Consider the following 72,089-nt stretch of genomic DNA (forward strand, 5'->3'; position numbering starts at 1 on the left):
AGGAAGGGGTAATACTTCCTTCCACTCCTCCGGTAGCTGTTCTGTTTCCCAGATTGTGCCTATCAGCCAGTGCAGACAAATAGCCAGCCTCTCCAGGCCTATCTTTATGAGTTCAGCTCCGATACCATCCTTACCAGCAGCTTTATTGTTCTTGAGCTGGTGAATGGCATCCTTAATCTCCCTCAAAGTGGGGGCTGGTTGGTTTCCATCTTCCGCAGTACCGACGAAGGCATTTTCTCCGTTGTCCCGTCCTTCATTGCCTGTGCTTTCAGCGCCATTCAGGTGCTCGTCGAAGTGCTGCTTCCACCTTTCGATCACCTCACGCTCGTCCGTCGAAATGCTCCCATCCCTGCACATCTCGCCTCGCGACACGAAGCCATTGCGGGAAGCGTTTAGAACTTATGTGTTCCGGTGACTCCGTCCCACGTACCCGACGTTGCTCTTAGCTGCATTGTTGATGGCTGCCTTCACTGTTCTCCAGCAGTCCTCAAGAAGGGGCTTCATCCAGCTAACCCTCTTCCGATAATGCAGCCTCGAGGTGCTGCGCTTATGCAGCTGCGACATCCGATTGCTTAAGCCGCTCTAGGTCATACCGGGGCGGCCGTCGGTACCATACGTGGTTAAGGGCGGAGAGCTTTGGGTGCAGTTGAACCACAGACAAACAGACGTCACTCTCTAACCGATGTCCTTTTTAACCTTTTTAACAGCCGAGAAGTAAGTAGAAAGAGGGAGTGATATGGGGAAGTAATGAAGGAAATTTACTAAAAAAAACTCAACTTTTTATAGTTGAAAAATAGGTAACCGTAAGAGGGCCCAAAAATGACCAATCATATAAAAATTGTGATGTAGGAGGAAAGTGATGGGGGTATGAAATATCCAAACATTGCGTGGCGTAATTTATGTGCATTTCCATTTGCTTTGAAACTGAATTGGAAGCTCAAAATGAGGTTTGACTTTAAGCTCAGGGCTCTATTTTATAAGTCGAGTCGATCAAAATTACTGGAATGAAGGTTACTTTCGACCGAAAAAATATACTCGACACGGCTCTGTTACTCGAGTTTTTCGAAAGTTGTCACTCTATGTGGCAGGTTTACTATGGGAGTCGACTGGTGACTGCTGAAATATATAGGCTTACTTTGATCAGCGGAAACTGCAGACGAATCACTTGAATCTGCTCATTTTATAAAATAGACCACTCAATGTAATGTTCAATGTTGATGCATGCAGGTACATCAAAACTCAATTTTAGGCTTTGGTAACTCAAATAATCAAAGTTCAGCTTCAAGAATGGAAAGCTTATTTTATAGCACAGTTTGTAATGTAATTGGAGCTCAATATTCAATTCAGCTGATAGCTGATATTCAGCATCTGGGATTGAATTCTGAGAAAATTGAGAGTATCTCTCACTCATCGTTCTCTGTAACAATCATGATCAGCAAGAAATCATGAGAGCTTGTTAGGCTTGTTCTGCTACAGCTCTGATTAAATGGGGGGGGGTATATAATAGTGCAAAACAAGCTCCAAACCTGGGAGACAGTACTTATTGCTATCAGATGTTCGAGCATTGTTTATCATGTTAGAAAAATGAAACGTCAACAATGAAACGTGGACAATAAGCGAGAGATAAGGGTTTTTTTCCATTTGATAGGGGGTTCTCTTTCGCTGCCGCTGTTTATCAAGCTTATTATTGCTGTGTGCGTTTGAAACGCAAATATCATATGCGGGAACACCAAACGCGATAAGATTTTTCACAAGGAATGCGAAGTCAAGGTTTGATTTTCTTTCCTAGGTTGGCGTTGATTTGGATAATGATTGCTAAGTATCTTTGATTGCTATGTTTTACCACATTTCAAGCCCAGTTAGCCTAGGTTTGCACGTCAAACGCAAACAGCAATACATTGCCAATCATGGACCTATACAGATGTAATGCTTTTCTTCGCTTACTTTGATCGTGATTCAAAATCAATTGAGAGCGATTTCTGCAATGCCTGTTCAGGATTGATTGGAACCTAAATGCGAAGCAAAACACCGACGCTTAGAAGAACTAGGAACATAATGGACACATTAAGCAAATCTTTATTTAATATTTACTTAAGGCAATACTTTTAAGTTACCCTCGGCAACTAACTTCAGGTTTTATATTATGATGATAAAAATCATATTATATGTCAGATCAGAAAAACGAACCAGAAAATTGGGTCAAAAACTAGACTGTCGGGGCAAATTTAACACTAGTGTAGGTGTACCAATTATGGATGCAATAGGTCAACAGTATGGATAAAAGTCAGATTTTAACCGCGTTTCTAGAACGTAAGCATGACTTGTTGATGTTAATTACTAGTTTGAAGCCTTGCGAAACAGTTGAATTGAACAGTTTTAGTACTAAATTGTAATGAAGTGATTGCTCATGATATTTTCCAGTAATTTAGTGTTATATAGACATTAAATCAATTTATCGCAATGGGTTCATGAGAACAAATAAATTTTCTGAAAGCAGTCGAAATGTAGTGAAAATGCAAAACATGATACAAAACAGCATTAATGAACGCACATTACCTTTCCAGTGCCTTATTTTGGGGTAAAAAAAGCGAAAATTCAAAAATCTAGTATCGCTGAAACAACCCTCACTATCGTGAAATTAGCAGCTGCCGCTTCCAAACGTTTTTGAACATATGATAGAAAAATCCTAGTAATTGAACACAAAACTTGAAGACAATGCCTTATCGAACCGTCCCGTCGTGGAAGTCACCCGTAAAACCGCTTAACTTCTTTTATTTCACTAATCAACAAAATGTAAACAAACCGCCTCCAGAGTATTGCCACAATTGGGCTCTCATACACTCTTTGTACCAGTTATCGCCATAGTGGAAGTAACACGATTTCAGACTTAAAACGGTAAACTTCATTGCTCACCAGCTAAATTTGTTTATTTGTTCTTACTAGAGAACATACATTTATCAGTTGAAGCAGTTTTACTAGATGAGAACATAAATTTCGTAACCGATGTCCCTTAGCAAACTGCTAAGAAAGTGACACACGTGTGAGGCAAAATTTTAAAATGTTCATTTTTCGAAACTTATTGCACGAATGTTCTTATCAAGGTTCAGTTACCGTAGAAAACAAGTAGGGGGCGGTCCATTAATTACGTAAGGGATTATGGGGGGAGGGGGGGTTTGAGATTTCTTACGCGCCATACAAATTATTTGTAATTTTCATACAAAAAATCTTACCATGGGGGGAGGGGGGGTCGAAAAACCGCCAAAATTGTCTTACGTAATTAATGGACCGCCCCTAGGTTTATAATTCCTGTAAATATTAGCCGTTACATTCTAGTGAAACAATAAGAAATTCTCTTTTTGCTCCCACTATTGCTATAATTGGTACTATAGCCATAATTGGTACTTCTACCCTATCGTGCAATTTAGTGAATACAGCATTATCAATGAGTGTCAATCGTTCTGGTGCGTAAAAAAAGGCTCCTCCTCAATCACACTTACAATAAAAAACTTTACTGGGATTGTTACTTTGCTCAACAATTATATCCTTTCACCGCCTTGGTTATATATCAATTGCAAGCTGAGAAAAACATGAAGTTGAATTTCAAACGACAATTGAAGCGTCAAAAAATCATTTTTTATGAAATATGGATAATTCTCAAAGGATGTCCATTTCGATCCGTGTGTTCATTGTGCCTTTTATCCCCCTAACTGGAAACTTGAAAGATCAACTCGATAAGGTTCAAATGTTATCGTTCTGGAGATTATCATCGAATTTGAAAAAAAAAATGAAAGGCTTTTGAAAAAAATGAAAGGCCATATGCACCAAAAGAAAATAATTCACAAAGCGGTATCTTAGGAAGGGTCTTCAGAGATTTCTTTCAAAAGTATCTCGGATATGATTACGGATTTTCCGCTTTTCAGTCAGGGAAAAAGCATTGGTTCTTCTAGATCATTGCCAACGTTTCGATCCAATTGTTGGGAATCGACAATTGGATCGAAACGTAGGCAATAATCTGAAAGAATCCATGCTTTTTCCATGACTGAAAGTCGAAAAGTGCTTAATCTTCATCTTCATCAAATACCAGTCGAATCCTCTATAAAGTGTCCCGGAGAGTTGTTGTTTGAGAATGTCTCGCAGAGTCAACTGAGGAAAGTCTCGAAAGTACTTTTGAGATATAGGGTAGATGTACCAATATTGGAGGTACTAAGCACGATTGAACTTCATTTTACCGCCTAAACTCAAGAAGCGCAATTAATGTACATGTTAATGTTGTAACGGGAAGTAACGACCATTGACTTAATGAGAAAAATGATTTAATCGCAGCCATCCACGGCATGTCAGTGAAAAATAATACCTCCACTATTGGTACACTGTTCCTTTAGTTGCGGTATATTTTCAATTTGTGTTCCTATAGCTGCGGTATCCGTGGTTTTCTTATGGGATCCTTCACTATAGGAACACATTACCGCAACTATTGGTACAAGTAAGAAAATTTTTAGCAACAATTTGAACGCTCTTTTCAACTATTCCGTGTATCAATAAGCCAATACTTTGATTGGCATTGTCGGTTCTGTGGCTAGTGTAACTATAAGAACACCCACAACTAAGGGAACACTTACCCTACAGTTCCCCAGATAAAAAAGAATCGACAAATGTCATGGAAATCAAATTGAATTTCTCGATCTTCTTTATAAAAACCCCTGACAACATCCACTGTTTCGAGTACTTGCATACCACATTGCAAGATGGTTATACCACTTTTCCAATAGTTTTACCGACCGTTGTAGAGTACAGCCCTACTACCGCAGATGCAGTTCTTAAAACAATGGCATGTAAGTTTCCTCTACAAAGCCTACTCGTGATAGGCAATGTTATAACCATCTCGATCGTTGGTAGCCCCCATCAGTTCCCAGAGCCAACCCTTCGCTCATTCCATTGTGCGATCACACCCAATTCGATTCGGTATCGATTGTTGCGCTCCGCGTCGTCCCGGTCATTGTTTTACCGTTTGTGAACCCATTAGTCGTTAAGTGTTATTTTGCATGAATTCCACCACATTTATGGATTAACTTGATTACCTTTAACCTTTTTTGGAAGCGAGTTGCATTTGTATCAAGACCAACACGATCGCAAAGCGATCAAAGGTTGGCTAAAACCTTATTTTTTTCGTATTTTTTCTATTGTGCAACGCCGCGCGAGTGTTGAAGTAAAAGCATGTTTTGTGAACTGTGTGACCTTGACTTGTAACGGTAAATTTGTGTTTTATTCGTTTGATAACTAAGCAAGCTTAGTTTAGAAGAACATCATACTAGCTTAAGGGTAAGTGCCTGTCGGCCACGTGAACGAACGACGCCTACTATGTTGACATGCCGAACAAGCGCCAAAACCTAACCTCACCCGCTTGCTTTGTAGGGCATTTCTTTTTTTGATGGGCGCGATCATGCTACGATCGAGTGCGATCGTATTGCTGCTGATCGCTTTTGGCGTCATTATCAACATCTTCGGAAGCGTGGACGCCGCTCGCAAGTCACCCAGCAGTCGAATTGCGAAGGCGCCGGCCTGTGCCGAGAATGAGTATCGCTGCGATAACGGGGCATGCATCCCCGATGTGAACCACTGCAACGGCGCCAAGGATTGTACCGACGGAAGCGACGAGGTTGGGTGTGGTGAGTACAAAAATAGTCTTACTACATATTTGGATAGCCATGAAAAATCAATACCTGGAATCGATAAGCCATGGAGAGCAGCTCTCATGAGTTCAACACTTATTTGCCATAGTACCAGTATTGGGGTGGATCAAAAATAATTTTTGCTCTACACCGCTCACTCGAGTTTCGATCAAATTCTGGGTGTTCTCCTAAAAATTGAACACATTCGGATCAAGACTGAGACTGCACAAGCCCTTTAATGGAAACAATTCATTCGACCGGTTAAAGTGTTTGCGAACAGTATGGCCCATAAAAAAATGCAAAAATTGTTTGATCGTGAATTTAACATCCACAAGTATATTCTGACATAACTTCGCTATCTAGGACATTTTTTGTAATATTTTATTACTTTCCCAAATAATGTAATAAAGCAAATAAATATGAAGGTTTTGTCCGCTCAAAGTAAGAAACAGCGTCTGATTTTCGTATAGTCTGGTGATAAACTTTCCATCTTCTAAAATCACACTTTATTGTTAGACATATTAGTTTGTTTGGTATCATTGGATGCAAGAGTTCTTAGGGACCATCCATAAATGTCGTTGCATTTTAGGAGGAAGTCTGAGATTTTGTGACGAGCCTATTAGGTATAGGAAAATAGGCTACGATGGGGGAGGGGGGGTGTCAAAAATTGGCCAAAAATTGCTACGTCATTTGTGGACGCTGTCTTAGAGTACGTGTTTTTCATAGTCACAATAAAATATTTTGCTGGGGTCATAGTTTTGAGGGTATTTGCGTCTTACGGGTTTTATATGCCTTTATTTTTGTTTTAAAGTTTAATGACATGTAAATACAGAGGTCTCTAACAGTTTTTTTTTTTTCAGGAAGAAATTTGTTCCTTCGGTTAGAGACAACTTATATTAATACTAGCTTAAGGTTTTGAGCAAAACAGAATCGCTTATCTCACTTATATGAAGGTTCAACCACGGCTCTCCAAAATGAGCCGTTATTTCGAAAATATGTTTAAATCTCCTATGTTTAAATCATTCGATATGGGCGAATGCTGGAGCCAAAGCCGGTGAAGAATTTTACCCTATCGTTGATGTTTTAGAAGCTTTCATCACAAAGATATTGAATTCGATGACTGCATGATAAAATTTGAAGGTATGCTTCCAATTTACCTCTCATCAGGTGAATGTCCATGTCATGTCCAAAGCACGAGTTGATAGTCTCCTCAAATATCAACTCATCGACTTGTACTGTACAACTTTACTGAAGACCGTTATCAAATCGGACATCTCAATAAGTAGTTATTGATTTTTATATGAGTTGTAAATCTTTGGCTATAGCAATTGAGCTGCTCTGCAGACATCACCGGACTTCTGTTATTATTATCAAGTCGGAATACTTTCAGGGACTCTTCGAGAAATTTTTCATCAGAATTTCTGAGGAATTTCCAGTGGATATTGTTAGGAAAATTCCTATTTTACTTCAAGCAATTCCTGATACTTGAAATAATTCTTGGAAAAATGTTTTGATGATATTGTATTGGAAACGCTAAACGAACTGTGCAAATTCCCAAAGAAATTGCTGTTGAAATTTTAGAGAAGTTTCAATCAGAATCATTTGAGAAAGAGTTCTGGCTTCATGGGAGATTAATATCTGTATGTAGTAATTTTGGCATCCTTAGTGGTTTCTTTAGAGTAATTGCTGTATGAGATGTGAAAGAATTCTTGTTTTTATTGTGAATTGTAGTAAAAACCCTTCGATTGATTCCTCAATGAATTCATACAAAACAAAAGAATATCTTGAAGTAATTGCTTGAGAAGTCCAAGAAAAATACTTATTTTTTTTTTTTTCAGCAGAGAGGGCAGGTGTACCAGTAAGTATTGGCCAAACTAAGGAAAAATACTGTTAATAAATAAATCAAAAGACCTTTGATTACTGTCAATACGTTAAACAGAAGCTTACAATCCATGTTCATCAGGAAAAATATGAAAACTGTCCAGAAACTAAGTTTTTGTATTGGATATTGAGGGGGCGAATACTGGACCACTTGCACCATATCTTATGAAGGGAAACACCATGACGAAAAATAGGTGCAAAGGAGCAAACATTTTAGGGAAAATGATTTTTTTCTATTATTTTCTGAGCAAATTTTGAGGTTTCTTAGAATGCTTCCGTATCGTTTTAAAGCAATTCAATGAATACTTTACGATTGGGAGCCATATATGTTGTAAAACGGTATATAATGCGGGGTGGCTAATACTGGTATACCTTCCCGATTAAAAAACTTGAAAAATCACCAAAACTCTTTGAGATAAGAATCCTTGTAGTTTACCTTTGAGTCTCTAATACCCACAGTTTTACAATCGGTCAAAGATCCGCTTTGGGCAATGTTTTTGTTTGTATTTTTATTATTTTCGTTTTCCTTCCTATTTTACTTTTATAGAGATTCTTCAACTTTTTAGTCACTGGCTTTTGATAATAATGATAAATTCAATAGGTACCGTAAATTCGGGTGAAATTAATCAGTAGGGTGAAATTGATCACTGTGTCACTCGATTTTATTTCTTCCTAATGGAGCACAAATATCAATGTAACCTGCAGTGAATGAACGATGTTTGTCGTAAGTATGTCCAAATTGTGTGTTCTGAAGTTTTTTGCGTTCAAAAATGTTCATTTCTATTAAAATAATGTAAAATTTCAAAATCTTGTACGGTGCAGTGTTGACAAACATCAATAAACTTCTAGTTCTAGACAAGGATTTGGACATTGTATAATCCTGAAAGTTTGTGAGGATACTTAAGATATATCCCCAAACTAGATTTCATAATCAAAACTCGTACCAATTCGTTGATTTGATTGAAATATTTGAATTTCTGGTATATTGCAATTTTAGGGAAAGCTTTCCGTTTTACGGTGCAACGAAAAGCTACCGCAACTGTTACATCACTGATTTGCACTGGTGAATCATCAGTAGGCTGCAATGATACCTTGGATACCGTCTTGATGATCGTTGTTTGTTGCTATTCTTCATAGCGTTTTCTCTTTCAAGCATACTATGATTGAATTGTCACGCTCCAATTGTTTGCTTCAATGATGGAATGATTTCGAAGCCTGCGGTAGAACTTTGACAGCTGCGGTAGAACTCTGCGGCTACCGCAAACCGGAAAATTTTCTTAACAACCGTATTATATTAGGAAATTCCTTAGGAAATTGCATACATTTAGGCGTTTTCTGCGTTAAGCAAAGTATGCACTTCGACAGAAAAGTAATCGCCTATCTCGATGCGTGGAAAATTTCTTGCAAGAAATGCTCAAGAAAAGCATTTTTCTTTGATCGCAGTACGCAGTTGAAAAGAAATGTCAATTCAAATGGAGCTCACTGCAGAAAATTTCTTGACCATTTCTTCAGCAGAAATTTTTACTTTTCTTGAGCTGAACAGCATACTTAGCTTTATTCTTGAAATTTAAACATTCATTATTTCTATAAATATTGTATTGTTAAGAATTTGGCAAGCATATTCGGATTCAGAGAGCTCAAATTTATTATGCAAAGTTGTTTTGAAAACTAACAATAGTGGCATTGAAAAGTGATCAATTTCGCCCCGAAATGAGACCTCCCATTTTTTTATTTTAGACATATTTTCTAGCACTAAAATTACATTTGTTAGAAAATTTCAATACTTGAGTCAATAAGGCTCACTTTCAAACTTGTTTTCCTGCATTCAGTTGTTTGGCATTGTCAACATTATAGAAATCAAACAAGATAAACCGTGAAAAGTGATCAATTTCACCCGAAATTACGGTACCTATTTTGAAACATGAAAATGTTCTTTCGAAACATTTTTCATTTCCCAGTGATTAACGGTTAAACGGTAACAGTTTTGAAGTAAACTAATACCACCAGGCTCTTCTTCTATGATAGGTTCATTGTGAAAAAATACAAAATATGTCAGTTTTATTGCAAGTTATAAAATAATTCGATCTTTCAAAAGCATTTACATTCCTTCCTGATTTGCCTGTTATGGTCCTACCGATACGCAAGCATTAAATACATTACATTATGTAATTCGGTATTTAAGGAACCATCGATTTAGGGAGGTATCGAGTTACAGAACACAAAACCAGTGCGACTACAATCCAAGGAACCATCTAGTATCTAGTGAAAACCAACTTTTACTATAGCTCTTTAATTTGATATCAATGTACGAAATATCGTGTAAGGAAGATTTAACTGTTTTATTATTTTCGAGCTATGAATAAAATCAGAATATTTATATTCAAGCATCTCTTGAAGTTTCCATACCAGTACTCCTCCAGAATCCCAGAATTCAGAAGAAATCATTAACATACAACATACATACAATACTGAACAGAATAAAGCACGCATAGGCCGTTTATCTATACAAAATAGTCAGGGCATACAAGTTTAAATTTTATGCATAGTAAAATTCATGCATTTTCTGAGCTACGGTGAAAATTTCAGCTCAATCGGAGTACTAAAAGCCGAGATACTTAATATTTTTGTGTGGAAAACGTCCGATGCACATTGTACAATGGACCAAATCGACAATTTAGCCGGAAAAAGTGTTTTCTCTATTCTCGTCGATTTATTCTCTGAAGACATCGAACGTCTAAAATCGACGAGAACAGAGAAAACACTTTTTTCCGGCTAAATTGTCGATTCGGTCCATTGTGCATTGGTCCCAAAACCATATCTGGGAAGACAAACATGTTTGCACCTTAAGCCTCAGTTTTAGATATATGGTGTCTTCGGGAAAGTTTCTCCATATTTCCCCAGACATTTTTTTTTTTCAGTGATGTGAAATTAGGGTGACCCACATGGTTTAGGAGATCAGACTGTAAGCTTTTTTGCTGATGCATTCAGACCAATACAATGTTCTACAACAATGTTTTAGAACATACGATTTGGAGCAATTTTTCCAAAGAACCCAAATTTTTATCACTTAGGGTTCATTCACAAATTTCATAATGCTGGAGGGGGTGGTTGGTTGTCCTCGTCATGTTACAGTTCTCACATTTTTTTTCTGGTCATTCATATAACAAGAGTTACGAGGGGGTGGGTGGGTGTCAAAAATGGTAATTTTTAGCGTTATGAAATTTATGAACAAACCCTTAGGGCAAATATATTAAATTAATATAATATATTTGCTTAGGGTCAGGGTGGCCCTCAAAATCAGTTTTTTTCTTTTAAAACTTTTCATACGATAATTTCTCTCAAAAACTTTGCTCCGAGCACTTTTGTAACATCTGATTTTGCAACTTTTGCCGAAAAAACTACTCTTCTATCTCTTATCGTTTCAAATGATAGATCTTTTTTCAGATGATATTGAGAAAACTGTGAAACTCTGAGGACGTTTTTTGTTTGAAAAAAAATGATACAAATTCGAAAGTAATATGTTTTTGACCGAAAAACGTCCATATCTGGACAATTGAGAGTTTTAAAAGTGTCTAATACAAAGTAGTCATAAAAATCAACACTTCAGGATATATACAGTAGGGTGCCAATGAAAATCGATTTTTCGAATTTCAAAAAAAGGTAGTGCTCAAAAGTTTTATCTCCTCGAAAAAAGTCCCCATGCAAAATTTGAGCTCAATCGGACTTCATTAAGTGGACCCCCAAAGCGGTCAAAGTTTGGCTTTTTTGACCCATGAAAAATCTCCCAAGGGGGGGTACATGAAATTTCCGAAATCGAAAATTTTTTTTTGATGCCAGATGTCTTAGAAATGCATGAAACGTCGAGATCTGGTGTTATCTGGAAAAATTTTGTTTTTGAAAATATCGAACTTTTGGGACTTAGAAAATTTTTGAGTTGGGGGAGTGAATTGAATTTGAAATGAACGATTTGAATTCAATTGCTGAGAAATTCAAGGCAATAGTACTGAAACGTATCCTATATCATTGTTGGCCACTGAAAGCATATTATATGTGATATTTCATTAGGGTGGTTCATTTACTTTCCATTAGGGTGGTCCTTTTTGTTGAAAAATTAAAAAAAATGAATTTTAATTGAATATTGAAGACAATAGTATTGGAACATCTCTCACATTATCGTAAGCCATTTTCTACATTAAATATGTGGTATTTTATTAGGGTGGTTCACTTATTTTCCATTAGGGTGGGCCTTTCTGACGAAAAATCATAATTTGAATGGGATATTAAAAACAATAGTATTTTATCACCTCTTTCATCATCGTAGGCCATTTCCTTCATTAGATTCGTGATATTTCATTAGGATGGCTCACTTATTTTCCATTGGTGTTTGCCGAAAATTAAAAAAAAAATCAAGAAATTTTGAATTTGATCCTTTTTTTGGCACAATAGTATTTTAACACCTCTTTTATAATCTTAGGCCATTGTCTTCACTTTTGTTTTGAGAGGCTTTAAATTCCTCTGAATTCATGCGCCTTTGATATGGGATATGATATGGGACATCATCGTAGGACACTGTTAACATATTTCATTATGGAGTTTCTCTCATTTTCCATTAGGGTGCGTCATTTTTCGTATAGTTTGAAACCATGATTTCTCGCAAAAGTCTCGTCCACTTTCCTTAATTATGGTGTAAAAATTTCAACCTTAATATCTACAGACCGAAAGATTATGGTGTGGACTACTACATAATATTTGCGTAATGTTCGACGAAAAATGTAAAGGTAACTTAGTTAACAACAAAAGAGTTTTCTAGAAAGCCTCTCATTGTTAGAAAGGTCCTTCTGAAAAGTTTTGCGTGATTTTCATTCGGAATGCAACACTTCACTAAGCTGAACTAGTTCGGAGTCCTCGTCTCATACAAAATCCGCTTGCTACTTCGTGATTTCAGATGCACTCATCTGAGAGATCAAGCATTGAGCCTCAGTGACCTTTCCAATTTAGTTTTGCAAATTCCGAAGGAAATTCCAGAGAAAATTCTGAATGAAATTCTAGAGGAAATACCGAAGGAAATTCCAAAGGAAATTCCAAAGGAAATTCCAACGGAAATTCCAGAAGGAATTACGAAGGAAATTCCAGTGGAAATTCTGAAGGAAATTCCAGTGGAAATTCCGAAAGAAATTCCAGAGTAAATTCCGAAGGAAATTCCAGACGAAATTTCTCAGGAAATTCCAGAGGAAATTTCGCAGGAAATTCTAAAGGAAATTCCGAAGGAAATTCCAGAGGAAATTCCGAAGGAAATTCTAGAGAAAATTCTAAAGGAAATTCCAGAGAAAATTCGGAACGAAATTCCAGAGAAAATCCCGAAAGAAATTTCAGAGGATATTCCAAAGGAAATTCCAGAGATAATTTCGAAGAAAATTCTAGGGGAAATACGGAAGGAAATTCCGAATGAAATTCCAGAGAAAATTCTGAAGGAAATTCCAGAGGAAATTCCGAAGGAAATTCCAGAGGATATTCCGAAGGAAATTCAAGAGAAATTTCCGAAGGAAAATCCAGAGAAAATTCCGAAGGAAATACCGAAGGAAATTCTAGAGGAAACGAAAATTATAGAGGTACTTCCGAAGAAAATTCCGAAATAATTTCAAAGCTTCAAAAGAAATTCCAAATGAAATTCCGAATCAAATTTAACATGAAGCTCCAAAAGGAATTCCGAAGGAAACTCCAAAAGAAATTCCGAAGCAAATTGCAAAGTAAATTTCGACGAAAATAACGTAGAAAATTCCAAATCAAATCCCGAAGGTAGCTCCAAAAGAAATTCCAAACGAAATTCTAAAGCAAATCCCGAAAGAAATTACAAAGCAAATTCAAAAGGAAATTCCATAAAAATAAATCCGAATGGATTTTTGAAGGATGTTCCGAAGCAAATTCCAAAGAAAACTCGGACGAAAATTGCGCAGAAAATTCCAAATGAAATTCCGAAGCCAGCTCTAAAAGAAATTGCAAAGGAAATTCCATAAGAAATTTCAAAGGAACTTCCGAAGCGAATTCCAAAGGAAATTCCGAAGGCAATTCCAGAAGAAATTCAAAGAGAATTTTGAAGGAAGTAATAAAGGAATTCCAAAGCAAATTCTGAAGAAAATTTGATAAGTAGCCTCAAATAAAACTGCAAAGGAATTTTAAAGGATACTCCTAAGGAAATTTCGACGGAAATTCCAAGGTTAATTAAGAAGGAAACTAAAAAAAATCCAACGGAATTTCCGAAGCAAATTTCAGAGGAAATTCTGACGAAAATTGCGTAGAAAATTCCAAAGCAAATTCCGAAAAAAAATCCAAATGAAATTCCGAAGAAAATTACGTGGAAAATTCCAAAGGAAATTCCGAAAATTCCATAAAAAATTCAAAGCAAATTCCGAATGAAATTCAAACAGGAGTTTCTAAGGAAATTTCGAAGAAAAAATCACAGCTCCAAAAGAAATTCCAAAGGAAACTCGATGGAAACATTCAAAATATATGGGAAATCCCGAAAAAAAAATAAAAAAAACTGAATAAAATTCTAAAAGATTATCAAACATTTTCAAATTCTGAACCGCCTCAATGTACATAAACACATATATAGGCAAATACAAAAATATGTGCAAGTCTCTCGAAATCAAACAAAAAAAATACTCTAGACCCCTCGACCGATTTTTCTGGTTTTTGCAGCAAATGAACGCGAGAGACCTAGACTTTATTGTGGCGAAGTTTCAAACTTACCTATTTATTTGTAATAAAGTTGTTCTACGAAACACACCTTATATAGAAACACCCACAACTAATGGATCACTTACCCCAACACTGATGAAATTTCAATCGACCACTTCCCGCATAAACAAAAACAATATCAGTAAAGTTTCCCGAAAGGTCCACAACCATTTGCAACAATATCTGAATGATTTTGGTTACAATGAAAAATAACAATATATCCACCATACCCGAAACGTTTTTAACAATTCAACTAACGGTAAATAGGAAAATCACAATGTGGGGAATAGGCGGTTAAGTTATGTAACCATTTGAAAACGTCGATTTTCTCGAACAAAATTTCTCATCAACAGTTTTTCAAAAGTTAGATATACTGTCCATTTTTCGGCAAAATCAATGTAAGCCAAACAGTGTTGATACATTTGAACCATATGTTTCTAAGGGAAATAAATAACGTATGCATAATTATTGGATAACGGTGCTTTATTGTATTTTTACCATATCCTATTTTGTTATGTAATATAATGCAAGCGCTTGGATAATTCCTGAGACTTTTTCTCGAGGAATTTGAGAAGAAATTGTTGAAGAATCAGATGAATAGTCACATAATCAACCAGTTAATTTTGCACTTTTTAAAGACTCGAATTAAAATAGAAAACCAGACCCGCTACCAGCCCTGCGATGATTCAATTAAAGTTAAATATCACCTCAAGGATATTCTTTCATTCTTTCTAAAACTCACGGAATATCGCCTTCCAATGGATCCATGTATTGATCGATTCCCTTAAAAGGTAGCATCCAGCAACCGGAAGCAGCGCTGCAATCACTCGCAATCTTCCACTTGTCGCCCTGGGTTATAACCGTGAAAGTTTTCTGGAAGGGTTTGGTAGAATTGTCCTGGTAGATGACCGTTCCCGAAACCTTGATGATGAACGTCAACTGCGAGGACACAGCGTCAGTGAAGCGTATAATACATTTTTGATGCTATTGTCGCATTGCTGTTACATTCACATGCAAGAGGTTTCAAAACATTCATATGTGACATTCAGGTTGCTACTGATACATTCTTACTGCAGCCATGAATGTATTACCTAACATGGATAAGAGTAGCGTGCAATTCTTTTCAGCCTCTCATGAACGTTATGCTGTTGTAGATGACGGGAATGCGAAATGAATGTAAAAAACAAACACGACGCAGCTGCGATCGTAGCGACAACTCTTCATTCGGTTGATTCTGATCCAAATCGAAACTTCAACACAGCTGCGTTTTCACTGCTGCACAATGGACCGATGCACGAGTACACTATGGATCGATGCACGAGTTCACTTTTTGACGTTTTAGCGGTGCCGTGTTATTTACGTGATCATGGCAACGAGTGAATTCGGCACCGCTCAAACGTCAAATTAGTGAACTCGTGCATTGGTCCATGGACCTTTGCACGAGTTCACTAATTTGACATTTGAGCGGTGCCGTATTCACTAGCTACCATGGTAACGCTCAAACGTCAACGACTGAACTCGTGCATTGGTCCATTGGAGGAGAGGGCGTTCATTGGAAGCAACAAAAAAGTGGCACAAACGGAGCACCAGGGTTTTTTTAGGTTTGCTTCTACCCTCTTTATTCGTAGGTTTCTGCTTCGAGCCGTTCTCGCACAAGGTGCTGTCCATAAACAACGTGGTCATCCATGGGGAGAGAAGGGCGGGGGTAGTTTGTTTAACCAAAGATCACGATCGGCACATTTTTTTTGTATAGACGAGAAACCGACCGACGAAGGAAGAGGAGTCTAAAAATAGAAAAATGACCCGTGAGTTATGGACAGCCCTCAAGCTGGTGCGGCTGGTTGATACAAGAATGAAAAGAAAAACATATTTCAATCGGTGCACATTGTGAGTGGCACATTATGATAATACAGATTAACGTCTACTACAGTTATTCATTACAACCATGATACATTTATTGCTGACCAAAAAATAGTCACAGTCGCGCATGACTTTTATTTTCAGTATCACATGAAAGTTTGTGTTGCATGAAAGTCATGGTAGTCTATGTGTGATTGTCACGCTCACTACAGTTTTTGACGGTACATTTTGGTTCACTGCACAGCGTCGCCAATGATCGGCTGAGCGACCAGGGTGTTCATAATGTGTTCGAAGCGGGTTCCTGGAAGTACTTCTTTATGTTGTCCTTCCAGTTGGCACCATTTTCGTTCCACACCAGCAAACCATTGTCCATGTAGAGCCGAGTCATCTGATACCACTTCTTGGCTACTTTTTCGTTGTACAGTTTGGTGAATTCCTCCTCCATCCGGCAAGCGGTATCGATTTTGGTGCGCAGTTCCTACGGGGATTGGGTTTGAACCAAACATCCAACATGGCGAAAGATGTGTACTTACTGGGTTGATCGAAGTTGTCATTTTTTTATGTGAATTGCTGTTTTGTAAACACAATTTCAGTCCAACTCGACTTTCATAAGTTAATTGCAAGCTTTGAACAGTTTTAACCTGAGAGAGACTCGCGAAGAGGAAAAATATCAACGTCATATGCAGCCCAGATTCCCCTCTCACGAAACGTCAAATGCAGCCCACCGTTTTTATGGCTGAAAAAGTGAAAAGTATTGTGTTCAAAGTAAACTGTTATTAAAAACCTCAGTCGGCGGAGCAGTTTTTTCCAAAGATGCTGATACATCTAAGCAGAAGATTAATTATTGCTAATGTCTGTTACGTTTGCTGGCATGAAATTTCACTCAAACGGCTATTTATGATTCGATGTGATGCAAACTCAAACATTTTTTGCTGAGAGGTTCATGTGAGGATTTGAACAGCATGCGCATAATTGGTATAAACACAAAGGGGAATAAGAAAAAAACTCAGCAATCACAGAAAAAGAAGACCGACTTCGCGAGTCTCGTCTCAGGTTTTAACAGTAGAATGAGAAGTAAACAATACAGCTTGACAGTTTTCGTTCGACGGCAATCCGACGGCGATTTTTTTCTACACTCAACGCTAGATTAAATGTCGCCTAAAAAAAACCAACAAAATGTAACTATTTGTCGAACTGTTAAAATGTAGTTCAATATTGTCAAATGTAAATGTGTAAGTGTGTTGCAATAATTTAAACAAAAACAATTTGCCGAATGGTGGCGGTATATTTCCACCATATCTTGCTTGAATCCATTCCCATAAAATTTTACAATATCAGAGCAGTATCATGTACTGATAGGTATGAGTTGATCTTACTGTTTGAAATGGTGAACAGCTTTGAAGTCCATATGGTTATACATAAAAGCAACTATTTCTGAAACATTAACAGTAACCGTTACAAGATGTTTATTGTTCTTAAAGTAACACAAACTGTATTTTGCTATGCGGGATTAATTGTCATTTCACACTACCGCCATCTACAGGTCTTATTGCAAGAAATAGTATTTCGTGCGACATGCTTACAAGATGATGATGGTGTGAAGTGGGCAATGGATTTTAAAGAAATTTGTGACAAACAGACGTGTCAATGAAGAATGTTCTACCGACCACTCATTTAACGATCATTTCAAATTTGCTATGTTTCAAAGACCCGCATTGTTTTTCGTTGTGTTTGACGTTTCACACTAGTATTTGAACCAAAATGAAAGTTTGTTTTGAATTGAGCTAGAAATCATAAAAGAAACTTTTCACCCACTCGAACTTTTGCCTCACTTTACTCTACCCAAGTAGCTTGCGAAACATCTTTGAAATAAATGCAGCTGTAACTTACCTAGTTCTAGTTCAGTTGCATATTAATATTAATAGCGCATAAAGTTTTATTTCCGTTGCATTTCCCCTCGCGTTTGACGTTAAACATTGTTGAAACGATGAGATTAGCCCTGAAAACTATCTTTATTATTTTTCAGAATCTTTCCCAAAATTATATTGGAAATCCTATAATAAAATCTTTGCGATTTCTAGGATTCGAATAGAAATCTGCACATAATTCGATAATAAATGCACTTAACATTCTGTCAAAATCTGGGTAATGGACCATGCATGAGTTCATTATTTGAAGTTTGAGCGTTTGAGTTTACGTGACCATGGCAACGAACGAATTCGGCACCGCTCAAACGTCAAATTAGTGAACTCGTGCATCGGTCCATTTCTTCACCGCTCAAACGTCAAATAATGAATCCGTGCATAGGTCCATATCTAGTGGTTACTGAGGCGGTTGCTGTTTTGCTAGTAGATGAAGTGCCGCCGCATTGCAAAGGATGATGAACTGGATACCTACTTGATTACATTAACTGAGAGTTTTTTTTTTTGCAAATTTACCATTTTTTGCACGTGTATACAATAAGGCAGGTACGAAGATACTCTGTCCGGATAATCGAGAAAAAATCCTTTACGAAAAGATGTTTTCCGAACGTGGGATTCGAACCCACGACCTTCAGCTTAGTATTGCTGAATGGCTGCGCGTTTACCGGTACGGCAATCTGGGCCCCATGCCAGGAAGACTACCAAGAACAGGGGGGAACGCAACGAGATGCGCCCACCGTTCATGTTTTGTGGGTGTATTCGTTTGGCTCACAACTCTGCTAGGCATCCCGCTGTTTGAGTGTTGAAATGCATCAGCATTTGCTGCCTGGCATGGCCCGCGTTCGACCTGTGCTGTTTGGGTCGGCCCGCGTGAGAGATGATTGTTAGGCGAGCTTTGTTTGTAGTTGACAGCCGTACACCCACCCTGACCAGGAATCCCTGAAAACTACCAAAAATTCCTTTGAGAACTTGCTCAATATTTTTACCTGAAGCTCTAGGAGTACGTACAAAATGCAAAGACCTTAAAAATATTGTTCACGCTTGTAGATTCGAAGACATATGGTGCCGTGAGTCGCTTGTCAGTCTAATCTGCATTTTCGTCGAAAATGAGTTAATATCAGTTTTCAACATACCTTGATTTTGATATGACCGTTTAGCATCACTAACGAGACAACACATTTTGTTCAGAGAGTTTGGAAAAAAACACCAAGTCAAATTCTCCCATAATGAAAAGTAATCGCTAATCAGTCCCACTACAGATTTCCGCAAAATAGATTCCGTGACTCAAAAAATGAACCATATTTTGATAACTTTCAGATTTTGCTACATGAGATTTACTCTAGTAATTTTATTGGAGTGAGAAGCATGGTGGAAATTTCATTGATCATATGATATTTGCGTTTCATTGAGATTCTAACACGTTTCAATCATCTGGATTTTTTTAATATTCGATTTGAAAACGGGTTTGCCAACTTCTCAGTCAATATTAACACATGGGACGGACTTGTGATTCACGGCAGTAGAGTAAGGTGGGGCAAAAGTTCGACTTTAGTGGTATAATCAAAGTTTCCAGGAAAACAATAGCCGTTGAAACAAAACAAATACCATACAGTGAACCTTCAACATATTGGCAGTAATTTTGCTGAACAAACGGGGGTCAAAATATTTACCCAGTTTTAGTTATAACAGTTTCAAAATTGATTGTCTTAAACGAACTTTTGCCCCACCGGTGGGGCAAGAATACGAATTTAGTATGGGGCAAAAGTTCGCTGGCTAAACACAAAATATCGATACTTCTATGACAGGCATACTTTATACCATACTTTATACTTATTACTTAATTAAAAAAAAATTCCCAAAACAGAGTTAATTGTAATATACTCAAAAATAGATGTTTTTCGCAAAACCAAGTGGAAATGTAAAATTTTGGTGACATTTTTCGCACGATCAGACAAATTTAGATAAGATAATGTAAATCAATTTGCAATTTTTTCCGTGAGTTTATACATGGGTCGAACTTTTGCCCCGCTGATTCGAACTTTTGCCCCACTATGGGCCAAAAATCGTTTCCAAGCATTTATGCAAAAACTAATTCACCTCAAAGCATCCTTATGATGAGTCTAGACGCCATTACATAAAATATTGAAAAAGATTTTATCTTCATTTGATTCCATGCAACGAAAGTTTGACCGAAAATTACAATTTTCACGTCGAAAAACAACAAATAGTTTATAACTTTTCCAAATCTCAATCAATTTTAATGATATTTGGAGTGAAAGCCTCTTACTTCAATAGAATTTGAACCACCATGACATTTAGAAGTTTTGTTTTGAATTGAGCTAGAAATCATAAAAAGAAACTCTTGCCCCACTCGAACTTTTGCCCCACTTTACTCTATATCCCAGCCAGAAGATTAATTACGAACGGGTAGAATTACAAAAACATCTGAAGGATTAACCACAGGAATTTGCAACTTCTGAAAACCACTAGGGAACCCTGCAAATCCTAGGAAACCCGTTACACCTCTTGAAAACTAAAGTGATCCACTTACTCTTTGAGAATGCCTTGAAAACCTCTCAGGACCCCTTGCGGCCCTGAAAACATCTTTGGATCGCTGAGAACCCCTTGTGAATCATCTATGAATCTCTAACAAAGTTTAAAATAAAAGTGAATCCCTTTTAGGAGTTCCTAGCGAAGTTCTATGAAGTCATTGCAAACCCCCGAAAACATTTTGAAAATCCCTTGCGAAGCCCCGGGAACCCTAATGAAGCTTGCAGGCTTTGAGAACTTCGGCGAAAATAAACAAACCGCTTGGAAACTACCGTAAAATCGGGTGTAATTGATCAGAAGGGTGAAATTGATCATCGTATCACACGATTTTATATATGCGTAATGGAGCACAAATATCAATGTAAGCTGCAGTAAATGAACCTTGTTTGTCGCGACTATTGTCGAATTGTGTGTTGTGGAGTTTTTAACGTTGAAGAATGTTTATTACTATGAAAATAATACAAAATTTCAAAATCATGCACGGTGAAGTTTTGACAAACACCTATGAACTTCTATTTCTAAGCAATGATTTGAACATAGTAGAAACCTGAAAGCTTGTGAGGATGCTTAAGATGTATCCGCAAACCATATTTCATCACCAAAATTCGTACCAATTAGCTCAAATAGTTGAAATAATTGAATTTCTGTTAGATATCATCGATTTCCTTAGGAAATTGCATACATTTAGGCGTTTTCCACGTAATTATTGAAATTTAACCATTCCTTATTTATATAAATATTGCAATGTTAAGATTTTGACAAGCATATTCAGATTCAGGGAGCTCAAATTTATCATGTAGAGTTGTTTTGAAAACTAACAATAATGGCATTGACAAGTGATCAATTTCACCCCGAAATGAGATCCCCTGATTTTCTATTTTAGAGATATTTGTTAACACTAAAATGACATTTGTTAGAAAATTTCGGTACATGAGTCGATGAGGCTTACCTTCGTACTTGTTTTCCTGCATTTAGTTGTTTGGTATTGCTAGCATTATAGAAAACAGACTAGAAAAACCGTGAAAAATGATCAATTTCACCCGAAACTACGGTTTTTTTTTTAGCCTGTGGATTCTTTGGGAACTCTTGAAAGACTCATGCGACCCCGAAGGATGTTATTGGATCAGAAGATTGAATCACCCGTAGAGTTGCATACGTTATGCAGTTCATTCTTATGAACTATTTCAAGCATGTATGCATTCACAATACCTTGAGCAGACGAATTCCATCCAGAATGAGTCGAAAAGAATAAAAATCGTGCTCGATAGTCTTCGATATGGATTAAATTTTGCACATGTTTTTGGTATGCTAGAATATGTGTTTTCCATAGAAATATTGATCATTTTGACTCAAGTGTAACTTTTGAAAACGGACTATAATATTTTGCTTGCAACTTTTATGAAAAATTCTAACTCCGAAACTGTTGATTTTAGAGAAAAATGTTCTACGAAAAAGTACACTGAAAATATATTTTATTTATTTCCATGAACAAATCAAAAATAAAACTTAAATTTAAAATTACACAAAACCCCATTTTTAATATTTTTTTAAATTTTCACCATAGAATCTTGATAGTAAACAGATGTTTGAGACAAAGTTTCATGAAGGAGAAATTTTTAATAAAAAAGTTTTTCTAAGATCAACTTTTGGTCGATTTTCAAAATTTTGATTTTTTGTCAAAATAAATACATTCTGATGATACAGTAAGCATTTCAAAATGATTCTAAGCCATGATGATTATATGAATAATTTCTTTAAAAGTAGCCATTTTCGAATTATATCGACTTTAATGCCAAATATATTATTTAAATATTAAAATAGGCCATTTTCATTAGTTATTCGCGATTCTCCATCAAGAAAAATAAGTAAGTGGAAAGAAATATGGTCTTCACTCTCGAAAACGTTTTATTATCCATGGAGAAATGCGAATAACTTATGAAAATGGCCTATTTTAATATTTAAACAATATTTTTTCCATTAAAATTGATATAATTCGAAAATGGCTACTTCTAGAGAAATTTTGCATATAATCATTATGGCTTCGAATCATTTTGAGATGCTAACTGTATCATCAGAATGTATTTATTTTGATAAAAAATCAAAATTTTGTAAATCGACCAAAAGTTGTTCTTAGAAAAACTTTTTTATTAAAAATTTATCCATCATGAAACTTTGTCCCAAACATCTGTTCACTATCAAAATTCTATGGTAAAAATTTAAAAAATATTAAAAATTGGGGTTTTTGTGTAATTTAATATTTAAGTTTTATTTTTGATTTTTTCATAAAAATATATAAAATATTTTTTCAGTGTATATTTTTTTCTTATAGTCCAAACGGTTCACTACAACTTCTTCATAGAACATTTTTTCCTAAAATCAACAGTTTCGGAGTTAGAATTTTTCAAATAAGTTGCAAGCAAAAAATTATAGACCGTTTTCAAATGTTACACTTGAGTCAAAATGATCAATTTTTCTATGGAAAACACATATTCTACCATACCAAAAACATGTGCAAAATTTAATCCAAATCGAAGATGGTCGAGTTCTGTGACTGATCGATTTGACATGGAATTCGTTAGCATTAACTGCATTAACAATACACTCTACCAGATAGTTTATTTATTTATTTATTTATTTTGTCAAGCATAGGTAGACTACATACAATAATTACAATACTTTCTTACATGCTATGGATTACTTCTATTGTTCTTTAGTTGTGTTTTAAGCTGCTCTTTGGACATAGTAATGCCAATGAATTCGCAATGTACATTATACTGACGCATCATACGGTTTATTGGTCCGTTTTGAGCATAATGCGTTCTGCATGATTTTTCTGAAAATAATTTTCTTGTTCTTAAATGCCGAGAGGGTGTGTAGAAGTTTAGTTGAGAGAGAAGTGCAGCAGAGTCTACACGGTTCGAAATAATGTTGTATATAAAGAGAATCATTGCGAATTCCCGGCGTTGCTTAAGTGTTTCCAAGTTGATGAGCATGCAGCGTGCTTCATACGACGGAAGTGGCAGTACAGTCCAATTCAATTTCCGAAGGGCGTATAAAAGGAATTGCTTCTGTACTGATTCTATGCGTTCTTCGTGTACGACATGATACGGGTTCCATACTAGGTGACAGTATTCCAAAATTGGTCTTACATATGTAGTATACAATAGTTTAATAGTATATGGGTCTTGAAAATTGTTGCTGAACCTCTTAATGAAGCCAAGCATGCTGTTTGCTTTGTTTATTATGGAATTATAATGTTCTACAAAAGAGAGTTTAGAGTCTAGGATTACGCCCAAATCCCTTACAATTTTACACTTCTGCACTACTTGATTTCGTAAAAATACTTCAATTGGTGGTGTTACATATTTTCGACTAAATGCTATTGAATTACATTTTTTGATATTGAGCTGAAGTAAACTTTTTTGGCACCAAGTGAAGAATAAGTTAATGTCATTCTGGAATTCTTCTGCTTCGCTAGAATTACTTACTTTCATGAAGAGCTTCATGTCGTCTGCATATATAAGAAATTTTATTTTTCTAAGTAAAAAGAAAATGTCGTTTACAAAAAGAAGTGGGCCTAAATGAGAACCTTGGGGTACTCCAGAGGTTACAGAAATGGGTGCTGATAATTTATTTTGAAAGCGCACAATTTGTTTCCTATGTGATAGATATGACTGGATCCAACTCAAGAGTCCTGGCTCCATTCCTATTTTTTGCAATTTGAAGATTAATAATGGTATGTCGATTCGGTCAAATGCCTTACTGAAGTCAGTGTAGAGGGCTTCTACGTGCTTGCCATTGTCCATTGCGTTGAGAATAAAAGATACAAATTCTAGCAGATTGGAAGATGTTGAGCGGCCTTTAAAAAAGCCATGCTGCATACAAGTAATTTGGTTTTTTACTTGCTGGAAAATTTTGTCGTTTACGAGAGATTCGAAAAGTTTGGGAACACATGAGATAATGGCAATTCCGCGATAGTTCCGTATGTCAGATTTTGTACCTGATTTGGAAACAGGCACCAAATATGAGGATTTCCAAGCTACTGGGAATTTTCCATTATTTAGAGACATGTTGAAAAGGCGTTCTAAGGGAAGGGTAAGTTCTTCTGAGAGATTTTTGAAGAACGCGGATGCAATGCCATCCGGTCCTGCTCCCTTAGTTACGTCCAGGTTTTTTAGTGCCGATAAGATTTCTTGTTGTGATAGTTTTTCAATAGATATACTATTAGAAATTTCTGGGAAAAAAGAAAAGAAATTGCGGTCGCGGTCTTCTTCAGAGTAGGTGGTATACACTTCTTGGAAGAAATCTGCAAAGAGGTTGCAGATATCGGAAGAGTTTTCACCTACGTTTCCGTCAAAATGCATTCGCGAAGGGAAATTGCTACTTTTTATTTTTGTGTTTACATAATTAAAAAAGTTTTTAGGACATGATTTGACTTCGGATTCGACCTTACGATTATATTCTTCATGTGCAGAGTTAATGGCAGAGTTGAGTTGGTTACATATGTCATGATAATTTTGTAAGTTGGTGGCAGTATTTTCTTTTTTGTATAATTTATGCGCTTTCTGTTTCTTGTTCTTTAGGTTTTTCAGATGTGGGCTAAACCACACCGGTAATTTGTTACTTTGTATACGTCTTTTTCTTCTTGTTGGCACAGTTTCATTAAATATTTGTTGAATAATTGAATAGAACTTGTCTACTTCGGTGTCGACATTTACTTCAATACTTATGATATGTTGCCAATTAATTCTACATAGTCTACGTTTGGCTTCGTTGTAATTTGCTTTATTGTATTCCGGCACTTCCTCGTACTCCCAGTCGCTGGGGAGAGAAGTTTTATGTATGAAGATTGAGTATTCAATTGCAGTGTGAAATACTTCATTTTTCCATAGAGGTGATAATGATGTATACACACAGAAATCTTCAGTGCAATTTGTAAATAAGTGTTTGTTTTGGATGAACTAGTATTGCTTTTCTGTATTTATTTATTTATTTTATTTTTCGTCAATCGACGTAGACTAGTACATTATACATAAACATATTTTTGTTTTATTTCTTAATACTAAAATTATGAAATTTATAAAAAATATTGAAAAAGAAAGTGTAGTGTAAGTAATGTTAACTTCATTTTGGTTTATTTTATGTGTTGCGATTTCTAATGGATTTGAAGTATGTTTTTAGATTTTGCCGAGACATGGTAAAGTCAATAGTTTCGCAATTTTGATTGTAAATGGCCATCATTTGATTTAGAGGCCCGTTTTTGGCATAATTTGTTCGATGATGATTTGTCAAGAATAAGTTACGCAGAATAGCGTGAAGATTTCGGGCAAACATTCCAGTTCGTTCGAATCCCGCCGGGGACTTCGACAGGGTGATGGACTTTCGTGCCTGCTGTTCAACATCGCGCTAGAAGGTGTCATGCGGAGAGCCGGGTTCAATAACCGAGGCACGATTTTCACAAGATCCAGCCAATTTGTTTGCTTCGCGGATGATATGGATATTGTCGGCAGAACATTTGGAACGGTGGCAGACGTGTACACCCGCCTGAAACGTGAAGCGACAAAAGTCGGCCTGGTGGTGAATGCGTCAAAAACAAAGTACATGCTGATAGGCGGAACCGAGCGCGACAGAGCCCGCCTGGGAAGCAGTGTTACGATAGACGGGGATACTTTTGAGGTGGTTGATGAGTTCGTCTACCTCGGATCCTTGTTAACGGCTGATAACAACGTTAGTCGTGAAATACGGAGACGCATCATCAGTGGAAGTCGCGCCTACTATGGGCTCCAGAAGAAGCTGCGGTCGAGAAAGATTCACCCCCGCACCAAATGTACCATGTACAAAACGCTTATAAGACCGGTGGTCTTCTATGGACATGAAGCATGGACCATGCTGGAAGAGGACCTGCAAGCACTTGGAGTGTTCGAACGAAGGGTGCTTAGGACGATCTTTGGTGGAGTGCAGGAGAACGGTGTGTGGCGGCGGAGAATTAACCACGAGCTCGCTAGGCTCTACGGCGAACCAAGTATCCAGAAGGTTGCGAAAGACGGAAGGGTGCGCTGGGCAGGGCATGTTGCAAGACTACCGGACAACAATCCTGCAAAGATGGTGTTCGCGTCGAATCCGGTTGGCACAAGAAGGCGGGGAGCACAGCGAGCGAGGTGGCTTGATCAGGTGCAACAAGATCTGGAGAACGTGGGCCAAAATCGAGGTTGGAGAGACACAGCCTTGGACCGAGTAAATTGGCGTAACATCGTTAACGAGGTTTTATCAAATTAATTGATGTAACACCAACTAAATAAATAAATAAAAATAAAATAATAATGTCATGAAATGGCTTACGAACGGGTCAACGGATTTGAATGATTCTTTCTCCGTTTTGTTCGTCAAGGGTTCCGACGTGTTTGTCAGTATAAAAATCCCCGAATATTCACCGAGAAAGTTGGAAAAACAAGAATGCATGGAATTGTCATTTCGTATAGGACGATCCATAACATTTTTCAACAGCCTACTTGATCGCAAGACGAAGTTTGCCGGGACCACTAGTTTACAAATATATAGCAAATAAACACAATGTTTTACCGAAAAATCACGTAAACTGATTTAAAATCAGAACACATGCCAAAAATACGTTGAAATCTTTTAAAATTGCATTGGATTGGTGAAAACTAGTAAAACACATTTTTCAAAGCACCAACATTGTGGTTATACTTAAGTCAAAAAAATCATTTCTTATATAGCGACTAGTGGTCTCAGATGGAAGAACCTAGTCTATTTATATTAACATTGTCCAGCTACGACAGCAGAGGAGACGAAACCGGCAGAAAATCATTCGATTCTCTTGGTTTGTTTTCGAATCGTGACATAAAGTAATGAATTAGTTTTCTTTATAGATATGTCCAAAGTAACACAAACTGACTGTACCGTGCAGTGCAGGGAGGGAGCATAATTTCAATGCTAGAACATTGTGTGGCATCGAATGTATACTGAATGTAATAAAATCTTTGATTTTTGATATACCGCAATAATTGGACGAAACACCGCAATAATAGAACATAGGAAGCGCTTCAGATCTATGTTAAAAAAATGTACGTTTGATTCCAAAATTTACTTTTTTACTTCATTATGCTCCAGATAAAGGATAGTTTTAACACTTAACATTGCAAAATACTGTAATATTTAGGTTTTGGACACTGAAATACGATTTAAATTTCAACACCGTGCTTAAAACCTCCATAATAAATACCCTATCTCTCCCTATGTCGATAGTTTTTTCGGTCCCTTCATTTTGCATACATTTTCACTCTGCATATCTCGATATCCTCCTTATCTCGATATCTCCCTATCTTGAAGTGATTTTCATTCCCGATTTTCCTCCTTATCTCGATATCTCTCTATCTCGTTGTGATTTTCATTCCCAATTTTCTCTCCGTATGTCGATATGCCCATAATCAAAGGTTACTAGACTAGATTTTAGGGATTCAAAACAATTTACGAAGACGAAATGACGTCTGTTTGTTTTCAATTTTCCTGGTAACGGAGCGATTTTCAATCTAGTATTCATTTAAAACTTGTTCTATGTCTCGATCTCTCCCTATCTCGATGGTCCCTTCGATATCTAGATGTGGAGAGTCGACTGTATGTATCAAAACGGTATAACAATTGAAATATTTCATAAAACGTTGGTCATTCTTGAGCTATTTCTGTAGTCAGGCTTGTGCCCAAACGTGGCCCTGGATCCGAGCTTCTGAGACAGGTCACATGCTTAAAAATTCAGGAGGTTTAAGCGTCAAATGACTAGTTTTGGTACAAATACTGAAATAATCCTCAATGCTGGCATCTCCATTGGTCATTCCTGGGTTTCTTCAGCGGTCGCAAAGCACCAGACTGGTGTGAGATGAGTCACATGTGCAGAATATCTAGAAGATTTAGCCGTCGAATACCTAAAAACTAAAATGTCCCACTGATAGTTTACTTTATATTGTGTTACATGGGTCATGTGCTTTTAAAAACAAAAAGATAGAAGCGTCAAATTGCTGGTTATTATTATTATTATTATCTTTTATTTTAACTTGAATTTTGAAAGAGGGAAAAACCCCTTTGAGTGATTTCTTTTTTGGAAATCTTTCTCAAAAAGGCACAAAACCTCTTTATCTTTTCAAACAACATTACAAAAATAATTCTTAAATACTAAAGGCTCATCCGGAATTGATCCATATCGGAGCCGTTGGAGTCATCATGAGGGTCCTCGTATATCCAAGTAACTTGAATTAAAACAACTTAAACTCCGAATGGTACAAAGGATCGGTTATCTGAAAATAAATATAAAAAAGCGAGCAGTATCAACTATAATAAGAAATCTCATTAAAATACCCATATAAAATTTTTAAAATATTCAAATTTTTAAACGCCAAAATATCTCGAATAGATGTAGGTATATTAAGACCCAATCTTGAAATTTTTTCAAAAATATTTCTTCTTGGCAAATCAAAACGAGTACAATTAAAGACAATATGATCTATATCTTCATATGATTCACCACATTCACAAAGATTAGAGTCCTTGATATTTATGCGGTATAAATGACTGTTACATATATAGTGATTAGACATAAGTCTGGTATAAAAACAAATAAAATTACGGCTGACCGATAATTGATGAAACCAAGGGAAACGCTCAACCTTAGGAAAAATGGAATAACAATAACGTCCTTTATCACTTGTATTCCAAGCGATTTGCCAATTATTTACAGAATTTTGTTTCAATTTAGTAAAATATTCTGATGGAAAAATAGCCCGATCATAAATTATTCCACGAGAAACACCTAATTTTGCTAAAGAGTCAGCTTGTTCATTACCATAAATATTAGAATGAGCAGGAACCCAAACAAATTTAATGACAAATCCTCTAGAAAACAAATCATTCAATATTTCTTTAATAGATAAAATAATTTTACTTGTTTTGAAATTGAAATTAACTGTGTTCAGAGCATGAAGACTACTAAAACTATCAGAACACACCATATATATATTTGGAGCACAATTTCTGATTAAACTACAAGCAAAATGAAGTGCTGTTAATTCAGCAATGTAAATAGAACAAGGAGCTTCTAATTTAAAAAAATGTGCAATATGAAAATTGAAAACTCCAAAACCTGCTATATTATTGATCAAAGATCCATCTGTGAAATAAATTTGTTCAGGTTCCACCCCAATAAATTTACGTTGAAATAATAATTTTGCAAAATATGAACGAGCACTAAAATGAATATGTTTCAACTCTTCATGCAAGGTAAAATCAACATAAGGACGAAAAGAATGAACATTCATGTTATATTCATAGAAACCAGGAGATGAATCTAACATGACATTTTCAGCCGAGCAATAAATAAATGAACTCAATAATCTACTGGTGGGATTAATTTCAAACAAAGGTTTTAATATATTAATAATTGGATGATTATTGGAGAAACATTGTAGTAAAAATTTACAATTTAGTTCATGAAAACGGTATTTGAGAGGAATGATACCTGCTAAAACTTCAATAGATTTAGTATGAGTAGAATTCATTAATTTCAAACAAATTCTTAAACAACGAAATTGGATTTTTTCTAGTTTAGAAAAATGAGTTTGAATGGCACTACCAAAAGTAAAACAGCCATATTCCATTACAGAACGAATAGTTGTTTTATAAAGGGTAATCAAATCACTGGGATGAGCTCCCCACCAAGTTCCAGTGATTGTTCGAAGAAAATTTATTCTCTTAGAACAAATTGTTTGAATGTATTGAATATGTTTGTTCCATTTTAGTTTAAAATCAAACCATATTCCAAGATATTTATATTCAAAAACCTGTTCTATCTGATGATAATTTAAATATAAAACAATATCAATTGGAGAATGTTTACGAGAAAATATAATAAATTTTGTTTTTTGTTCTGAAAAACTAAAACCATTATTATGCGCCCATGTACCAAGGTTGTCCAAACAACATTGCATAAAATGACGAATAACTTCTCTACTCTTACCACTGATTGAAATAACCTTATCATCAGCAAATTGAATGAAAATACACCCATTAGGAATAATAGAAATAATATCTCTAGTAAATAAATTATATAAAAATGGGCTTAAACAAGAACCCTGAGGAAGACCAAAATAACTATAACGGATCATTTTCGATTCTCCGTTGTGGAAAAAATGCATTATTTTGAATGAAAATAAATTACACAAAAAATTTGCAATTATTAAAGGAAGTTTACAATCAATCATTTTATTATAAAGTAAATCTATCAGTACAGAATCATATGCACCAGAAACATCAAGAAATGTAGAAACTACATCTTGTTTCTTGTTCAATGATAATTCAATATATGATGATAGAAGAGCTACACAATCACGTGTGCCTCGACCTTTTCTAAACCCAAATTGAGATGAAGAAAATATATTATTTTTTTCTGCCCATAATTCAAGACGGTTTAAAATCATCCTTTCCATTAATTTACGAAGGCATGATAATAAACTAATTGGTCTTCTACTTTCAACAAGTGAAGGATTTTTCCCAGGTTTTAAGATACTTACAACTTTTATGAAACGCCATTCCTCAGGAAAAATATTTTGAAACAAAAATGTATTATATAATGAGAGTAAATGTAACTTCCCATCAATAGGTAAATTTTTTAAAACTATAAATTTAATATTATCAATACCAGGAGTAGTATTTTTCGTAACTGATAATGCCAAATTCATTTCTTCAATAGAAAATTCAGTACAAAGATCAGGAAAAAAATTATATGTTGATTTTTTTTTAAGTTTAATATTTATAGGTGTAAAATCAGGACAAATTTTAGAAGCAAACTGGTCAATCCAATCTTCCGAATATTCCAAAACTGGTGAAGTAGAAAAATTATAATTTCTCATATTTCGAGCAACAGTCCATAATGTTGATAGTGATGTATCAGGATCAAGATTTTCAATAAAATTTCTCCAATAATTCCTTTTTTTAAATTTTATAACTCTAGTAAATTGAGCTTCAGCTTTACAATATAAAATATATTGATCTCTAGAACCTAATCGTCTAAATAATTTGAAAGCGTTTGATTTATTTTTCAAAGCAATTGTACAATCATTATCCCACCAAAATGCAGGATTTTTTTTTCTTAGATGATGAATGCATCTTTTTTTAGTTTGAGATTTTTTTAAACAATCAATTAATAATTTTGAAAAATATTTATAATTTTCGATGGTAGAAAGTGAATTGTCAAAACTGAGCAAAGCAAAGGAAACTAAATCAGAAAATTTAGCCCAATCCACGTTTATTGTTAAATCAGGAACAGAAGGTTCTTGATTATATTGTATATTATTAGGATTATGAATGTTAATCAATATAGGCACATGATCACTTCCGTTTGCGTCTTCAATAGTTTTCCAAGATGAAATCATAGATAAACTATTCGAACAAAGAGATAAATCAATACAAGAATGACGACCAGGAGGCACAACAATCCTGGTAAAAGAACCATCATTAAGAATATTCAAATTTAATTCATCAATAACGTCCATAATTAATGAACCCCTACCATCAATTTTATGGCTTCCCCATGCCAAATTATGAGCATTTAAATCTCCTAGTATATAAAAAGGAGAAGGAATATTATTAAAAACAGATTTCAACTCTAACAAAGAGAATTTTGCTTGGGGAGGAATATAAATGCAAATAATTGAAAATTCCAAACCTTTATGTTTAACAGAAAGTGCAACATATTCAATTTCTGAATCAATTGAAAAATTTAAATATTTGAATTCAATATTTTCACGAATTCCAATTAACACACCACCATTTGAAGTGTTGCGATCTTTACGTATAATATTGAAAGATGGAATTCGAAATGATTTAGCTTCTACTAACCAGGTCTCATTTAAACAAAATATATCCAAATCATAATTTATGACTAATGCTTTAAATCTGTCAATTTTTGGAATAATACTTCGACAGTTCCACTGTAAAATATTTAAATCATTAATTTTTGATGAAGCCATTACGAAGAAAACAAAGAACAAACGAGGGGTCCAATTGAATTCAACTTTTCAAAAATAGAGGCCAAAAATGGTAAAATTTTCTTAATTATTTTTTTCCAAAAATCGTTTATTCCCAAAAAATCAATCAATTCTTCCAAAATATTCAAAATAGAATTCTCTGCATCTGAACTATCAGTTTTTTGAAAAGTTGAATTTGAATTGTCCTTATTTTCGTTTGTGTTTACTTGTGTTGTATTTTTTTGAAAACCAGGAATAACACGAGAAGAAGTAGGAGAAGTAAGAGGGGGAAAATGAATATCAAATGATGTTGATGGTTGAGGATTTGAAAAACAATCATTATTTATAACTGGTTTAATAATTCGTTTCCTTTTATTAGGAGGTTTATAAAAGAAATTTTCATGATCATTATTTGATACAACATTATCAACATTATTTGCAAACATATTCGTTGAGGATAATTCCGGAGAAGTTTTAAATACCTCAGAATACGATAATTTGTTTCGATTTTTAATTTTCTGGTTAGATTGTTGTTGTTGCGAAATGTAAACAGAACAATCTTTTAAAGAATTGTGTTTTTTACGACAATAAATACAAAAATCTGAATTCTTATTACAATCAGTAGATGAATGACTACCACCACATTTAAAACATTTAATTTTGTTAGAACAAAAATGCGATGTGTGACCAAAAAGAAGACAACGATCGCAATGCATAATTTTCGGATAATAAAGTCTAACTTTGAAAATAACATTGTCAATGTCTACATAATCGGGAAGAACAGAACCCTCAAATGTAATTTTTATGCAATTAGAATGCATGTATGAAGATTGTTTATCGGTAAATGTTAATTTTGATAAACGCATGCAATCTAAAATTTTAACTGGCTGAATTGCCTTATTTTTAAATTTACCTGAACCGTAATTTACAATATCTTCACAGTTCAAATTTTCATCGTAAATGACTCCGTTTATTTCACACGAGTCACAAGGAGCGTAAACTCGATATGAATCAAAAAAAAGTTTAGATTCCAATAATGAATTTGCATCATCACGGGATCCAAATATAACTCTCAATTTGTCAAGTGAAACTTTTTTAATTTCCTTGACAGATTTGTATAATTTATAAATTTCCGAAGATATCAAAAGAACATTTATAGGCTTTTCCTTTTTACGAAAATAAACAACAAAAGGGCCTAAAAAAGTGGAGGGATAAGTTTTAATACGAAAACGCTTGGTGGAAGATGATTCACCAGTTTCATCAGATGTTCCATCCCCGTCAGTCTCCATATTGGAAAATTGACGGGGTGAGTGAAAATATATGAAAAAATATTGAAGTGCAATTGATAATATAAACAAATAATAATAAGAATAAGAATAAGAGTAATAAAATAAATAAAATTATACTTAACGAAACTTCAATCCACACCAAAGGCTTGAGGCCGTCAAAGACAACCAAGTATTTCCACCAGTACTCAAATCAATCTTGATGAGTTGAAGCTTGATATTTTAGTTCACGTCTTCTTCATCAAATCCTCGTTGATTCCAGAATGGTCGAATTTCCTCCTTCGAACTTCAATTCTCTTCAACAGTCGTTTTGTCTTGAAGTCGACAAAGCCAAATCAATTTCTTCACAATCACCAACTCGAACAGTTGAAGTTAGTGCAGTACACCTTCAAGTACCTCTTCTTCTTCTTCTTCGATGACCACTCGTTTGATAATCCACCTTCAAATCCTTTGAAACGAAATCCACCTGAAAAACGGAAAAAAATTGACGTCAAATTGCTGGTTCTATTACATAAACTAAATATACCACTGTACGATTTTCTCCGGTGGTCATTCCTGGGTTATGAGCCTGAGTAATCATTTACTTTTTATTTTGTTCAGTGGCGCGGGAAGTGGGTAGGACAGGTAGGACATGTACTACGCACGAAAACACCTGGGTAGGACAGTCAAAGTATTGTCCTACCCACGATTCAACAAAACAAAAAACTAGATCAGCAGAAAAACGACCAACGTCGTAATGTGATGAAAATCTTGACGATTTTCAGAGCAATTTCTATAGAACTCCCAAAGCGCACTGTCTTGAGGTTCTTGGTTGTGGCATCATTCATAGAAATATTTTGGACAGATTATGCCGATTTTTCGAAAGAGATTTTTTGCAGAATTGTTCAAGAAATTCGAGCAAAATATTTATTGGAGTTTCTGCGCCATGAATCATTTTTCAAGCATCTTCAGTTTCTCCTGCAAACTTTTGCGAATAGCCGGGTCTCTTTGGTGCAAAGAAAAAAAAACTACTCAAATTCACAGAATTTTTGCTGTTCAATGTGTTCATCCATTTGTTGTCTTGAAATAAATGAGAAAATTAGAACAATCACAATGGTAGTAAAGACAAGAAGTCTCTACTTTACGGAAGGTCTTTAGAGTATCTATTTCAACCAAAATGGTTTCTAAAGTCTCTCTTTTTCCTTATTCCTGAATCTTGATGCAGAATTGTTCAGGCTTGAATCTTTCAGAGACTATAACGGGTGCCAGAAGTTTCATGTGGATTTCTTCAAGAATTCACACATGTTTCCTTCCTGAAATCTAAAATTCCTTGAAGGGTTCTTCGAGCAAATGTATTACTCCTATAGTTTTACTTCCTTAAAAAAGTTTCTCAACAAATTCACATGCAATCTGCAAAACTTCATTTGCGTCTTCACACCAGTTTATACTGCAGCAATTTTTACAATAATTCCTTCGATTATTCCACAAATTTCTATAGACTTTCTGTCCAATGTTTTTCCAGAATTTTATTTAGAAAATCCTGCCGAATACTATCCCGAGATTCGATTGTTTTTTTATTATCTCAGCAAATAGGGTAGATGTACCAATAGTGGAGGTACTTAGCACGATTGAACTCCATTTAATCACATACTTTCAAGAAGCGCAATTAACGTACATGTTAATGTTGTAACGGGAAGTAACGAACATTGACTTGATGAGAAAAATGATTACATCGCAGTAATCCACGGCATGTCAGTGAAAAATAATACCTCCACACTGTTGGTACACTGTTCCTTTAGTTACGGTATATTTTTAATTTGTGTTCCTATAGTAGCGGTATCCGTTGTTTTCCTATGGGATCCTCCACTATAGGAACACCTTACCGCAACTATTGGAACAAGTAAGAAAAGTTTTAACAATTTGTGATATTTCAACAGTTTTAAAGCAACATGAACGCTCTTCTTAACTATTCCGTGTATCAGCCAGTAAATACGTCGATTGGCAGTGTCGGTTCTGTGGCTAATGTAATAAAATAATTGAAAACGGCACTACCACAACTATAGGAACACCCACAACTAAGGGAACACTTACCCTAACCTGGGAAATCTTCTAAATTTTCTTTAAGAGTCCAGGAATTATTTTAGCGAACCTTAAGAGTGACTTCAAAATTTATCCAAGTTTTGTCAGAGATTACTATACAAGTTTTTTTTAATACGTCACTGATTTATTTTTCAGAAAAATTTCTTTGGCATTTCCCTGGAAACATTCCTGGAAGAATTCCTGAAAAAAAAACATTCGTTTTAACCGGGAATCTTAGAGGATGTCCCAGGGGGTCATGCACAAATTACGTCACGCTTCGAGGGGGGGAGGGGGTCAAGCCAAGCGTGACAAGCCTTATACAAAAAAATCGGAGGACTCATACAAAAAACGTGACAAGGGGGGGGGGAGGTGGTCAAAAAAGTTGAAATTTAGCGTGACATAATTTGTGTACCATCCCCAGGGAAATCGATGGATGAATCACTGGCTCAAATATTGGAGGAGTTATGGCTTTCTCGAAGAATTTTTGGAGGAATTCAGATTACTTCAGAAATATATTTTAGAGAAATCCAGGTTATTAGAGAAATGTCTGCTTTGATGCTATGAGTAGTCAAACTCTTATCTCCTGGCTCCTATTAGATTCCATTTTGTTTTCTTGGTTCGTATTTGGTCTCTTTTTGATTCTTTTTATATCTCTTTTTGGCAAGAGGTCTTCTATTTCCTATTTTTAAGGCACTCAGTCGCTACCAGCCCGACGAAAAGTCTTCTTAGTATTGTGTAAAGGCTGTAATGAAATTTAGCAAAGTGATGTCAGTGACAAAAACCTAGTTTTGTGATAATCTACTTTGAAGTTTTTTTCAGCAATTTTTCATTCTATGGAACCAGTATTCCAAGAATTATGCTTTTTTTGAGATGAGCGGAAAAGTATCCTGAAAATATCGTTAGAACGCTTGGAAACAGAAGAATTTCCTCATGTCAACTCAACTCAAAACGACCGAAATGTCACTTACTGTAAGTGACTTACACTTGTTTGTATTTGAGCACCTATGATATAGTAGCTTTCAAATTCCAGCCAGGGTTATATTGGTTCTTAAATTCACTGCACACAAAAAATACTAACGTTTGTCCTACCCATGGTTCCGAACATGGACGCGCCTCTGATTTTGTTAGATAAGTTACATATTCAAAACTAGATAAATTGCAGAGATACATTTTGAACCAAACATGAGCTTAGCTCTTAAACCTGAAGCATCGCTGAAGAAATTTCTCGCCTATTCCTTGCAGAAATTTTCTACAGCGACTCCCATTTGATCTGAGAAATGTCAATTCAAATGGAACTCACTGTAGGGAATTTCTTGACCATTTCTTGAGCAGGAATTTTTACTTTTCTTGAGCGGAACAGCATACCTAGCAGAACACAGTTTTCGGCGTGTTCAGAACATGAGCAGTGAGCTAAAAACTTCCAATATCAATGGTACCGTAATCCGGGGTAACATTGATCATTTTTCTGAATGTTTCTTTAATATTTCGTTAAAAAATGCAAATTCTTCAAATTTGGTATTTTTAAAACAAGTACTGCCACCCATAGCTCGAGACTATATACTGTATTTTGTTTATTGAAAGATTTAAGCATGTTAAAAAAAATATTGTAGGCGATTTTTTTATTTAGCTGATATGGGGTAACACTGATCACCTATGTAAACAACGTTCGGTAGTATTGAAAATGTCGTTACTTACTTAAATCATAGCCCCTGAAGCCGAATATGGAGGCAAAATGCTTACAAGTCATTTACTTTTTGAGTTATTTTAAAATTAAAAATACCTCGAACCATGGAATACGCCTAAAGGTAGGCAATTTCCTAAGGGAATTTTACATTCTTAACAGTAATTCGGTAATGTTGCCTAATTGAGCATACTTTCAAAAGTTTTGACAACGGAATCGTTTTCAGCGATGCCATTTTTAGTACGAAGCACATTTTCCTGGCTTATATAGTTTGCAGAACTTATGTGAGGCATGAATCTTCGGTAGTGTCATCCTTAACAATTAAAATCATTGTTTCGAAAAGTTAACAAATTTACGCTTAAGGTAAACGAAATTTTCGTAAAAATTTTAACTTTTATTAGCTCATGAATATAAAAAAGAGAAGCGCCATTCATTGTTTGAAGATGTTTCATCAATAAATGATAATACGAACTTTTGATGAGATGAGTCATTCCGATCAATTTTACCCCGCTGATCAATGATACCCCGGATTACGGTATCTAGATTTAAATTTATATTCTTTGAAATCAAGCATGCTGGATTTGTGGGCTTCGTGGCCTTGTAGTTAGCGGCGTCAGTCGTTTAGGCGTATTGTGCCACGAAGCGTGGATTCGATTCCCGCTCTAGTCGGTGGTAACTTTTCGTCAAACGAAAAATTCATCACTGGGCTACTGGGTGTTATGTGTTGTCCGTTGCCTAATGTTCGTGATTGTTCAGTATGTGCAGCCTTTGGCTGAAGACGGTGTAAATTGTCTTACACCATTCAATTGATCACGTGTTTCCATATTTTTGTAATTTCTGCAAAGCATGTAGTGAACTACATCCAATTTGAACCTTGGTCATGCTCACTCACGCGTTCAAAGGCTAAGAACATGTATTTAAACATGTCATGAGCAAATGGCCTATTCACATGACGTTTCAAAACAGCTGATCGGGAAGCTCTTTGACAGTTCTTCTATGAAAATGACAGCCTCGTGTATGCACCGGTATTCCACCGATGTAAACAAATGCATAGACGGACCTGTCACATGAAAAGGCCTATAGCCTAATATCGTTAGTGACTGTAGTTTGTATTGACCTCAGTCATCACAGAATTTAAAATCATGATTCCACTTGGTCCATCGTGCCGACAATAATGATCCCAAAGGAGATTTGGTAGAAAAGCATGATTGCTAATCCTAAATATCCTTTTTTCGCAGATTACTTCCTCTGCAAGAAGCCGATGTGGTACCGCTGCAAGCACGACAAAAGCTGCATCAGTGCGACCTTCCTGTGCGACAAGCACGACGACTGTCCACTGGGCGACGACGAGGAAAACTGCGAAAACTTCGAAGTGCCGCACGTCCCGGTCCCGTGCAGCAAGTTCGAGTTCACCTGCACGGACAAGATGTGCATCCCGCTGGATTTGGTGTGCGATGGGGTGTCCCATTGCCTGGACGGATCGGACGAAACCATCGGCTGCAAGGACATCGAGAACAAGTGCAAGGGATTCGTGTGCAAGAACAAACGCTGCATCAACAGCCACGACTGGGTGTGCGACGGGATCGACGACTGCGGCGATGGATCGGATGAGGAAAACTGCTTCATTGGATGCGACCTGGAGCATGGGAAGTTCGAGTGTGCGGACAATAGCACATGCGTCGATCTGAAGCTGGTTTGCGACGGGAAGGACGATTGCGGAGATCACAGCGATGAGGGAGGATCGTGTAATTCGAAGGAGTGCGATGCGATGAGGTGTCCAGAGGGTTGTAAGGCTACGCCGCACGGAGCGGTATGTCTGTGTAAGCCGGGTTTTAGGTTCAACAAGAAGAGCAAGGTTTGCGAGGACATCAACGAGTGCGAACGGTACGGGTTGTGCTCGCAGGGCTGCGAGAATATTCCGGGATCGTTCAAGTGCACGTGCGTCGACAAGTTCAAACTGAAGGATGATTCGAGGACATGCGAGCTGGATGGTAAGTACGATGGCGTAACTGATGGATTTCTCGTAATTTGTTTGTTCCGTAGATTCAACCGAACCGCTTCTGCTGTACACAACTCAGAAGTCCATCGGTGGACTTCATCTGAACACCAAGCATCAGTACTACGTAGCGAAGGATCTATCGCAAGTCATCGGAGTAAGCTACGACGGCGCCCACGTCTACTGGACGGACATTTCGTTCAAAACCGAATCGATCGAACGATCACTGGAGGATGGCACTAAGCGGGAACTGTTGCTGACTTCCGGTTTGGCCTCGCCTGAAGATCTCGAAATAGATTGGCTCACGGGAAACATCTACTTCAGTGACAGCGGTCACATGATGATTGCCGTCTGCTCCAACAACGGGGTTCACTGTACCATTCTGATTCAGGACACGCTGCATAAACCTAGGGGTATTGCGCTGATGCCTCAGAACGGAACCCTGTTCTATTCGGACTGGGGAGATAACGCCATGATCGGAGCCGCCGGAATGGACGGCAAAAACAAGAGAATCCTGATCGAGCAAGACATTCATTGGCCGAACGGGCTCTGTCTGGATTGGCCCAACGGGCGCCTGTACTGGGTGGACGCCAAACTGAAGAAGATCGAAAGCATCCGGGTGGATGGAACTAACCGGGTGACGGTGCTGGCCGATGTCTTGAAACATCCTTTTTCGATTGCCGTATTCAACGATCGCCTCTACTGGTCCGACTGGGACACGAAGAGCATTCAGTCGTGCGATAAGTTCAACGGAAAGGATCGCAAAATAGTGGTGCATGATCGACAGATTTTCGGTGAGTTCTGGCCGAGGGTTTGATCAAGAACTTGTTGTAATAGAACCGTTTCTTTTCAGATGTTCATATCTATCACTCCGGTCTACAGCCGAAAGGAGATCACCCGTGCTTGGGAACCTTCTGCTCCCATCTCTGTCTCCTCGCACCGAACGATAGCTACAGCTGCGCTTGTCCCTACGGAATGAGCTTGAAGGCGGACAAGCATTCCTGTCGCGAGACGGTCAAACGCCAGTATCTTCTGGTGGGAATCGCCAACTACCTGGTCACGCTGGAAACGCAAACCTTCGGACGACATGAGTCATCCCAAGCCGACGCCTACCAAATATTCTTCCACCGGATGGCCTTCAACTCGATCACAGGGGAAATCTTCGTCGCCGACAACCGTCAGAAGGCGATCTTCACCGTCGATCCCAAAACCAAATCGTCCCAGAAGCTGATCACCACCGGTATTGGAAACATCTCCGCGCTTGCTTTCGGTAAATATCCGTAATATTAACTGTAATCATTGTCTCACTAATTGATCCTCGTTCCGACAGACTTCCTCGGCAACAACCTCTACTGGACGGACAGCGAGCGATCGACGGTTGAGGTTTTCTCGCTCCAGACTCGCCACCGGGCCATCATTCAGCACTACCTCGGCCAAGATATTCCCGTCGGTCTGGCGATCGTGTCCGAGATGGGCAAAATGTTCATCGCCCTGAGATCTCCCCTACCCGTACCGCACACCCACATCGATCGTTTGGACATGACCGGCCGTGGACCTCACCTGCATGTTATCGAGGAACGACTCAGCGGCAACGGATCGTTCAACTTCGTCATCGATCGCGATCTGCGTTCGGTCTACTGGAACGACATGGGTTCGAGCAAGATCGAGTTTACCAGCTACGAAGGCGATACCCGCCACCTGTTCCGGGAATTCCTTCGACTCCCGGTTTCCATAGCCATCGTAGGCGACAGCATTTTCTGGACTTGCTACCGATCGAAGCGTCTCTATTGGTCGGACAAGCACAACCTCGGCGTGACCAAGAAGATCACCATCGACAAACCACCGTACGGAGCGTTCCCCGACGAAATTGTTCTGCTGGGCAGTCAACCCCTGCAGCGTTACGATCACCCCTGCATGAAGCAAAACGGCGGCTGCTCGCATATTTGCGTCCCCGCTGGAATGTACAGCTCTGCGTGCATCTGTCCGACGGGAATGATCTTCAGCTCGCCGAAGAACACGACCTGCATCGATGCGATCGACTGCGAGTTCAAGTGTACCAGCGGTGAGTGTCTGACGATCAGCAAGCGATGCAACGGGAACAAGGACTGCGCTGACGGATCGGACGAGAAGGGATGCGATGAGGCTGGACAGCCCAAGCAGTTGCACTGCCAATACGATGAGTTCATGTGCGCAGACAAGAGCAAGTGTATCGATCAGACGCGAAGATGCGATGAGCACGTGGATTGCGGCGATGGTTCGGATGAGATGAAGTGCGAAGGGTATGATCGCGGAACTGGATGTCATGAACATCAGCATGCTTGCCCGGACGGGATGTGCATCGATGTGAATACGCTGTGCGATGGATTCCCGGACTGTCTGGATGGATCGGATGAGGTGGGATGCACGGATCTGACCAACGAAAAGAGCAATGCCACAACCTGCGGACCGCTGATGTTCCGGTGCAATATGGGCCAGTGCATTCCGAAGTGGTGGGAATGCGACGGGAATCCGGATTGCACAGACGGGTCGGACGAGCATGACAAGTGCCTGACGAAGACCGATTGTGGGGCAGGTTTCACCAAGTGCGCACTAGGACATTGTATCGAGGATCGATTGCTTTGCGATGGGAACAACGACTGCGGAGACAACTCAGATGAACTGAACTGTAAGGTCGAGCTGGAACCGTGCGTGGGCCTGGAGGATGATAACCCGACCAAGTATTTGTGTCCTCGATCGGGGAAGTGTTTGGATATTGCGGTGCGCTGCAATGGGACGGCTGAGTGTCCGGATGGCGAAGATGAGGCAGGGTGCAGCAATTGTGGGCTACAGGAGTTCCAGTGCAAGAGCGGGAAATGTATACGGAAGGAGTGGAGGTGTGATAAGGAGGTAGATTGCGATGATGGAAGCGATGAAGTGGATTGTGTCAATGGAACAGCTGCCGAACATATGGAAGTCCATGTGGCCTGCGGAGAGGGCACTTTTGAATGTAAACCGGGTGTGTGTATCGAAATGAGTCAGGTTTGCAACGGCAAGAAAGACTGCGATGACGGGAAGGATGAAGGTAAAGGGTGCGACGATGCATGTGCCAAGAGCCCATGCGAGCACAAGTGCATCAAAACTCCGACCGGGGCGATCTGCGAGTGCCGTGAAGGGTTTACTTTGGCCCCGAACAAGAAGTCTTGCTTGGACGTGGACGAATGCGCCGAAGGAAGGCCTTGCGCTCAGCAGTGTAGGAATACGTTCGGCTCCTATCGCTGCTCTTGCAATCCAGGGTTCATGCTCCGATCTGATAAGGTATCCTGCAAGGCTGTCGGTCCAAGTCGTTACGTTCTGTACACTTCATACAACCAGATACGTAAACTGGAAGTGAATCCTCCATCGATTCGTATACTGATGCAGGCCAACGAGTCCCGGATCACTTCAATGGACGTGGACATACGCAGGCAGATGCTCTACTTTACCGACGAGTACAATCCGGTGATCTACGAACACGACATTGAACGCAACACCACCCACGTGCTGTACAATGTTGGTCACCCGGAGCAGCTGGCCGTGGATTGGATTACCGGAAACGTATACTTCTACGACCGATCCGAACCGTCGATCAAACTATGCTCCGTTCAGCGTCAACTTTGCTCTCGAATCATAACCTTTGCTTCGCAAGTCTTCGTCAAAGCCGTCGTCGTCGATCCCGTGAATCGGATCTTGTTCTACTCCCTCATGCACTTCTGGATCTTTCAAGTCCCGCACTCGATCATCTACCGGGCGGATATGGACGGCCAGAATCAGCTGGTCATTACCAAGGACGTCTCGCATGTAACTTCCCTCCAGGTCGATACGGAGAACAAGCTGCTCTACATTGCCGACATAAGCTCTCGGACCATCAATGCACTCGATTACGAAGGCAAAAAACTCCGTACGGTCATAGAGAATCAGAACCTGGCCGTTAGCAAACCGATCGGAATCATGATCTATGAAAACCAAGCTCTGGTCCTCAATATGGCCTCGTCTACGGTAGGCCAGTGCAAACTCTACGGAGACTTCGAATGTCGACTGCTGGAGTTGAACGTCCACAACTCGAACCAACTGCTGATCGTCCAGGAGTCTCGTCAACCGGAAGCTGAAAACGTCTGCGATACGACCAAAATCAACTGTAGTCACGTGTGTGTTCCCGGTGCCGACGGACATGGAGTCTGCATCTGCCACAATGGCGAACGAATCCACGGAACGGACATCTGTCCGCAAACCTCGAACGTGATGACTCCCCTGGTCAAAACTCATCTTGGTGAAGCGGCCCCGAACGTGCACGATTCGTCCGACGAATCGTCAACAGGTTCAACGATCGCCAACGTCTTCCTGGTACTTCTGATTCTGGCGCTGGTCGGAGTGGCGGGCGGATATATCTACCGGCGTCGCTACCAGCACAAGTTCGACATCGGAATGCACTTCCACAATCCCGAACTCAGCACGGCCGATGCGGCCGAAGTCAAGATGTTCCAGAAAGTGCCCCGGCTCAATCAAACTACTACGCACAACGAGTTGACGCTGGAGACGCCTCCGCACAGGCCTCCGTGTCAAGGCGATCCCAACTCAAGCGAGTCGACCGGGCAGAACAATGTCACCAGCACCGCCCTAGAGCTGGAGAACATGTCCGACGTGGACTCGATGGAGGACGCGTACGACTGCCGAGATGATCCCTTGCAGCGGTTGATCCTCTGAATGCGGGCGCGCGCGCTGGTTTGGTTACTTGGTAATAAGTAACTTCAAAACCTCCATTCTTTTGTAGTTGTTAAAAGTTAGTGTAATATTAGTAATTTGTAACAAATTTAGTTGTCCATTTGTTAAAGAATAAACCACGGCTTTGCGGTGTAATTAGACTTGCCCCTGAGATGTATTCCGCATGCATGACACGCAACGAGCATTATCCCCGTACAGCAAATCGTATACATATTCCTCAGTACAGTCACGCAAACTCGTGCTCGAGGGGCGCAACCGAAGACGTGACATTCGCCGTCCTTCTCCCTAAGTCCCATATGCCACCAAACGGAACGGGATTACTTGGGAACACGCAACCGCTCCGCGCTCCGGAAGCGAGTCAAGTGCGTGAAAATAAACACTCGCCTAAAGGTATGCAGCACGCTCGACCGAAATCAAGGTTAAACGCTTCCCCGAAGGGCGGCGCGGCGGCGGTATCGATGCGTGTCAATAACACATCATAACAATCTCCCGGAATGGCCAATTTTTCGCAGGTGGTCGATTGACCTTCCCCGGTAAACACACTCTTGACGTTCCGCCGAAGGTTCCGAATATCAATCAACAGCTTGTAAAACAACAACCGGGGCAACAGCTCCTCCGCCTCCTCCGTTCTCAATTTGCAAACGCGTACGCCCGGCAGGTAGGCAATATCACGTCACGTACGTCCATCCAATCTCCATCGCTGCCCGGCAGGGATGCCAGATTGGAAGACATTTAAATAGTGGGAAGATATTTAGAAGACATTTCAGGATGCGTGGTGTAGATATTTGTAAGACAATTTTAAATGGTTGTTTTTTTTTTCAATTCCTGCCTTTAAAAAATACCTAATGTGTTTTCAATTACAGGAATTCTTCTAGATATTCCTCTAGAGATTCCTACGAATATTTCTCTTGAAATTTACATCATTGGTTCCTCTAGAATCTGTATTAGGATTTCGGTCAATAATATGATATGAATTTTACCTGGGATTCACACATGAATTGCCTCTGAAATTCACCCAGAAATTATTTGAAGATTCTCCAAAGTTCAAAGTCTTCTCAAGGAAATTTAGTGGAATACTTCTAGGCTTTAGTATATTTTCAGGAGATTTCTCTAGGATTTTTTCCAAGGCATCCGTCTGACACTTTTCCAGAATTCATTAAAAATACTTCAAGATTTCTTCACAAATTCGCCTGAGAGTTTATTTGTCGGAATGGTCCTCAAATATTTTTATAATTTTTTTTTAAACTCGTTTGAGAATACTCTAAGAATTACTTCCAGATTTCTTTATAAAGCTAAGTATGCTGTTTCTCTCAAGAAAATTAAAGAAATTCCTTGACTGAATGGGTCAAGAAATTTCCTACAGAGAGCCCCCTTTGAAATTACATCTCTTCTCAACTGCGTACTGCGATCAGATAAATGTGGTTTTCTGGAACATTTCTGGGAAGAAATTTTCCACGCATTGAGATAGGCGATTCCTTTTCTTGTCAGTAGCAAACCAGCCTTAAATAAGCTTTCTTCAGTGATCTTTTTAAAAAAAGTCTTAACAGAATCCGTGGAATACTTTTTCATATTTTTAGAGGAATCTGTTTAAAGAATTACACTCAAAACTCCTCTAGAGATTGATTCAGGGATACTGTCAATGTTTATTTCAGGAATGGATCAAACATTATTTTGAGAATATTTTCTAAATTTCAACGATTTCTAATCCAGCTTTTAACGCTACACGCAAAAAAAAGTTGCGGTTGAAAATACCATTTCAGAGGGTTAAATTAAAAGCAAAGCATCCACATTTTTCAGCTGACAATATATGGATATTACTACAACTATGTATGTAGTAAATTTCTCTATATTACAATTCAGTAATTTTAACCATGTTATCAGTATTTTTTCGCCAAACTTTTTACCACAAATGCAATCAAATTGACAACAACTGCATTGAGCTACTATTTTGGTACCATAGTAAATTTAACCATATTTTACTAGTTTTTTACTGTGAAGTAGTGTAGCATGCGAATAATGCAGATATACCGATTTTTGTTGAAAAATAAGTTGAAAAACGTGCGAAAATCGAGTTGCAATGCGACAAAATGTATGTGGGTGTGAAAATTCGATTTTCGCACGTTGTTTAACCCATTTTTCAACTAGAAGTATTAGAATTTTGCACAATAGGGACAACTTGTATATTTCCATATTGTTACACTTATTTACACGTTTTTATACAAAAACTTCTTAAGTCTAATAAACCTCCTACTATTGATATTGTACATATTTATTGGTGGCCCATCAAATGAATCTGCATTGATAATATTATAATTAAATTGCTCTTCATGCACTTCAATAGATGCATAGTGGTAAGAATAAACACCAACACGCCATTCTTGACAAGTTATGAATAATACGTTGTCCATAACGAGGAAGTCTTTTATTTGGAATACATTAATTTTTTGCATGTTTTGTTCTGATATTGTTACAAAATTTCCAATTCGATATTCTGTGCCTTTATATGTTACTGTTTTGCAAGCATAGTATTCAGTACATTCTGAGAACTCTTCTGAGGATAAACGATTGTAATAAGGCAACTCTGATATTTTTATACGTACGGCGCTTTTAAGCGAAACACTGTTCTCTTGCATAGCCAAGTTGTCCATATTTTGTATAAAATACATATGAGCCTTAATGCACAACGTCAAACAAATATTTTTTCTTGATGTGATGTTGCGACTATATTGTTTAAATATTTGGTGCATAGCTTCAAATCTGAAACTCCAAGTGTATCTTGGAGGTCCGATTTTCCTTATAGTATCAACGTAACGCAAAAGTATGTGAAATTTGGGTTTCAATTTTGCACCGAATAATTTCCTATATAGCGTGTGATGATATACGATTTGTTCTTGTAATACGCCTAGCATTTCAGAATCAAACGACGGAAGAACAACTATATCTGCTAATTCTACTAATGACATCATGAAATTCCAAACCCTGTCATTTTGCGCAATTAAATCTCCGAAAATTAATGGAAAATAACGAATTAGAAGCATCATTTCATGAGCAGTCATTTTGAATGACGATGATTTGATTTGTTGCAGTGTGATTGTTTTAAATGTCTTCTGTTTTTCAGTGCTACCATAGTTGAACATTTTTATGCGATAATTTATAATATTCAAAGAAATTTTGAGCGTTTTAATCATATATTTGAAAATAAAGGTTAGATCGTTAGCACATATTCCATGTGAAAAAAAATCGTGCATCACATCTACTGCAACAAATTCCCCAGCATGATAATATTTCAATTTGTTGAAGCCACATTCCTCTTTGATCCCTGATTCCTTAATGTTTTTCGATAAATCTTTGTCGTATGATTCTCTGGTTCGATTCATGTTCGGGTCTAAAATAATAGATTTCTGACACTCTTTCCTATTCAGCTTACAAAATCTACAGTACAGAAGAGAGTTGAACGACGTAACATATCCCATAAGTAAATTCATGCCTAAATTATCGCCTAATATTCCCACCAGCACGAAGTAAATTTGTGTTTTTTGATTCTCGATAATCACCTCAATTCCCTCTTGTTCAAGTTCAATCAAGATGTCAACTAGATCATTTAAAGCTCTTGATGGACCACGCTCCGCAATGTCAGACGCTTTAATGAAGCCAGCGACAAATATGCAACTTAGGCGAGATAAGTAATAAGTAGGGATTGTCGGTAAACTATAATAGAGTCCACATACTTTGTGCGTTCCTGAATGAGCTCCTATAGCGTCATTCAGTTCCGCTTCGTCAGAATACAAAAAATAAGGCAAAACTAATTTATTACCATACATAGGTTTCACTGTTTTCTATAAACTGCCGTTTACAACATTCGAGATTTCGTTTGTCTGTTCTAGCATTTTCATATTTTGCATTGTTTGTTGAAAAACAGGTACCTTTCAAAAAACTTTTTCAATTGAAATTTAATTGAAGTAAGACAACCTTTTGAAACAATGTTTGCGTCTTCATCTTCATACTCAATTACTTGCGGAGCTTCTCTCATGCTTAAATGTTCAAGTTGGCTGTTTAATCTTTGCTGCGTACTAATAAAATTAAATGGGTCACGTAAATCATTTATAAGATCCAAACTCATTAAATCATGTGGCATATCTGTTATTTTACTGAGCGCATCTAATATCGGTGCAATAATATCATCGGTGATATTTTTCTGTAGTTCAATTACATCTTTCCTGCTTAAATTTTTTTTGCTGTGTAAACTTATTGTAAAACTTAAAAAACCTTCTCTTAACTTATTTCTTATATCTAGTATTGCTTCTTCTTTCTTTGCATGGCATTTTTCTCGCTGTTCGTGAACTCAATGCAACTTTGACCTTTGATAGTTGAATCATGTTTTTCTCCAATTTCCTCCGAATCATTTGAGCCAGTAATAGGCATTTGATCCTTGTCCTTAATTTTCAACTGATGCAGAGCTGCTGATTTGAAATAACGTTCAATGTCGTACTTGTATGTGGCGCTTGAAACGATGCACGTCTTTGAAGAGCGATGCTGGCTTACATGCTGTGCATTTATAAATCGAAATTGCTGGAGCCCCATGCTCAATACGAAGGTGTTTTAATAGGCGATCGATGGCCGGATAAAATATTGGGCACAAAAAGCAATCCATCACTGAAGATCAACTCTGTGAGCTTCCAGGTAGCTAACCAATTGAAGAAGTTGACTATTCTTCGATTTTCTTTTATAAGGTACAGTGGGGGAAGTGTATCAGTGGGGTAAGTGGATCATTCGTCAATATTAAGCATACATACTTGAATATGTTGAATGTTTTCGCACCATTGCTTCGTTTTACGTTATATTCTTACGCCCACACTGATACTATTGTAAAACTGGTACTACACGTACACCAACACAAGCAAACTTGTTTGCTGCAAAAATTAATTAATTTGAAAATTGTTTTCCATAAATCAAAAATCCACTGTATCTCTGTCTAAAGTCGAATACTATTAGTTTTTTCGACACGTGGTGAGCATTTCAGCTCTGATTGAATGAATCACAATGAAAAATATGTGATTTTTATAAATAAATACAGATATCTTGTACATGTTACACTTACCCCTACTTTTTAATGGGGTGGGGTAAGTGGATTAAGTATAATTATTATTTATTGGCAGACTGCTTACGATAATTTTAATAAATTTCAGTATCCGCAAATGCTGTTTTCCCTAAACTTCATTCATTCCTAGCTTAAATTTGTCAAATTGAACAAAGAAAATTTGAATTAATCCATCTAAAAGTTTATTTTAACCTTTCTGGTATAAAAGAGTAATAATTTTAAAATTTATACGAAACTTTTCGTGGTTTATCTAAGCTAGGTTGTAGAAGAGCAAAATATACAAATTTTCCACTCGAAAGCATATAATCGTACCTTATTTGAGCATATAAATTGTTCTAGACAGATGATACAAATATATTCATAAATAGAATAAAAGGATTTCAGTGTGTTATTCGAAAGTAAATGTACCTAATATTTTTAAACTACGAGTGTTTTTATAAAACATCATTAGGAATCATCTTACAATACTTCTATATAACTTATGTGTATAAATGTATGAATTTTCTTCAAATTATTCTAGATCCAATATATTTTTTGTTCGAATTAGTGTGAACTAATGTATACAATGTGTATATACATATATTTTGGTTAAATAAAGATAATTTTTAATTTCAAAGTATTAAAATGTAACATTACTAGCACTAATAATAAGAACGCGAGTAATAGCATTCGTACTATACATAATTACACCACATTTGTTCTGAGAACAGATGTTTGTTATTGGTGATCCACTTACCCCACCATGGTGGGGCAAGTGGATCATTTGGCGCAAATTTTCAAGTCCCTCATACTCAATACATAACAATCAGAAAAATCGAAATAAATGACGATTTGAAGAATATTAGTCACTCATTTGTTATCCACAGAAAAAAGTTTGAATTACATTATTCATGTCAGCTGTACATAACAATGAAGTTGACTATTGATTTTTCTGTATCCACTTACCCCACGGTACCTTAATCAATTCCGTAAAAGTACCTGGTTATGAAACACCAGAAGATCTCACAGCTTTCCGGAAAGGGGTAGTCAAGTACGTGTTTCAGCTTTATAATTACATCCAAGCAACGCAGAAATGATGGCAATCTGTACTCGATTTTCCCGGTGGCAACGTAGAACTCTTCAATACTTTCAAAGCTTCCTACAGCATAGATACGTGGTGCAACCTGAATTTTTGCCGTTGCGCATTCTTGACGAGTTGTTTGGATGGCTTCAATATACTCGTCGTATGTGTCACAAAGATAATATACATCCAGTTGTGCCTCCAATATTGTTGGGAGTTTTCCGTTAGCTCGTCGTGTAGGTTTGATGAGTGCGTGAAAAACAAAACACAAAATCACATCACGCCCACCTAAAATATCAAACAAATGCAATATTAATTTGACTATGTACCTTTTGAATTATACCTTGACATATAGTTGATTCCTCCAAAATGTGCATCAGTTTACGTGAGCGGTCGTCTTTGATATTGTTGATTCGGACGTAATTCAAGAAATTCTCGGAAAACTCTTCCCAGTCGTTGAATAGTTTGTCAGATTTTCCGAAAAGGTGATCAAAGTCTGAATCGATCTGTAAAGAAAGTTGAAAATGTTGTAATGTATTGCGCACTTGATTCAACACTGGACGATTGTAGAGAATTAGGCAAACAAACGAAACAGCTAGAATAATAATCAATTTAAAACATAGTCACGCAAATCTAATAACTATAATAATTGGAAAATTTAATATTCAAAATATATTTTAACGGAATTTTTCAAACTAAGTTCATAAAAAATATATTAATCCACTCTTTATTACACATTTTATCAAACTTGATCAAATATAAACAAAATTTGTGCTTTCAACCAAATTTGATTGCATATCTAAGAAAAAAGATTTAAAAAATATTACGTAATATGTGAATAGCCCTTCTAAAACAATAAAAACACCATGCTATTAACAAAAAAAGTTATCGCCTATCTTGATGCGTGGAAAATGTCTTCCCAAAAATGGTCAATAAAATCACAATGAGGCTCTCTTTAGGAAATATCTTGACCTATTCAGTCAGAATGTCTTCACTTTTCTTGTGTAAAGCAGTAGAGTGATGCAAATTTTGAAATTTTAGCTCCCCTATGCTTAAACGATTTTAATTATGGTAAAAAGCATCCTCTCAAAGTTTGAAGTGATTCGGAAGAAATTTGACTGTGCACACGCCATTTGAAGTTTTTATGGAGATTACTATGGAAAACTCCAATCTTTTGTGTTCAGCCCTCTATCTCTTCGTCATAATATTTTATGGAAAAGTGAACAAATTCTTCTAATGTGACATCATCCCAGCTACAACTTTGCCGAAGACCACTTTTCGATTGGACGTCAGGATAAATTGTTATTCATCATCATAAAGTTTGTTTACATGTAGCATGCTTCACCAACTGTTCGGCAGGCAACAGTGGTGCTCCTAGTGGGAAGGATAGATCAAAGTAATTCAGGCTGTTGTTAATGTTAATAATAACAAATTATCCTTACGTCCCATCAAAATGTGGTCTTCATCAAAGTTGTAGCTGGAAAGATTTCACATGAGATGAGTGTGTTCACTTTTCCATAGATTATTATGACGAGCAGTTAGAGGACTGAACACAAAAGGTTTGCCTTTTCTATAGTAATTTCCATATAAACTTCAAATAGTGTGTGAACAACCAAATTTCTTCCGAATCACTTCAAATTTTGGGAGGATCATTTTCATCATAATTGACATCGTTTAAGCATAGGGGAGCAAAAACTTCAAAATTTGCATCAGTCTAGTGAAGCAGCTTAGCTTGAGGCGTTAATGCTCACGTGACTATGTTTTAAATTGACTATTTTTAGTGTTGTTGGTTTGCGGTTTGCGACATTATGCCCATGACAAAGTTAGCACAGACAAAAAAAATGTTAACTTAAGTTAGCTTTGCCAAAAGCAAAGAAGTGAGTAGAGCATGAATAAACGTAATAGAACTATTGTTCAAAAAATCCGGAATTCGGTATTAAATGTTCTCAAGAAGTTTGTTTTCCACTTCGATTTTTTTTTATTTGGTTTTTCGTCTCTGATTTAACCTTTACAGTACCGTCAAATGTGGTGCCTCACAACACTTTTCAAATTCAATCAACTAAAACCATCATCTTAACGTCACCTAGTAATATAAATTCTTTTTTGAACTTTTGAATAATCAGTTTGAATAATAATAATAATAATAATATCCCTGTGCTACACTAAATGTACAGTCGACTCTCCATAACTCGATATTCAAGGGACCATCGACTTATAGAATTATCGAGTTATAGAATATAACACCCCGAGTTATAGAATATAGCACCCCACTAGCCTTGGCCCTTTTTTAAAATTATGCATGTTATCAGAATTTGTATAGCTTTCTGAAAAATATGTAAGATTTGTGATCCAATTATGGTAGAATCATCAAACACGAGTGAGAATTGGCAAAGTTATAAAAGTTAAAGAAAACAAACAGCATTTTTATATGTTGGTACTGTAAAGGTCAAGAAGGGCACGAAAATCATAAATCACTTGACAAGATTGTTTCTGTTGTAAATGCTTAGTTTTTATAATGGACACTCATAAACTCTGTTCTGTACCTAAAGCAACTGTTTGGCAGGTGTAAGGTACATAGGGAGCCGGATCCTATTCTTGGTACTTTTGATTCACTACAGCAGGGGTTTTTAAATGCTACTTAACACATATTTTGCCATAATATGTGTCATATTGATGTGCTTCTTATTTTAATGTTTCAGACAATTCTTTCGAGGAAGAAACTTATGTCAAAATGATTCACGGTAGTGCCCAAGTAACGTTATAAAAAGTCTAATAGTTAGTTTTTCACGATTCATTAGAGACAAATACCTACTAACAGCTATGCATGATTTATGAACAATCGAGATGAAATTTACTTACCAATAAATAGCCAGTCTCATCAGTAATCCTAGGCCACTCAGAAAGAACATAACATTTTTCAATATCAACCTCATCGATTATTGCTCGCAATCGTAAGGGCATTGACTCTTTCCATTTAGCCTGAACTTCATCCGCAGGGGCAAAGTTATTGCGCAACCAATTTTTCAATGTCGACAACTTGGTGATTTCTGAAAATATCAAGAAATAGGATTGGATTAGCAAGTTTATACACATTTCATTACATTTTACTCACCGTCTTCAGGAAGACTGAGTGCAATAGATTTCTTCTTACAGTAAGTATTTTCTGTTTCCGATGATTTTGCTCGAATTAATCTCTTTTTGTTGCGATTACGGAGCCGGTCGTAAATCAATCCGGATGGATGCTTCTTCTCTGCTTTCGCGTCTCGAAGGTTATAATACGTTTCTTGTTGGATAGACGTTATAATTATTTAATCAATAAGGTATAAACATATGACATTACTGCAAGTTCCATTGAAAATCGATCGGCAATCAACTGAGCAAATTTGGCCATGTCAGGTAGATGAAAGTACATGTCTCTAGCGATGTAATAGTCAACAATCGTATGAGCAAGGAATTTTCTGTGTGAGGAGTCCAGACACTGATGCTTTCCGAAAAAATTGACAACAATTTTGCCCTTTTCGTTTCGGTTTAGAATGTCGTTCAACAGTTCCGATGTTACAGAAGTTGGTAATAGGCGATGTTTCAAACTACTCGTCTGTACGGTTGATGTGGCTGGGAATTCGATCGAATCAACTGCTGGAGCATTTCGACTTGTGCTCGACGTACTTGCTGACTGAAACAAAACACTTTCAGGCCACAAAACCAACTTCTGCCGCAACGCATATTTGTGTCCGGTCCATTTCACTACAGAAAACACATCGTCCAGAGATCTGTCGTCCATCATCTTCAGATACTGAACTGAGTATCCATGTTCTAATGAAGATTTTGTACTGTAATTTTAAATATTTTCATTTAACTTCTGAGTACTTACGGATCAGAATTGCGTAGACTGATGCGCACAAATTCCACTCTTCCACCAGATTTTGCAACTCCGGATCGTGATCTCCTTCTGAAAAGAATAAAGCAAACGTTTGAGATGAGTTTGGCACAGGAATACGTATTTTTATCAACTTACCATCGATATTTTCATAATCGGCAAGTGTATCGTTCACAATTACACTAACGTTTTCCACTTTTGGTAGGAAATTCATGTTACATTTTATTAAAATCAAGAGCAAACCACAAAACGTATCACCTACTCGAAACTGACTGAAGTTTTATGTTCTGCAAAATGGCGTTATTTAGGTATCCGACTGCATTCGACACTACTATATTTATAAAAGCTTTCGACGACAAACATAGTCAGCTGAAATTTGCCGGTTCAACAGGATTATTTTGACTATGAACGCAGTAAAATTAAAAGTAAAACAAAAACAAGCATTCAATGACAGTTACACGCGCATTGAATTCTACCATTTTTGTAGTTAATTTACTGAAAAAAACTATAGTTCGTTTGACTATGGAATGTTGACTGCGTTACTTTTAGAATTTGATGGGACACATGGTATATTTTCCCATTTGTTGGTTAATTTTACTCAAAGCTCTGTTATTATAAATAAAACGAGGTGTAGTAAACTCAAACACAGTATTATAGTAATAATTACACCACAATTATTTTCTGTGTACATTACAAATGTATCAATGCACTAACATCACTTTATAAATTGTACTGCTGCATTAATATTACTTTACAAGTTGCTTCATTGCTTTATCGTCCTTTTTGCATTAATTTAACTGTAAAAGTGCCCTTTCCACTTTTAAACTACTTTAATGGTAGGCTTACGGCAATGCAGCTGCATTATATATGCAATTATATAATGCTCCATGGTTACTTGGGTATGAGCCTATGCATGCTATAAAACGTTTGACTTTTACTGTGCGCCCTGTTTTCAAGTTGTCCGTCAGAGAGGGCGAGACAGCACCAACACACGGCGCACAGTAAAAGTCATGAGAACAAAAGAATTTATGGCACGTACAGAGGCTCATAGGAGTGAGGCGTCGAAGTTGTGCCATGCCAACTAGATCGTTTGATGTCCGATCCGATGCTACATTCTCGGAGTTCTTTCAACAGGCATTTGATTATCAGTCATCATAACAGGGTTGGAAGACAAGATCTATGATCATATGAATAAAACCGAGTACTTGCTCATGCTCAACCCGATTTGAACGAAGTAAAGTCTCTGAGCATTTACTCAAAACGGTATGAATAAAACGATACTTTGCTCAGAGTAAGTTCGAATTTCGAACTTAGCATTTACTCTGTCAAAAATGTTGTTTTGTTTTGACCCGCGAGGAAAAAGAATCCCTGCGGTGGAACAATTTAGTGCCTTTGTGGATCTTTTCCGTCTTTTTTGTTGTTGCCGGCTGCTGGAGTCATACACAAAAACGAGAAAACACAATCGGGGAGAATTTCGAGCCATCATGTGCCACTTGTGGGGGTACAAACGGTATACCAAATGCTACCTTGCTCCGCATAAGCCACCGATGAATGTAATCGGTCCGTACGCAACTGTAAGTATTTAACACTTAACTATTTTGTAGTTTAATTACAATAATTTGCAATATGTTCTTTCCTTCTCAAACAGCTCCCATCGATGGGTAGAGAGCCAACAGGTGTCACAAGTTTAATAAGCAACACGAGTCCCAGCGGCGCAGCAACATCAAAAAACGAATGGGAAACCTCAGTATTGATAGCAGTTGTTTGACCAGTAGTGAAGAAGGATCCATGGGACAAAGCAATGGGCCCGTATTCAACGTTAAAATGCTGTAGAGTCCTGATTGAAATAATAAACGAATTATGCTGCAAAACTTGATCGCGTTGAATTTTCTAAAGATTTTCTCAAGTGGATAATGGATTATGGATTTGATAGTTTGATCGATTGGTCACCACAGGTCACCACCAATGAGAGACCAAACGGTCAAGTGTTCGGCTCTCTGTTTCTCTAGGTTTGTGCTCTTTTAGATTATTGAGGTGTGGCATAGAGACATAGATCTTCACCTTGAGAAACTTGTTGGAGCCTCATCAAGAGAAACTTGTTGGAGAATTATTGAAGTTCACCAAAAATATAAGCGTATTCCAAAAATCTCTCCAGACGGCATCCATTGGTTCCGCCAAGAATCCGCCACAGATTTTGCAAAAATCCGTCATCAGTATTCTCAGTTGTCTTTAAGAATCTTGCCAGCTTAACTACTGATTATCTTAACACAAATTTATTTAGAAATACTTAGAATGATCGTTCAAGAACCTTTGAGGGATTGTACTAGATATTTCCAACATTTTTCAAGAATACTCTCAGTAATCTCACCACATTTTCTTCCTTAGATTGGTTAGTGAAACTCTTCTACAAATATTTGAAAATAAATTTCTCAGAAGGTACTTTCCATGAATTCTTGAAAAAAAGGATAAAAAGCTCTAAAACTACTTTGATTATAGTTAATGTAATGTCTAGTCTAAAAGTTCAATGATTCCCATGAATACGCCTTTAATAATTTAAGTTCAGTGAAGACACCAGATCGATCCGACGTAATCCCGCACTTTTATTCACAATCCCGCACTTATAATGTGCGCAATGCGCTATATTTGTAAGTATTTCAGAGTTTTTTATATATTACTTCAACAATTTCTTGAAAATTTTCTAAATAGCTCATCGGAAGATAACTCCAGAAATGTTTTAAGGTATCAAGTAAATCCCTTGAATGTAGAAATTCATAAAATGTGAAAAGACGATATATTTTCAAAAATCGATTAAAATCTTAAAATATTTCTTATATAAATACCTCAAAATTTCATAGTATTGACGAATTTTCGGAAAAGTCCCTCCGAATTCCTAATTGAGTTCTGGAGGAATTCCCATAGGAACTTTCTAAGATTTTTGAGAAAAAATATTTAGAAATCTGCGGATAAATTTCAAAAATATTTCCTACTTCTTCCTCTTTTAGGTGTTATGTCCCAACTGGGGCAGAGCCTGCTTCTCAGCTTAGTGTTCTTATCAGCATAACGTGTGGCAAATATTTAGAAACTCTAAGCCCTGGGGGAAGTCGGAAAAATTTCCATTACGCAAAAATCCTCGACCGGTGGGATTCACAATCCAAGACCCTCAGCTTGATCTTGCTGAATAGATGTGTGTTTACCGCTACGGTTATCTTTCATTCTTAGGCGAATTGAAGGCTGAAGGAATTTATTTGCCATTTTTTAGAGAAATCTATGGAAATGAATAATTTAAAATGAGTAATTCAAGAACGTTACTACAAAAATCTTGGAAAAAGTTATGGAGTAATCTTTGCAAGAATTCTTTGACAGGTAATGAATTTTTGAAGGAAGTCTCAAAAACTCCCTAAAGAATTATTATTGGAATACCTGAAAATATGCCATTAAAAATATCTAGAGTTTTTAGAAAAATTCTTGTTTATTTCCTTAAGTTTGTTTCGGCAATTGATTTTTTGTTATAAAAAAAAGCAAAAAAAATATAGGTATTTTATGTTTTTTTTTCACTGAAAAGAGCAGGTATAATCAAAGAGACAAACAATCGTTTTTGTCATAAATTTTTGAAATTATTTCTGAAGTTGTGCGCTATTTAAAAGGAAATTCTACAGTCTTGCCAAGATAACTAACGTGCTGCGGTCAAATTTTTAAATACTGTCGAAATTCTCATCTGGTTGATAGCATGAATGTAGGTTCAAAGATCCGGCATTTCCAATCATATAAATAAGTACCTGATTTACTTGCAGGTACATCAACACTCTTTCCCCAGTTGCAGAATCTGGAAATAAATCACCATAATCCAAACGAGGAAGATGTACTTTCAATTTTCGCGTTCGTTTGTACTCCACTGAGCATGGTCAGTAGGTGACTCAGGATTTTCTGAGCATTTACTCAGCTTTTACCGCTTTATTCATACGAATTTGGATGTTCGAAAAGTAAATGCTCAAATGCTCATTATTATTATTATTATTTATTAGCGACACTTTACCATTCGTTTGGCATTCGTGTCGGGCTCAAATGCTCAGTTTTATCATACCAACTTGAGTAAATGCTCAAGAAAATGATTTGACAGGTGGATTTGAGTAAAGTAAAAGCTTTTGCTCAGTTTATTCATACGACCTAATAATGTTCATTCAGTACTACACACTTATGAGCGCTGGGCATAACAATAAGGCAAATGTTTGACGCAGCAATGAAATTTTTAATATGTAACTGAAAATATTGGACAATTCCAGCAGATTAATTGTTTACTGTTGGGTCAATGGAGAGCTTCGTCAAAAAATTAGTTGACAAAATAGCTTTTTAAACAAGCTTTTGAAAAAAATGATGGGAAAAAATGTTTTGATCAAACGATAAACGATTTAGCTACGATTCGCTCAATCAAAATATTTTTTTTCTGGAATGGAGAAACACGAAATATGCTTGAACAGGGCCTATTTTTCTTTTTTTATTTAAAAATTTTATATAAATATGAGTATATCTCGAAATTGAGGCAACCTAGAAAAAAATTACTTAAGTACTTTTCGATTGCAATTTTTCTGTACTTTCAAATAATCACATAAAAAATTATTGTTTTCCTCTATTTCGATTTTTTTCAAAATCTGTAATTTTTTAAAAAATCATAACTTTTTTGTCCATAATTCTTCCATTTTGAAACATTGTGCAATAAATCACATAAGTTGTCCCCTAAAACATATCCAAAAATAAAAAAAAATCAAAACTGCATTTCTGGAGAAAATCGATTTTAAAATTTTGTTTTTGAAATAAAACATAATCTCTAACTTTTTTTAACCGTGCATATTTATCTCCATATAGTCATAAGCAATGCCTACAACTTTGTAGAAGATCTCAAATCGATCGGACAAACCGTTTTCGAGTTACAGTTTTTTACAGTTTTGCCATGCATTTTCCGATACGCCCTTCTCAAAAATAAGGCGAGGTTCAAAATGGCGGTCTGAAAGTGCATAATGGCATTTTTGGTCATAAAGAATCTGTATGCAAATTTTCAGGCGATTCAAAAAATACAAAAATAATGCGAAACGGCGTGGAACCGCTCAATTGGTCATATTGACTACACATTCTTACTAAAACTAACGAGAGGGATGATAGAATTCATAAAATCCTGAGCATGAACCTACCTCAATACTGAGAGGAATCCTTGAAGAGGAGGAAGAAGTCTTGCAATGTCTTGGGAAGGATTTTTACGCAAAAATAGGCAGCATTTGTTGATAATTCCATAAATGTCCATTAGGGACATCTTTGAGAAAAACAGCACAATTTGTCTCTAGCATACCTTCTAGGATTCTTTCAGAATCATCACCAACAACTACTCCAAGAATCAAGATTTACTCTTGGGTCACGTAAAATTCCTACAGAGCTGATATAAGAGTTTCCCTGCGAGTTTGTTTAGAAACTTCAAAAAATTATATTCTCGGGAGCTATTCCTAGCTTTTTTTCAGGAGAAAGAATTAATAAGATTCCTCCAGAGATTTCTGCATAAATTATCCCAAAAATTCCTAAAAAAAATCCATCCAAAAGTTTCTTCAGGAATTTCTCTTTAAAATTGCAAAATTCTTTAAGGAAGTTCATCTAGGATCTATTCAGCATTTCTTAACAATACCTATACATATTGTATATTGAGATATTGCTAAGGACTCGATGAAGAAATTCGAGTTACAGCCAAAAACGATTTCTGGAATGAATTATTGGAATGGTTCAGAACATTCTAATTTCTTGAGCAATCTAAAGAAAACTATGTAGTGGAAAATTAAGAGGAACCTCAGACAAAATTTCTACAAAATATATGGAATTATCTTCTATCAGATATATTTACAAATTCTTTTAATAATTCCTGGATGAATTCATTTCAAGATTACTAAACAGATGCTTGACAAAAACCTTTTGGGATTCATATTAGATTATTGGCATCTTTCTCGCAAGATCCACTGCACAGTGTTGATAAAACCTTTAATTTAATTTAGTAAACGATATCTGGTAAGATCTTTGAGGAAAATCTGATTTTTAGTTCGACAAGAATTATACAAAAAGTTTATCGTGAGGCAATTCTACACAAACATAAATTCTGAAGACCAACAATTCTAACTAAATATACACCTCTGTATCGAACCAGTTCATTTTTTCCGGTCGGCTAGGGAGGGGCAACTGCCTTGATCCGAATTTAGATCTCTGATCGAATTTCTTTATGCAATTTGAAGAAATCGGAAAAAAAAAATCACCTAGCATCCCTGCTCCAAGGCCAACCCGGACGTATGTCGTTCATTTCGCCTACTATGATGGAGATGGAGATGGGAGCCGTGCGAGGTGATGATAACCGAAACGAAACTGTTACGACCTGGGGTAGCCCTAGGTACATATACGAACAGGTTGGCCTTGAAATATCCCGGGTTTATTTTTATGAAATCGTTTGCCTTCCACCCGACTTAATAATGCACGCTTGTTGTTGTAGCGCTTGATATCCGAACCTACTGTGGTCTGCAACAAGTGTTTGGATTGGACGCGCGGACCCCGAAGAGCGGGGAAAAATAACTTTCACTGCGGTCGGACATGGCACCGACCGACGACGACCCTCCGATTGTGAGACTCCCCTTTTTCTTCCACTGTGTGTATTTTCTTAGGTTGTTCTTTTTCTCCCTCTCTCGGAAACGCGACCCTCCTGCGCCCAGTTTTAATTACTCCAATTAGTGGTTTGGGTCGATGGGGGTGGACTTCTTGGGGATGCGAAGCAAGAAAAATCGTCCGTTTTTTTCTTTTCTCACATTTTTTCCTTTCTATCTGGTCATTCTTGACGAGAGTGATGAAAAGTCCTCCGTCGGGAGTTTTGTCTCCTGGTACGTCGAGTGGCCACAGAGATGGACATCGACGAACGGCGACGGACAGACGGATCCAATCGCCGAAACCGTAATTAATCATTCCAATTGAAAGATGACAATGGCCGCATATTTATTGGTCATCGCAGCAATCTGTGCCAATTGAAATTTGTAGGAATTGTTCAAAACTTCCTGCGCCTACTTTGGGGGGTGAGACATCCATGGCCTACTAGGTTGACCTGTCCAGCCACTAATTAACTGACCACGGAAACCAGGAGGTCATCCCGAGCGAAAGCAATAGCGTTTTTTTTTTCTCTAATTAGACATGGTCCATGAAACAAGAAAAAAAAAACTGCAACGGGAGTTAGTGGACAGCGTGTCCAACGGAAGCGACGCAGAAGGTGATAATGGTAAAACAATCTCATCACCATTCACTAATTAAAATTCATTGAATAATGAGTGGTTGTGGGCGGGTGGACAGACGAACAAGACTTTTCGTTTGCGTCACTTTATGTGAGTGAAATTGAATTGGCGGAAAAAAAGATGATGCCTTTATGAGGTTGTTTTCGGCAATATTTTAGGCTTACAGAATTACGTTAAGATCAAATCAAGAAAATTTTAATGAAACCGTTGAGTGCCCTACCTCTAGGTTTGGACACATACTCTGCTGCAATGAGAGTAGGGTTGTCGCAAATTAATCGAATATTTCGATTAATCGATTAACCGACCACTAATCGATTAATTTATCATCGATACCTAGCGCACTCAATAAACGAGATAATCGATTAACTGACATCGATTATTTGTAGATTTTTGCCAAAAAAAAATGTCCAATTCAAACGACTATGATCTTTTCCTGTAGTTGTGTACGAAAATTTATCGCACAATCATAAAACCACGAATATGCTCATAGATCTAGCAGTTATTCATTTTGATATTCTCTGCATTAATCCCAAATTGTCGTTTTCCAAGGTCATCGGCGCGAGATTTTTTTGTTTTTTCGATGGACACAGTCCTAGAGTTCCGTCAGCATTTTTTGTCAAATTTGAGTTTATTCAAGTTTTCAACATATTCCTATGATCTTTCAGCCACACTAACAACACTACATAGTTTGTTCGGTAAAATTTGAAAAAAGAATCAAGTCGAATTGTCCCATAATGAAATGTTATACACATGTTGTACACAAATTTGCGGTGTTCTGATCACTTTCAACGTTTTCTTGGTCTTCCTAAAGTATCTCTTGAGATTCTCCCACATTTTTGAAAGAATGTTTACAATGAATTTATCAAAAATTCTCATAACATAAAACAACATAAAATCTTGCAGTGACTTCGGGGACCGGCGCTACAATGCTTTTAAACGTTCTCAAAATTCCATTTTTGAACCGGATTTGTTTTCGCTCCAATGAAAAGGTATGGGACCCTTGATTAAGAGTTCTGAACCGTTTTTTTTTGTGAAATTGGTCATGCTGTACACAAGGAAGTGGTATACACCTATGGTAAGAATTTATAAACGAGTACGGCTCATATTTTCATTCTGATTGACAAGAGCATAATCAAATCATGGTTTTGGTCATGTGATATCAGTTCTGATAGATCTCTGTGTGGACATTTTCTGAACATCATGTTGTAAGTACCATCATTCGACAGCCCAAAATCTATGATTTTTATGCACATTCAGAGAGGCGTCATACCATAGAGCAAATATGAAATAGGTTATATCCGAAGCCTTCATTTTACGACAAAACACAAAGATAGAACAAAATTTTTATTTTTCATCCAAAAGTATATAAACGTAAAACCTGCGTCCAATAACCAGGTTCATGAAATCAGTACAGATAGGGCTACAGAAGATTCTTCAGAATTTTTAACAAATATCGCATGAAGAATTTCTAGAATGTTTCTCCCGGCAATTTATCCAGGAATTCCTTAATTAACATACTCCATAGATCAATCCAAAAACTGCTCCAGGAATCACATTGCGAAGATAAAAATCATTGTCCATAGAGATCTCCAGGAATCTTTATAGCTGTATAATCCCTGTAGATGTCTCTAGGAATTCAATGTGAAGCTAAAATATGAAACCCCTTCATTTTTTTTTTCAAGGATCGCTTCCTTTCCCAAATTACTTCGTGATACATCCAGACATTTCTTCAAATGATTCTTAGAATTCTTCCAGGAAGTTGGTAGAGATTGCCCTGAATTTCATTTCAAGCAATCAATTATGATTTTTTGGAGATTCCTCCAGGAGTTCCTACAGTAATACCAATTTTATAAATTATTTCAAGACTCCTCCAGAAATTATTTTCAAAACGACTCCTACCAGGCATTTTTTCAAAAAAAAAATACTATCGAATAAATCTCCAACAATTTCCAAAAAAATGCAAAAGTATATCTCTACCAGAAGTCGTCCACAGATTCCTCCTGATTTTTCTAGGAACTTGAACAATTCCTGTCCCCAAGGGGATTTCCCCCAAAAATCCTATTAATATTCCTGCAAGAATCCCTTCAGAAATTACTTCAGACGTTACTAAGAGATTTCTTCCACGATTTTAAGCAGGGTAGCTAATAAAAACGTTTCCTTGTACTTCTTGGAAAAATTCTTGAAGTATTTCCAGAAAGAATTCCAAGAAAAAATCTGGAGGAAATTTTCGAAGAAAACCCAAAAAATAACTGGAGAAATTCCGGAAAAAAAGGAACGACAATATTAAGAGGAATTTTCAGATTTATCATTCTCCAAAGCGTTTCAGGAATTATTCTTGTTTTTTTACTTAAGAAACCTTGGAAGGAATTTTAGCTCGAGTAAAAGAAGAACGGAAGTTAGTACTATATCATTTAATTCCACTAGAGTTTGTATCCTTTGGCAGATAAATTTCAGGAACAAATTAAAAAATAAGGTGTAGACGAATCGCTGGATAAATTTATAACGGAAAAACCCTATGAATTCCTTGGAGAAACTCTAAAGAATCTCTGACAGATTTTTTCTTTTGAAAACTACTGAAGAAATTCCTGGACGAACTCTAGAAAGAACCACAGGGAAATGTTTTGCAGAACCCAAGTGATATTTATGTAATAAAATTCTTGAAGGAATCCTTAGATGAATTTCAAACAAAACACTTGCAGCCATCTCTGAAGAAATTTCAAAAGGATGCCCATAAGTAATCCACAAAAGTTCTACTGGAGCAATTTATAAAGGATTCCTTTGATGAATTATTTGCATACTTGCAAGAATTTCTAGAGGAATCCCAAAAGATATTCATAGTCAAATCCGAAGAAGAAAATTTGCAGCATCGAAAAAAAAAAACGGCTCAAATAATTCCAAGTATTAAAAATTCTTAAGAAGCCTCTGACACAAATGCCTAAGGGAATCTTTGGCAGACATTCTGAAAAAAAAATGCAAAGAAAATAACTGCAAAAATCTCCTAAGAATTTCTGAAGCTAAATCTGGAATAATATGTTCAGGAGGAATCTTTGGAAGCATGAATGATGGTGAAATTATGGGAGAAATTCATAATAAAATTCCTGTCGGTAGCATCCCTGGCGATTCCACAAATAGTCCATGGTATAATTCCTGCTGCAATTGTTTCAAAGTCATTGGTCATTTTTGCTCTCAATGATATTTTTGTTCAATACATAACCTTAACAAAGGACCATCAACAATAAAATTTCCAGGTTTCTTGAGGAAAAAGGGGAAATATTCAAATCTTACTCCAAGAATTCTACGATGAATTCTACCAGAAGTTTCCATTGTTTTTCTCTCCCATTTTTTTTAAATTCTTCAAATGAATTCTCATAGGGTTCAATTCTAGAAATTTACCCAACATTTCCTTAGCGATTTTTCTTGTAGATTTCTCCAGCAGTATTGCTTAAAAATTTCACAGGTCAAAAGTCGTTGAAAAGTATCAAGAAATTTATTTTTAAATCACCGTCAAGTTACTATTTCCCGACTACACTACAATACTGCCGACTACACTACAATACTACGACTACAATACTGCCGTTCTACGCATATTTGTTCCGCTGTCCATAATGTTTACATAGAACTTGGGATGGGACACGTAGGCGTAGAACGGCATAATATATCTGTTATTTTTTCAGACAAATTGATTTGAATTACTAAAATAAACAAATCCCAAGGATTGTTCCATAAATTTCCCCAGGGATTATCAATTTTTTATTCAAAACTTTTTTAGCAATTAGAGGAATTGAATTAGTTCCTCCACAAATTTCTCTTGGAATTTCTCCAGCATTTAATCTTAAGATTACTCCTTCCAAACTTGCAAACATTTCTCTAGTGATTTCTGATATAAAATCTCCACGGATTCTCTTTTTTTAAGTTTTTTTTACACCAAACATAACACCAATATCACAGCAATTATTAAAAACACAAATTTCCTCAGGGGTTCTGTCTGATGTTTTTCAGAAAACCCTACAGCATATTTGAAAGATTTTTTTATTCAATTTCTTTGGAATTGATCAAGAAAATCTTCTTATACTTTTTCAAAACAATTGAGAGTTCTTTCAGTAATCTTCATATGAATATCATAACGATTACTTAGAATTAACAAAAGTTTTATTGAAGGTTACTTTAAAATCTTCTCTAGAATTTGCCGTTAGATTTATGTCTAAAGCTAATCTAATATTTTCTGAAAAAAAAATCCTTGACATTTCTCTGGAGACGTCCTTAGAAGAATGACTGGATAATTTTATTTATTGCAATTTTAGAGATAACTTTCTTTTCGACAGTTGAACAGAAAGCTACCGCAGCTGTCACACTACTAATTTTCAAAATAAATCTTCAAAATAAACTCAAAATACTAGTTTTCAAAATAAATCTCAAAATAGAAAGGCCTGGTCAGATTTGTTGATGAATCAATCTCATATCCCATTTTTCCTGTTAAGTTTCTCTTTGTTTTCTTAATTTCTGTTTGGTTTGTTAAAGTTTTATTTCTGGTTCCAGTTTGGTTTCATTTTTCAGGAAAGAACTTAAAAGTTCCACTATTATACCAGTCTTGGTCAAGAGTTTACACGAGAACGGGTCAACGGATTTGCATGTTTTTTTCACTGATGCATTTGTCCACGATGTGCAATAAAAAAACGAATAGAGTAATAGTAAAAATTCTATTAATCTTTGACGTCTTTCTCCTTGCAGAGTTGTGAAAAAAATATTTCAGAGGTAGAAAATTCTGAAGTAACCTAAACAGAGCTTACCTGAGAAAACTGAATATCGAATGAACTGAAGTTAGAAATTCCCGAGTGAATCTAAAAATGCTTAGTAGATATTAAAATTCTTGAAAAATTATCCGAAAATTATTCGAAAATTGTGCCTAAACTCATTTCAGAATATTCCTAGAATTTTGTCAACTATTCCGTAAACATTTTTAGTTGTTCTGATAAGTACGAATTGTTTTAGAAATTCTTTAAACTATCCCCTACAATTTACAATGAATCATGACACAAAATATCAATAGACACTCGATCAAATTATTCTCCAGGAATTAGGAAAGCAAAACAGAAATTGTCTACAATGCTCGGGGTTCATGTATGTTTTGCATAAATGGGTCAGTTCTGTGTTTTTTCATCTCCATTATAGAAATCATGAAAAAATGAGAGAGGAAGGGATTAGCTTCAGAATTAAAAATAAATGTCATAGGTTCAACGAATATACTGAATTACTAAACATACTGAAGTTCATCTTGATTAAAAAAAAATAACTTAAAGAAACAATTTACTAACCCATGAACCTCATCTTCATGCTTCGGAAATTGGATTAGATCTATAAAATTTTAGAAGAATTTGATCGTGCATTTCGAATGAATGAAACAGACTTAGAGGAACGAAAAACCTGCTCACACTTGTTGTCATCTTGTTCAAAACATAGTATTTCATTTTGCCCAACCCGTTTTAACTTACTCCGGTGTACCTTATAGCAGGAAGAACTCATATAAACAAAAAAAGTCGATTAATTCGATTAATCGGAAAATACTGGTCAATTAATCGTTATCGATAATCGGTATTCTTGGACTGTAATCGATTATCAACGAATCGATTAATTGAGATTTTGCGACAACCCTAAATGAGAGATTTCTGTAATTCTCGATTACTTTTTCAAAACGACGTAAGTAACTTTCATAACAACACAAAAACAAACAACAAAAAGAAAGTTTTGACAAAAAATATTAAGAAGAATCACAATCTATATTCTATGTTTCAAAAAATAAATCCCTTTTTTCAACATTTCTTCTCAGTGTACAATTGTTGTCATGCAATCAGCTCGCGTTCAAAAACAAGGGGGTTTCTGTTACTTCCCACAAAAATTTGACGACCAAATGATACGCTATTTTATTCAATTACCTATGACGTTTTTGTACCAGTGCAAAGTCGACCCAAATAGTGTTTTGTTCTGATTCGTGCTTACGTCGCTTTGTCTCTCCATATAACGGAGCGTCATAAGTAGTGGTTAGGTTTCGAAAGTGGCACATCTGACTTAAGTTGAAACAGTTTGGAATCACTTTCTAAGATTGCACTAAAACTACAAAGGCACAAATTTACGCGAAGAAAGCATCGAACAACAGTGCACTTTTTTTGGCTTTGTGCACTAGCAGAAAGCTTAAAATAAGAAGATCATAAATGTTTGCCAACTATTTCTCCAGTCTAGTTTCTTTGAAAACGTGAGTAGGGGCACAAGTCGGCCATCTTTGGATTCCGAGAGTGAAACATCTCATCTTGAGAAAAAAAAGAAACATCTCAAGTTGTTTTGTAAATCTCGAAATTGAACGTTCTAAAAGTGAAAACCGAGTAGGTAGATTCAGAGTGAAATGTATAGAATTTTGTGTACGGAAAATAATGAATCTACAATGTAAGTTTGTTTACTATTTGGAGATAGGCATGTTTGCATATTTTTTTGATAATCAATGCTTATTATGTAGGCATTATGTAGGGCAAATTCCCACATCAAATCAATGGTATTTGTTTGATAGTCAAACAAGTGCCCAAAATTGGAATGACCCTTACGCCAATCTGTCAAATTACGGCAATATTGTAGATTTCTATTTTAGTTATTCATGAGTCCAGTTCCTCCGATTGGTTAATCTACATTTCTTACCTTTCCATACAGCAATCGATAGCACAATAAAGCGGACAAGACACTGCATGGTACTGTACAGTCAACTCTCTACAACTCGATATTACGTATCTCAACATCGAGTTATAGAACTATCTTCTTCTTCTTTTTGGCGTTACGTCCCAACTGGGACAAAGCCTGCTTCTCAGATAAGTGTTCTTATGAGCACTTCCACAGTTATTAACTGAGAGCTTTCTTTGCCGATTGCCCATTTTTGCATGTGTATATCGTGTGGCAGGTACAAAGATACTCTATGCCCTGGGAATCGAGAAAATTTCCTTTACGAAAAGATCCTCGACCAGCGGGATAGAACCATATAGAAGGTAGTTTTCATGGCCCCTTGAATCGCATTCGCATTGATTTTGCGTTTTATAACTAAACACTCGATTATTTTTTCCAAATAGACGTAAGTAATTTTCACATGGCTTGAGGAAAAATAATTGAGAAGTTTTAAAACCCTAATTCTAAATCTATTGTAAAATAAATATTCTTTCTGACATTTTTTTCTTCACGTGTGTCCTTAAAGCTTTAGATGCAAGCTGTATGCGCCCAAACAATCTGACTTTCTATCCTTTTCCCACGAAAAATAAATGACAAACTGATACCGGGTACCCCCGTTGGTTTGACCACATTTAATCTGAACACTTTTTAATCTGTACCCCGCTAATTTGCACATCGTTCAGATTAAAAATGGTTCAAACGTCATTTAGCTCGTGGAACGGAGTGAAGTGAGATGGAACGCTGTGGAACGGAACGTAGAATCAAAACAAAACAGTGAAAGAGGTAACCAGAAACACGTTTCTAGGGTGACTAGATGTTCAAATTAAAAATGAACCCCGATGGTTTGCATGAGGTACCGTTCAAATTAGCGGGGGTGCACGGTACACCGTTTTGTCAATTACCTACGACGTTTTTGTACCAATGTAAGATTGACTGAAGTAGTGTTTTGTGTTTTAATCGAGGATAAATCACATTGTCTCTCCAAAGAATAGAACGGTTAAGAAAGTAGTAGTTGGATTGCGAAATTGGAAAATCTTACTTACGTCGTTTTGAAATGGTCTAATAAAGATAACAACAATAATAATTTGTAATCCCGAAAATTAAACGTTATAAAAGTGAAAATCAAGTTGGTTCAGAGTAGAACGTGTAGAATTTCGTATGCAAAACACGTAGGTGCGCTGAACTAATTTTGTTCTCTTTCCTGACTTACGGCTGTTTGAATAAGATTTCGAGAAAAGTTCATTTTACAAAACGACTACACTGTTGATATTGCTGTTACTTTCACACGAAACGACACTGCCTGATACTCAGAAATAGCCTCTTATAAAGCTTTTGGCTAGTTTTCTTTTTAACTTCTTCTTAAGCCCGAATTTAGTGTTTTTTGGGCATCTCAAATCTCGTTTGAAGCTTTGAAAAAACTTCTACAGATGCTTTGGAAGAGCTGCTCTTGAAGTTTCGAACTAACTAGAAGGGAGCCGGCTTATCAACTTTACAAAAGAACAAACTCTCCTAAAACTCTTAAACAGCTTCTTGTAAAGTAACTCCTTATGAACTTCCCCTAGAGCTCCAAAGGAGCTATTCATGTAGCTCCAAAAAGCATTTCCTAAAGCTTGATTAGAGCTTCTCTTGAAGTTTCAAAAGGGCTTCTTCTGAGGTTTGAAAAAAAAAACAATTTACTTGTGCTGTAAAAAGCATTTAACTAGCTCTAAAAGAGCTCCTTCTTAAGATGTAAAAGAACCTTACCTTATGTTATAAAAAAGCTTTTCTTAAAGCTCTAAAAGAGCTTCTTCTGAAACTTCTCTTGAAGCTCTTTTAAGTTTTCCCGAAGATCTAAAGTTCTCCCAAAGCTTTAAACATTTTCCAGAAATTCTTAAAAAGCTTCTACAGAACGCTTCAAAAGAGCTTCTCCTGAAGCTCAGAGACAACTTTCCCTACAGCTTTAAAAGAGCTTCTCCTGAATTCTAAAAGCTCTTCCCTCAAGGTTCAAAAAGAGTTTCCTTTGTAGCTCCGAAAGGCCTTCTGTAGCACTGATAGAAGTTCCGAAGCTCCGAAACAGCATTTCCTGAATCTTCGAAAGAGCTTCTCCTGAAACTCTAAGAGAAATTTTTCTAAAGCGGCTCTAAATGAACTTCTTTCTCCTAGAGCTCCAAACATGGCCTGAAAGAGCTTGTAATTGAGCTCTATAAGAGCTTCTTCCAAAGTCCCGAAAGAGATTCTCTGGAAGCTCCAAAAGAGATTCTTCTGTAGTACTGAGAGAGCTTCTGAAGCTCCGAAAAAGCATTTCTTGAAGCTTCGAAAGAGTTTTTGCTGAAGCTCTAAAAGAGCTTCTTGTGAAAGTCCAGAATAAATTTTCCTGAAGCGGCTTTAAATAAACTACCTTCTCCAAGAGCTCCAAACATGCTCTAAAACAGCTTCTAATGGAACTCTAAAGAGCTTTTACTGACGCTTGAAAAAAGTTTCTGCTCAGGTTTTAGATGGCCTTTTCTGAAGCATTAAAACAAGCTTCTACTTCTGCCTTGAAAGCATTTTTACAAGCTTTACAAAAGCATCTTCTAAATATATAAAAGAACCTGTTCGTATGCTATGAAATAGTTTCTCCTAAAGTTCTAGAAGAGCTTATTTTAAAGCTTTCAAATTTTACTGAAATTCTAAAAAAAACTTCTTTTGAATTTGAATCTTCTCCTGAAGCTTCGGGACAACTTCTCCTGCAGATCCCAAAGAGCTTCTCCTGAAGTTCTCAAAGAGCTCCAAAGTTCCGAAAGAGTTTCTATTGAAGCTCCAGAGTAGTACCGAGAAAGCTTCTGAAGCTCCGAAAGAGAATTTCTTGAAATTTCGGAAGAGCTGCTCCTAAAGCTCAAAAATAATTTCTCCTGGAGCTTTAAAAGTGCCTCTCCTGAAGCTCCAAAAATCTTCTCCTGATGCTCCAGAAGAGCTTCTTCTGAAACTCTTGAAGAAATTTTCCTAGAGCTGCTACAAATGAATTGCATTCTCACAAAAATGGCTCCGTAATGCCTTAAAGCACTTGAGCCTATGGAAAATCAGTTGATAGTGAAAGACTTTTGTGACATGTGAGTTCAATGTGTCATTGAAAACATTTGAACATGCTCAACTGTATTAGAATGCCTAATTATACTTTTTAAAATTAGTTATTTCAATGGTTACACCTCAAAAAGGGCGTAACTTCTAATTTCGCCTATTTTCACATTCAAAATCCACCAAGAGGTTACAAATAACTAAACAAACCAACTTTGAACCAAATTTGGATGGTATATTCCTTCTGATAATCACGGCCAATGAAAATCCGTTCAAATATCTCAGATGTCCTTTGAATTAGTAGACTTATACAATCAAAAGGGCGTAACTGCAAAACGGGCCCTATGATTTTTTTGAAATTTTGCTCAGACATGCAGCTTAGCTATAGAAAACGACTGGTGAGCACAGATTTGATGGAGATTTTTTTTTCTGATAATAACGGTCAGGGGAGCACCGTGCTTCTCCTAGAGCTCCAAACATGCTCTAAGAGCTTCTAATGAAGCTCTAAAGAACTTTTACTGAAGATTGAAAAAAGTTTCTTCTGAGGTTTTAAGAAGGGCTTTTTAACTGGAGCTTTAAAGACACGGACACCGTCTTCAGCCATTTAGCTGCACAGA

At 36.8% G+C, this 72,089-nt stretch overlaps 2 protein-coding genes and 1 long non-coding RNA gene across 3 annotated transcripts; 2 read left to right on the forward strand and 1 right to left on the reverse strand.

Moving 5' to 3' along the window:
* Positions 1 to 4,898: 4,898 nt before the first annotated feature.
* On the forward strand, positions 4,899 to 44,550 carry LOC5569465 (putative vitellogenin receptor). The gene is made up of 6 exons (XM_001658500.2): positions 4,899 to 5,319; positions 5,413 to 5,666; positions 38,916 to 39,668; positions 39,721 to 40,467; positions 40,527 to 40,943; positions 41,004 to 44,550. Exons 2-6 carry the CDS (start codon positions 5,429 to 5,431, stop codon positions 44,390 to 44,392), a joined length of 5,544 nt encoding a protein of 1,847 aa, XP_001658550.2. The 5' UTR covers positions 4,899 to 5,319; positions 5,413 to 5,428; the 3' UTR covers positions 44,393 to 44,550.
* A 5,914-nt stretch (positions 44,551 to 50,464) lies between these two features.
* Positions 50,465 to 55,021, reverse strand: LOC110680692. The gene is made up of 6 exons (XM_021856486.1): positions 54,584 to 55,021; positions 54,440 to 54,517; positions 53,681 to 53,851; positions 53,428 to 53,615; positions 50,912 to 51,074; positions 50,465 to 50,856 (listed from the first exon to the last, which is right to left on the reverse strand). The coding sequence occupies exons 1-6, from the start codon at positions 54,657 to 54,659 to the stop codon at positions 50,465 to 50,467; spliced, it is 1,068 nt and encodes a 355-aa protein (XP_021712178.1). The 5' UTR covers positions 54,660 to 55,021.
* Positions 55,022 to 55,616: 595 nt separating this feature from the next.
* On the forward strand, positions 55,617 to 56,321 carry LOC110674357. Its single transcript, XR_002498788.1, has 2 exons — positions 55,617 to 56,019; positions 56,094 to 56,321. It is a non-coding gene; the product is annotated as an uncharacterized LOC110674357 (long non-coding RNA).
* The last annotated feature ends 15,768 nt before the right edge of the window (positions 56,322 to 72,089 follow it).

The sequence above is a fragment of the Aedes aegypti genome, chromosome 1 (assembly GCF_002204515.2).
Source record: "Aedes aegypti strain LVP_AGWG chromosome 1, AaegL5.0 Primary Assembly, whole genome shotgun sequence".
NCBI lineage: Eukaryota > Metazoa > Arthropoda > Insecta > Diptera > Culicidae > Aedes > Aedes aegypti.

Bases quoted from the DNA above. Each gene is read 5' to 3' on its own strand.
- LOC5569465 (XM_001658500.2), top strand. From the start codon at position 5,429: ATGGGCGCGATCATGCTACGATCGAGTGCGATCGTATTGCTGCTGATC. The intron at 5,667-38,915 runs GTGAGTACAAAA...CTTTTTTCGCAG, and splicing joins AAGCGACGAGGTTGGGTGTG to ATTACTTCCTCTGCAAGAAG. The intron at 40,468-40,526 runs GTGAGTTCTGGC...GTTTCTTTTCAG, and splicing joins GCATGATCGACAGATTTTCG to ATGTTCATATCTATCACTCC.
- LOC110680692 (XM_021856486.1), bottom strand. From the start codon at position 54,659: ATGAATTTCCTACCAAAAGTGGAAAACGTTAGTGTAATTGTGAACGAT. The intron at 54,518-54,583 runs GTAAGTTGATAA...TATTCTTTTCAG, and splicing joins CGATTATGAAAATATCGATG to AAGGAGATCACGATCCGGAG. The intron at 53,852-54,439 runs GTAAGTACTCAG...CTATCCAACAAG, and splicing joins AGTCTACGCAATTCTGATCC to AAACGTATTATAACCTTCGA.